Source organism: Oncorhynchus mykiss, chromosome 16 (assembly GCF_057628025.1).
Source record: "Oncorhynchus mykiss isolate SJ-2025 chromosome 16, ASM5762802v1, whole genome shotgun sequence".
NCBI lineage: Eukaryota > Metazoa > Chordata > Actinopteri > Salmoniformes > Salmonidae > Oncorhynchus > Oncorhynchus mykiss.
The window spans coordinates 23790694-23860029 of NC_143037.1; the positions used below are offsets into that span (position 1 = coordinate 23790694).

The 69336-nt window shown below is 43.5% G+C and overlaps 1 protein-coding gene across 1 annotated transcript; it reads right to left on the minus strand.

Annotated features, from left to right (window-relative positions):
• Positions 1-18428: 18428 nt before the first annotated feature.
• Positions 18429-60634, minus strand: LOC110492858 (SH3 and cysteine-rich domain-containing protein 2-like). The gene is made up of 11 exons (XM_036946571.2): positions 60135-60634; positions 35931-36294; positions 35436-35530; positions 32329-32413; positions 31936-32048; positions 31664-31733; positions 29368-29420; positions 28320-28408; positions 27771-27822; positions 23819-23956; positions 18429-23713 (listed from the first exon to the last, which is right to left on the minus strand). Exons 1-11 carry the CDS (start codon positions 60222-60224, stop codon positions 23615-23617), a joined length of 1248 nt encoding a protein of 415 aa, XP_036802466.2. The 5' UTR covers positions 60225-60634; the 3' UTR covers positions 18429-23614.
• Positions 60635-69336: the final 8702 nt, after the last annotated feature.

The window sequence follows — 69336 nt, forward strand, 5'->3', positions numbered from 1 at the left end:
TTGTCTGTGTCTGACAGTGTCTGGTGGAGGACGGCCCTGGTGATCTGCTTGGCCTTTGTGGTGTATATGATGTATCTGCAGAAATGGGAGAGAAGATTCGGAGGGAACTGAATGGAGAAATTCAGCAGATGATCCAGGAGCGTCTGGAGAAAGTCGGGTAGGTCAAACACACAGTGGAGCTCAGCGAGAGAGATGCAGCCAGACAGATAGCGAGGCATCAGTTTTAAAGTCAATCATTGAAGTGAAGCTAATGATTGAGAGAAGCCAGGCTGAGCTCATAGAGATATGGAGTTGAATCAGAGAGCAGCAGAGTGGCTCACTGAAGTGCCCATTAGAGAGCTGGAGTAGGAAATAGCTGAGCTGCAGAGGAGAAACTCTGAGCCGGAGCTGCTACACAATGAGGACCACCTCCACCTCCTACAGAGTGAGTCTCCCATCCAAGGACTGCTCTGAGATCAGTGTTCACAGTGATCGGTTTGTGGGAACTGTGAGAGGAGTTCTGTCCGGGCTGATGGAGAAACTCAGTTCATTGACTGATGTTGAACTGAGGGGGATGCAGCAGTATGCAGTGGATGTGACTCTAGACCCTGATACTGCACATCCCTCTCTCGCCCCGTCTGAAGATAGGAAAGAAGTGAGATTTGGAGACACAAGACAGAATCTCCCTGATAACTCAGTTAGGTTTGATCCTGTGGTCGGTCTGTGTACTAGGAAAGGAGGGCTTCTCCTCAGGGAGATTCTACTATGAGATGTAGGTGTTGGGAAGACCAGAGTGGGAGTGGCCAGAGAGTCAATCAACAGGAAGTGACAGATTGACTTGGGCTTTCAGAATGGATACTGGATTATGCAGCTGAGGAATGATAATGAGTATAAAGCTTATGATGATCTCCTTTCCTCCTCTCTCTGAGTCAGAAGCCTCAGAAGGTGGGGGTGTTTGTGGATTATGAGGGGGCCAGGTCTCCTCCTGTGTGTCACGTTCTGACCTCTATTTCCTTTGTTTTGTATTTATTTAGTATGGTCAGGGCGTGAGTTGGGTGGGCAGTCTATGTTTGTTTTTCTATGTTTTGGGGCAGTTCTATGTTTTCGGCCTAGTATGGTTCTCAATCAGAGGCAGGTGTCATTAGTTGTCTCTGATTGAGAATCATACTTAGGTAGCCTGGGTTTCACTGTGTGTTTGTGGGTGATTGTTCCTGTCACTGTGTTTGTCGTCACAGGATAGGACTGTTTTGCGTTCTCACATTTCTTGTTTTCGTTAGTTTGTTCATGTGTAGTGATTTATTAAAATATGAATAACCACCACGCTGCGCTTTGGTCTGCTTCTCCTCCTCCTACAGACGAACGCCCTTACACTGTGATGTGGAGGCCACGTCTCATATCTTCTCTTTCACTGACTGCAACTTCTCTGAGAACCTCTATCCATACTTTATGAGAATGGTAAAAACTCAGCCCCGTTGGTTATCACTCCTGTAAATCAAACAGACTGAGTTTTCACTTTTATTGGCAAATGAAAGGGGCCATTCTATTTCTATTTCCCATCCTCCTACTGTAAAGCAGACGACAAAAAGCCTACTACTTATTAAAACGACATACTATGTACTAAACATACTACTTAGAACAGGCTGTGTAGTAAAAATGTATGCCGTAAGCAACAAATATCAACATGCTGTACTAGCCTCACACAGACTGAGAATGCGTCATCGGTCGAATGCGCAATTACGTTGTTTCCATTTTGGTACAGTGTGTCCCCTGATCTGCTTATCAGCCGACCCGGCTCTTTAAGGGGGCTCAGCCCCCTCAATTGAAATTTGTGCCCCCTCAGTTGTAGTTTTATGTCTCTATATAAAAATAGCAAAAAAGTTTAAATGATTGAGTGACAGGTTGCCACAAATTCTGTATCTGCGCCGCGCTGTGTCAGTACAATGGACAGAGCGTGCCGTGATGTGTTTCGGGGGTGGTTAGGTATGACTCCTTTGGGTTTCCATAGAAAGCAGGGAAATGTTGTTTTTCTAATAACCAATTTCTGTGTTCTATGTTTGTGCTTTTCTAATAATCAATTTCTGTGTTCATGCAAGTGACTGATTCTGTAATGTGCGTTGTTTGAAGGAGACCAAGGGGCAGCGTAATTTGTGGTCATCATATTTATTAAATGAGAACCAATAACAAAGTGAAACCAAAACTAATGTACCGCTCCATAGGCTACAAGAGCTGTACAAAAACAAGATCCCACAACATAGGTGGGAAAAAGGCTACCTAAGTATGATTCCCAATCAGAGACAACGATAGACAGCTGCCTCTGATTGGTAACCACACTCGGCCAAACACAAAGAAATACAACAAATAGAATGCCCACCCAAACCACACCCCGACCAAACCAAATAGAGACATAAAAAGGCTCTCCAAGGTCAGGGCGTGACAGTAACCCCCCCCCCCCCCCCCCCCCCGCAAAATCTGCTAGGCTCACCCATACTGAGAATGCCTCCTCTAATGCACAATTCTTTCTTCATTTTGGTACAGCCCGTCCGCTTCCATTGTTCTCAATAACCTAACTGGTAAAAAAATAAGGGTTATGAAAATGAAACAAGCGTTGGTTCATTCCAGGTGGCACAGGTCACTTCCGAAGAGCAAGTTTGTATTTTGAATACCTTTGAGATTCGCTGCATCCCTTCCTTTTCCGCAGTGCAGAGACGACCCGTTGGTCATTCAAGGTGTCACAATGCAAAAAGGTCCCCCAGGGCTCAGCATGGAAAAGACTGGCTGTGTGTTGCGGTGAAATGTGTCATTTACGCCTTCCTGTGCCCCTTGATGTTAATATTTGTCTTTGATCAGGAACGGCACAAGAGTGGGGATAGAGGTGGGGGAGAGCAGCGTGGTATAACAAGATATTAGACCCAGAATTTGGGCGGAGATTAAATACAACATTTGGTGGATATTTTGACACTTTATTTAGACAAGAAGGAAATCAGAGGGGATACAGGCAGATGGGAGAAATAGATTGAAGCCCAGTCTCTGGTGGGAAAAGGAGCATACATGTGTCTGGCAGCGTTACTGCTAGCTAGACCACAGGCTTTTGTTTTTTTACTTCTAGTTATTTAAGCGGTAAATCCAACACAACACAGTGATGTGTTTGTGTTGTATTTGCCCCAAACATATCGCTTTATATTCAGGGCATAAAGTTCATTTCTTGGCCACATTTTTTGCCTTGTTGCAAACAGGATACATGTTTTGGAATATTTGTTTTCTGTACGGCTTCCTTCTTTTCACTCTGTCATTTTGGTTCGTTTTGTGGAGTAACTACAATGTCGTTGATCCATCCTCGGTTTCCGCCTATCACAGCCATTAAACTCTGCAACTGCTTTAAAGTTTCCATTGCCTTCATGGTGAATTCCCTGAGCTCTTTCTTTCCTCTCCAGCAACTGAGTTAGGAAGAACGCCTGTATCTTTGTAATGACTGGGTGTATTGATACACCATCCAAACTGAAATGAATAACTTCACCATGCTCAAAGTCAAAGGGATATTCAATGTCTGCTTCTTTTTTTTATACCCATCTACCAATAGGAGCCCTTCTTTGCGAGGCATTGGAAAACCTTCCTGGTCTTTGTGGTTGAATCTGTGTTTGAAATTCACTGCTCGACTGAGGGACCTTACAGATAATTGTGTGTGTGGGGTACAGAGACGAGGTAGTCATACAAAATCATATTAAAACACATTCAACTTACTATGTGACCATTTGTTTTGACTCCTGAACTTATTTACGCTTGCATAGCAAAGGAGCTGAATATGTACTGACTCAAGACATTTCAGTTGTATTTTTAATCCATTTATTAAAATGTCTATAAACATAATTACATTTTGACATTATTGGGTATTGCGTGTAGGTCAGTGACTCAAAACCTCAATCTAATTCTAATTCATTTGTGTGTCTGAATGTATTTGTCTTTCTCCGTAATCAAGAGCTATTTTATTTTCATCATGGATATTAATTTCTACTTGGCCAGTATTGTAATGAAGACGTTACTATTTAAAGTGTCTTATTGATTCAGCTTCCTCGTTTTGAAATGTAGATGATGTAAATTAAATCATTTCTTCAGTCGCAACATTGAGAGAGAGAGAGAGAGAGAGAGAGAGAGAGAGAGAGAGAGAGAGAGAGAGAGAGAGAGAGAGAGAGAGAGAGAGAGAGAGAGAATGAGCCAGAAAAATAGAGGGGAGATCTGATAATTCCTGTAGAGGAGACGTTAAAAGGGGGACTTTAAGGACACCCATTTCTCAATTTGGAGTCGCAATTGACACTTACATCCCAGTCTTGTGTGTTTGCAATATATATTGGAGAGCAATATAAAGCCGCAGAGAGATAAGTGCAGTACATCTAATAATATTGTAGCGACCCTGTAGGTCTATCGCATGGGGGGCTCATGGGGAAAGTTTGGGGGTAAGAGTTACCTTTCAGGTAGCTCTTATAGGCCACTAGTTTTGGGGGTTGAGGGGTAGCAGATGGAGAGCGAGTCAGACCGAGACTGAATGGACAACGATAACCTCTCCTCTGAGTTCCAGCAAGTTATTCGAGTGAGCCAGATGCTTTTATTGTTTTGGGTAGCCCTCCTAACCCTCAGTTAGCCTGTACTTCAAGGGCAATATAAACCCAGTTCGTATGTTTAACTAGGAGCTGCCGTCTCCTAGTTGTTTTAGGTAGCTAGCTAACCAAGAAGTGGACCCGCTATTGTCACAATATGTTAAGGCCGCAAGGTCTCTTGGTTTGTTTTGTTTGACATTTGAACAACTAACTTTATCCTGACCCTGACATTTAGTGAGGACACCATCCGCTGACCCTTTCAGAAAGATGCTAAGAGAGCGTGGACTTGCTCATTCAAGACGCACAGCAAAATGTATTTTTTATTTATCCCTTATTTTACCAGGTAAGTTGACTGAGAACACGTTCTCATTTACAACGACGACCTGGGGAATAGTTACAGGGGAGATGAATAAGCCAATTGGAAGCAGGGGATGATTAGGTGGCCATGATGGTATGAGGGCCAGATTGGGAATTTAGCCAGGACACCTGGGTTAACACCCCTACTCTTACAATAAGTGCCATGGGAGCTTTAGTGACCACAGAGAGTCAGGACCCCGACGTTCAACGTCCCATCCGAAAGGCAGCACCCTGTACAGGGCAATGTCCCCAATCAATGCCCTGGGGCATTTGGATATTTTTTAGACCAGAGCAAGGATTGCCTCCTCCTGACCCTCCAACACCACTTCCAGGGGAATCTGGTCTTCCATCCAGGACCAACCCTGCTTAGCTTCAGAGGCAAGCCAGCAGGGGGATGCGGGGTCGTAATGCTGCTGGCTCGATAAAAAGCTGTATTTGTCACCCATTTCATTTTCTCTGGTGGTGTTCCAGTTTAATTGCAGGTGTGTGTGTGTGCGTGTGTGTGTGTGTGTGTGTGTGTGTGTATGCGTGAGTGCCTGCATGCATGCGTGTGTGTGTGTGTATGCGTGTGTGTGCGTGTGTGTGTGTGTGTGTGTGTGTGTGTGTGTGTGTGTGTGTGTGTGTGTGCGTGCGTGCGTGCGTGCAAATGTGTGTATATAATTGTCAGCAGTTCATTACATCTAAGGTTTTCTGGTTGCACATTCTCTGGGACACATCCATAGCCAGTTAGTTCAAACACGTTCATAACATCAGAGCCTCCTCCTACCTTCGCTCTGCCTGTTAACAGTCAGTTTCTCCAGCACACTTTCATGTTGAGCGAATGAAAATGATCTGACACTGGAGAGTGATGCCACCTCAGAACAAAGAGACAATCTCTCGCTCATTTACACTACACTGGGAACGGAGAGAGAGAGAAATAGGAGATACTGACAGAGAGAGAGAGAGAGAGAGATGAATGAAGAGTGACAGGATATTTGACATAATATGATTAGTTCTCTATCAGTTGTTCACTTCGGAAAGAATTCAGACCCCTTGAATTTTTCCACAAAAGGCCTGATTGGTGGAGTGCTGCAGAGATGGTTGTCCTTCTGGAAGGTTTTCCCATCTCTACAGAGGAACTCTGGAGCTCTGAGTGGTCCACTCCCTCAGCAAGGCCCTTTCCCCCCGATATCTCAGTTTGGCCGGGCGGCCAGCTTTAGGAAGAGTCTTGGTGGTTCCAAACTTCTTCCATTTAAGAATGATAGAGGTCACTGTGTTCTTGGGGACCTTCAAAAGCTGTATAAATGTTTTGGTACCCTTCCCCAGATCTGTGTCTCGACACAATTCTGTCTCAGAGCTTTACAGACATTTCATTCAACCTCATGGTTTTTTGCTCTGACATGCAATGTCAACTGTGGGACCTTATATAGACAGGTATGTGCCTTTCCAAATCATGTCCAATCAATTGAACTTACCACAGGTGGACTCCAATCAAGTTATAGAAACATCTCAAGGATGATCAATAGAAACAGGATACACCTGAGCTCAATTTTGAGTCTCAGAGCAAAGGGTCTGAATTCTTATGTAAATAAGGTAATTCCGTTTTTTTCAAAATGTAACAACCTGTCATTATGGGGTATTGTGACTAAAATGTTTTATTTATTCCATTTTAGAATAAGGCTGTAACGTAACAAAATGGGGAAAAAGTCAAAGGGTCTTTATACTTTCCGAATGCAATGTACTGTAACGAGTCAACGGTCAATCGTATTCAACTGAAGAAAACTGAAAATCACGGCCAACGGGTAAATGGATGCCGAGCCCTTCCCTGGGAAGCCCAGCATTCCTAGCTATAATACCGGGGCTCGCATCCATTTCCTAAATTATTCGCTCTTCAGCTCGCCTGAAGGAAGAACCTGTCACTCAATTTACAAAATGTTCAAGCACACGAATAGCATGAGATTCGGCTCCGACTTACAGTGCCTTCAGAAAGTATTCACACCCCTCAACTTTATCCAGATTTTGTTGTGTTACAGCCTGATTTTAAATTAGATCTATATCTAAATTGTGTGCCACTCACAATACCACATAATGTCAAAGTGGAATTATGTTTTTAGAAATTTGTACCAATATTTTTGAGTCATTAGGTACTCAACCCCTTTGTTATGGAAAGCCTAAATACGATCAGGAGTAAAATGTTGCTTATCAAGTCACATAACAAGATGCTTGGGCTCACTCTGTGCAATAATAGTGATAAACATGATTATTTTCACATTACACCACCTGAGGTTGGTGGCACCTTAATTTGGGAGTATGGGCTCGTGGTAATGGTTGGAATGGAATAAGTGAAATGATATCAAATACATCAAACACATGATTTCTGTCATGCCTGCTCCGCGCCAGGCTGCCCTTCATTACGCACACCTGTCACCATCATTACACGCAGCTGAGCAATATTGGACTTACCTGGACTCCATTACTTTGTTGATTTCCCCCTTTATTTCTGTCTGCTCCTCAGTTTGTTCCCTGTGTCAGCACTGATGTCGTTATTTGTCCCCTGTCCAGATGCTGTTCCTGTTCTGTTTCATGTCCATGTTTCATTAAATGTTCCAAAACATGCATGCTATTTGCAAAAGGCAATACAGTAAAACTGTAAGAAAATGTGGCAAAGAAATTAACTTTATGTCCTGAATGCAAAGTGTTATGTTTGGGGCAAATCCAACACAACACAACACTGATTACCATTCATGTTTTCAAGCATTGTAGTGGCTGCATCATGTTATGGGTATACTTGTCATCGGCAAGGACAAGGGAGTTTTTGGGGGAGATAAGAAAGAATAGAGCTAAGCACAGGCAAAATCCTGGTGGAAAACATGGTTAAGTCTGCTTTCTAACAGACACTGGGAAACAAATTCACCTTTCAGAAGGACAGAAGCCAAATATACACTGGAGTTGCTTACCAAGACAACATTGAATGCTCCTGAGTGGCGTAGTTAGAGTTTTGACTTAAATCGGATTGAAGATCTATGGCAAGACTTGAAAATGGCAGTCTAGTAATGATCAACAACACACTTGACAGCTCTTGAAGGAGGTGAGGGCCCTCGGAGTGTGGTGTCAGGAAAATAACCTCACACTCAACGTCAACAAAACTAAGGAGATGATTGTGGACTTCAGGAAACAGCAGAGGGAGCACCCCCTATCCACATCGATGGGACAGTAGTGGAGAGGGTAGTAAGTTTTAAGTTCCTCGGCGTACACATCACAGACAAACTGAATTGGTCCACCCACACAGACAGCATCGTGAAGAAGGCACAGCAGCGCCTCTTCAACCTCAGGAGGCTGAAGAAATTCGGCTTGTCACCAAAAGCACTCACAAACTTCTACAGATGCACAATCGAGAGCATCCTGGCGGGCTGTATCACCGCGTGGTACGGCAACTGCTCCGCCCACAACCGTAAGGCTCTCCAGAGGGTAGTGAGGTCTGCACAACGCATCACCGGGGGCAAACTACCTGCCCTCCAGGACACCTACACCACCTGATGTCACAGGAAGGACATAAAGATCTTCAAGGACAACAACCACCCGAGCCACTGCCTGTTCACCCCGCTATCATCCAGAAGGCGAGGTCAGTACAGGTGCATCAAAGCTGGGACCGAGAGACTGAAAAACAGTTTCTATCTCAAGGCCATCAGACTGTTAAACAGCCACCACTAACATTGAGTGGCTGCTGCCAACACACTGACTCAACTCCAGCCACTTTAATAATGGGAATAGATGGAAATTGATGTAAAATATATCACTAGCCACTTTAAACAATGCTACTTAATATAATGTTTACATACCCTACATTATTCATCTCAAATGTATATGTATATACTGTACTCTATATCATCTACTGCATCTTTATGTAATACATGTATCATTAGCCACTTTAAACTATGCCACTTTGTTTACATACCCTACATTACTCATCTCATATTTATATACTGTACTCAATACCATCTACTGCATCTTGCCTATGCCGTTCTAGACCATCACTCATTCATATATCTTTATGTACATATTCTTTATCCCTTTACACTTGTGTGTATAAGGTAGTAGTTTTGGAATTGTTAGGTTAGATTACTCGTTGGTTATTACTGCATTGTCGGAACTAGAAGCACAAGCATTTCGCTACACTCACATTAACATCTGCTAACCATGTGTATGTGACAAATACATTTGATTTGATTGATTTGATGTGCAAAGCTCTTAAAGACTTGCCCAGAAAGACTCTCAGCTGTAATTGCTGCCAAAGGTGATTCTTACACATTTTTACTCAGGGGTTTGAATACTTATGTAAATTAGATATTCTGTATTTCATTTTCAATAAATTTGCTAAAATTTCTAAAAACACTTTGTCATAATGGGGCAGTGTGTGTAGAAGGGTGAGAAAAATATCAATTTAATCAATTTTGAATTCAGGCTGTAACACAACAAAATGTGGAATAAGTCAAGGGATATGAATACCTTCTGAATAAACTGTAGGTGTCTTTTAGTGGGGAAAAAGTACTCGTCCCACTAGATGCTGCAAGTTTGTGGTCTTGGTAACGTTTTTTGTGTTTGCTAAAAGCAAACTACTTTTTTTCTGCTTGTGTAGCTAATGCTTCCTTGCTTGGGTAGGATTTGTGTTTGCTAAAACCCACTACTTCCTGCTTTGTTTGTGTATTCAGTGCTTCCTTGCTTGAGTAAGATGACTAGTGGTAAAAGTCAGTTCAAAAGACTAACCAGCCAAGTTTGAACATCCAACTGTGCCCTAGGGCATGTGGTTTCACAATGAAAATTAATGATACTCACGAGTGCTGTCCTGTTTACCTGGGGTGGAAACACGCTCAGGAGGCTTTGTCTCGCACCAGTTCATGTGACTGTTGTCTCAGGCTGGACTCAACTTCCATTGGGCGTCGGGCTGACTTTTGTGAGAAAAATTGTGTCTGCTTGCGAAGGGTCTTCAGGTGAATTGACCCCAGGAATTTAGTTGTCTGAGGCCGGTAGAAAGCTGTAGCGGTGGTCGGAGATGATAGGGGTGTCACCCCAGCCGAGTGAGGTTCATTCCAGTTTCTCTGGCAGTGTTCAGAGTCCAGATTCCGGGGATGATATACTATCCCTGGTTAGCTTTGGAGGGTTTCATAGTTTGAATCGGATGACATCAAGCCGGAGCCTAAAGCCCCGGCTTTGGTTTCAACGGGGGAGAGTGAACCATTGGGGGTTAATGCACCTTTGATGGAGCTATGTCGTAGGGCAACAGGTCACGTGGGAGTGCATTGGTCATCTTCAGGTTTGGGAGGTATCCCTGCAGCGATGATGCGTCGCTTATCCCTGTTTAAAGATTTAACCAATGCGCTAAAGGCGGCTTGGTATTCCCCTCATTCAACCAGGCTGCTGCTACCAGGTTATGGCGAGTTCATGAATGTAGAGTGTATGGAGGAGGTGGGGCTTGTTTGCATACCTCCGATGGATGAAATGTTAATGTTAATGTTAAATGTTAATTCGCTCCAGAGGTTAACAAGGGGGCTAATCATAGCACAGTGCTTCCGAATAAACAGTGCCGGTTCTCATGGATCAGCTCAACAAAGTATATCAGGCTGAGGCGGATGTATTTGGATGAGTCAGTTTTGCCGACAAGGTTGTTTGGCTCGTCTGTGCAGCCCTTGCAGACCCGTTTTGAGGAGAATCAAAAACGAGAGGCAACTCTATGGGAAATCCTTTGCGGGGGCTGCTGGGCAGTTCCCGACGAGTGAAGGAAAGGATCCAGGTCAGAGGCGTGTTGCCCCGAACCAGAAGGTGGCTTCGAGATCCGTCTTTGACTGTGTTAGTGCTTCTGGGCAGTGGCGGACGTTCTGGCACAGATGCCCTGCTGAGTCGAAGGAGAGCGGGGTGAAAGCTTCTGCGGCGTGGGGGAATGAGCAGACCTCGCGACCCTAGCTGGAGGCTGGGGGAGGGGGATTGTACGGTAATCAGGGTCCTCCTCCCCAACCATTTACAGTGGCAACAGAGCTCCCAAGTGGCTCAGGCAATGGGGGCAAGTTCCTGGTTGCCGATGTCCCCGATCCCGGTGTGGGCCGGGTATCCAAGGTTCCTTGGTGTTCAGGGGTATTGAGAGTGCGGTATCGTCCGGTGTGGGCATAATAAACACAGTTTCTTCCCCACATTCAGACACACGGTTGTGTGAGATAATGTGTGAGATAATGTTTGGGAGACTGGCAGCGTACTTTGTCCAGTGGCAGTCATGCACAGTTTCACCATGGGTGATGAGGATGGTGATGAGGTGGTACGGTCTGCAGTTCACTGTGCTTCCTCCTCCTTTTCGGGGAGTCATTATGCCAATGGTCCCCGAGGTCCTAGCGCTGTCCTGAGAGGGGATATTTGCTCTCTCCTTCAAAAGCAGGCTATTCGGGTGGTCCCCGTATCAGAAGTACAGAGCGGTTGATACGACTAGTACTTCCTATTTCCCAAGAGCGATGAAACTTGCGTTTTAAATACCATAGAGCTGAAGGATGCATATTTTCACATGGCTATACGCCCTCCCCACAGAACGTTTCTGAGGTTTCATTTTGAGGGTGCTGCCTAAGAGTTTCTGGTCCTGCCTTTTGGGCTCTCCACATCTTTTCTATAGCTTGGGCACCGGTGCGGTGCCAGGGAATCAGAGTATTGTCCAATCTGGATGATTGGCTGGTCATAGCAGACACAAGGGGGGACAGCTGGTTTCACATATTCAGTCTCTAGGGTTCATAGTGAATCATAAGAAAAGTTGTTTGACTCTGGCTCAGCGCATTCAGTTTCTGGATCTTGTTCTGGACTCGGTTCTGAACCATGCGTTTTTGTCCCAACAGAGGGTCACATTCTGGCTCTGTCTGGAATGGTTCCTGTATGATAGCTCTGGTGTCTCTGGGACTTGTTAACACGTTTGTTTCAGCGCTGGGTGATTGCTAGGCGTCTGGAAGCTTCTTGCCACTGCCATAGGTTGCTCAATGTATCAAATCAAATCAAATTTGATTAGTCACATGCGCTGAATAGAACAGATGTAGACCTTACAGTGAAATGCTTAATCACAAGCCCCTAACCAACAATGCAGTTAAAAAATACTTATTAGAATAAGAAATAAAAGTAACAAGTAATTGAAGAGCAGCAGTTAAATAACAATAACGAGACAATATAAAGAGGAGTACAGGTACAGAGTCAGTGTGCGGGGGCACCGGTTAGTTGAGGTGATATGTATGTAGAGTTATTAAAGTGACTATGCATAGATGATAACAACAGAGAGTAGCAGCGGTGTAAAATAGGGGGGGGGGGCAATGCAAATAGTCTGAGTAGCTATTTGATTAGATGTTCAGGAGTCTTATGGCTTGGGGGTCCTAGTGCCTTGCGGCTGGAGGCAGAGCAGTTGCCATACCAGGCAGTGGTGCAGTTGTAGAACCTTTTGAGGATCTGAGGACCCATGCCAAATCTTTCAGTCTCCTGAGGGGGAATTGGTTTTGTCGTGCCCTCTTAACGACTGTCTTGGTGTGCTTGGACCACGTTAGTTTGTTGGTGATGTGGACACCAAGGAACTTGAATCTCTCAACCTGCTCCACTGCAGCCCTGCCAATGAGAATGGGGGCATGCTCGGCCCTCCTTTTCCTGTAGTCCACAATCATCTCATCTGTCTTGATCACGTTGAGGGAGTGTCACGCCCTGGTCTTATTTTGTGTTTTCTTTATTATTTTGGTCAGGCCAGGGTGTGACATGGGTTTTTGTATGTGGTGTGTTTTGTCCTGAGGTTTTGTTAGGGATTGGATTTGTGGCTTAGTAGGGTTATCTAGCATAGTCTATGGCTGTCTAGAGTGGTTCTCAATCAGAGGCAGGTGTTTATCGTTGTCTCTGATTGGGAACCATATTTAGGCAGCCATATTCTTTGAGTGTTTCGTGGGTGATTGTTCTTGTCTTTGTGTTTGTTGTCACCAGACATTTATTGTTTTTGTTAGTTTATTCATGTATAGTTTTCTTCATTAAAAAAACATGAATAACAACCATGCTGCATTTTGGTCCGCCTCTCCTTCACCGAAAGAAAACCGTAACAGGGAGAGGTTGCTGTCCTGGCACCACACGGCCAGGTCTCGTTAAATGTCGGTGATCAGGCCTATCACCACCGTTGTTTCATCGGCATACTTAAATTAAGTTAATTAATGATGGTGTTGGAGTCGTGCCTGGTCGTGCAGTCATGAGTGAACAGGGAGCACAGGAGGGGACTGAGCACGCACCCCTGAGAGGCCCATGTTGAGGATCAGCGTGGCGGATGTGTTGTTACCTACCCTTACCAGACACATCCTTACTTGGATGGGGACCGCTGTGTGTGGGCTACTCGGAAAGAGGGATTTGTTCAACAGCTCAAAGGGTGCTGCATATCAATTACCTAGAACTACTGACTTTTGCTGGCACTGAGATGTTTTCTTCCGATGTTGGAGGGCCATTATCTGTTGGTAAGCTCCAACAACAGGATGGCGGGGATATCCATCAACAGGTGGGGGAACACGCTCTCTCTCTCTCTCTCTCCTAAACCTGTCCTGTTATCTGCTCGTATGGAGCAGTGAGCATTTCCTGTCGATCAGGGTGAAGTATCTTTCGGATCTCTCAATGTGGGTGCGTATGTACTTTCCAGGGGGGTCTTATCTCTATGGAAGGGAGACTGAATGTGGTTGCCCAGATGTGAGACCAGTTCGGCAGGGCCGACGTAGATCTTTACGTATCGTGAGAAGAAGCAAATTGTCATCTGTTCTTAATGAGGGATCTGGCCGCTCTGTTGGGAACGGATGCTTTGGCGTATCAGTGGACTTGGACCCTGCTTTATGCATTTCCTCCAGTGGATCTGATTCAGGCCACCGTCGGGAGGGTCAGTTGTGGATTCTAATGGCTCCCAGTTGGGTGGAGACTCGTGGAGGGTTCCATGTCGTCGGGATCTATTGCCCCAGGTGTACGTGACAGTTTGTTAGACATGACCGCAGAAATGAGATCTGTGGGTTTGGCCACTGAAAGGCTGAATTTTGACAATTAGGGGTTTACCCTCGAATGTGATTACGACTACACAGTTGGCGCGTGCACCCTCTACGAGAGGGTTGTATACATATAAGTGGCATGCGTTTGAGGGTTGGTGTCAGATTAAAGGTGTTTTTCCATTTCAGAGCTCTTTGGTGGACATTTTGATGTCCCTGTCTTTTTTTCACATTGAAGGTTTATGTGACAGCCATCTCGGCGTGTCATGTAGAGATTGACAGCTCTACTCCGGGGTTTCATCGTCATTGTAGAATAATAGTGAAGACATCAAAACTATGAAATAACACATATGGAATCATGTCGTAACCAAAAAAGTGTTAAACAAATCATCATAGATTTTTATATTTTAGATTCTTTAAAGTAGCCACCCTTTGCCTTGATGAAAGCTTTGCATTCTCTTCTTCTTATTGGTGTCCTTTAGTAGTGTTATTTTTGCAGTAATTCGACCATGAAGGCCTGATTCACGCAGTCTCCTCTGAACAGGTGATGGATGTTGAGATGTTTATTTGGGCTGCAATCTGAGGTGCAGTTAACTCTGATGAACTTATCCTCTGCAGCAGAGTTAAATCTGGGTCTTCCTTTCCTGTAGCGGTCCTCAAGAGAGCCAGTTACATCATATCGCTTGGTTGTTTTTGCGACTGCACTTGAAGAAACGTTCAAAGTTGTTGACATTTTCCGCATTGACTGACCTTCATTGACTGGACTGTCATTTCCCTTTGCTTATTATAATATGGATTTGGTCTTTGACCAAATAGAGCTATCTTCTGTATATCAGCCTTACCTTGTCACAACACAACTGATTGTCTCAAACGCATTAAGAAGGAAAGAAATTCCACAAATTAACTTTTAACAAGGCACACCTGTTAATTGAAATGCATTCCAGGTGACTACATCAGGAAGCTGGTTGAGAGAATGCCAAGAGTTTGCAAAGCTGTCATCAAGGCACAGGGTGGCTACTTTGAAGAATCTCAAATCTCAAATATATTCCATGTGTGTTATTTCATAGTTTTGATGTCTTCACTATTATTCTACAATGTAGAAAATATTTAAAAAATAAAGAAAAACCCTGGAATAGGTGTGTCCAAACCTTTGACTGGTACTGGACATGTAGGTAGGGGTAAAGTGACTATGCATACATAACAAACATCGAGTAGGAGCAGCGTAAAAAAAAAAATGGGGAGGGGAAGGGGTCAATGCAAATAGTCCGGGTAGCCATTTGATTTGCTGGTCAGCTGTTTAGCAGTCTTATTGTTTGGGGGTAGAAGCTGTTAAGAAGCATTTTGGACCTAGAAGAAGAATAAGCCTTTTCGGGTAAGTTTTAGGGCAAAATATGGCTTCTGTAACCCCTTTTTGGAGCTGGTGGAACCTGTGTGCGCTTGGGCTGCTGTGTACCTCCTAGTTTGTTACTCTCTGAGCCAGCTTGGTACGTGACTGTATGTCCCCATAGTATGCTATACTGAGTGACTGACTGAAAGGGAGCGTACAGTTATGAATATAAATACTGTTCCCAGAAAGAGGGAGCAAGGTATAACATATTTTGGCACCGCACCATCAGGGGATTTGAGCTCGCTGAAGAGCGATACTGAATTGAGGTAATGGATGCGAGCCAGGTATTATAGCCAGGGAGGCGGGGCTTCCGAGAGCGGGCTCGGCATCCATTGGCCCGTTGGGCATGAGTTCAGTTTTCTTCGGGTGAGTATGATTGGTAGTTGACTAACCATAGTATGTTATACCTCGTTCCCTCCTTCAGGGAACAGTAGTTATAGTCAGAATTGTACATTTATGAGTGTCCATCAAAATGTCATTTTAATACTGCGTTATTTAGAATTGTTGCTATTCTAGTCTACAACAACAATTTTGAAGAATGACACTAACACGAAACAATGTTTATTTATTAAATAAAAATTCAAAGAAGAGTCACCTGTTTATAATTATATATTTTACAGTACTATGATCTCCCCTGGGTCACATGCTCCCTGTGACGATAATGAAGTGTCTGTCTAATGTATTGACCAACAAAACATTCTCAAAAGACCTGACATTCTCACACACACACACACACACACACACACAGAGAGATCACTCCACTCTGCCAGCTCACTGTCTCGCCTGCCAGCAGCTCCCCTTCAAAGCCAATTAGTTTAATTAGAACTAATTGTGTTATTTGGGCTCATTAAGGCGGAGCAAACTTCCTGAGCTCTGCCATGTCACCGTAGCCCTTTCCTGACCTAATTGTCCTCTACTAGCCTCATGGGTGGAATATTATCCATATTTATTCAACATTTCATAATTAATAAACATTATATTATTTTTTACGCTGAAAATACGGTGTTTCTGTGTCAAACGGTTTTGGTATATTGGGATGTAAACTCAAAATGGAATACATTTCAACTGCTTTATATACAGTATCTGACATAGCACAGGTGCCTTCTTTTTTTTAAATCCGATAACTGTGTGTGAGGTTTATACTTTTGTTTCTAGTTAGATTTCACACTGTGTGACCCCGATTTAGCCCACTGCAGTAAAAGGTTAATCCTTTTAAATGTAACTACTTGTAATAGAAAATGTAATCTATGTAATCACCAAAAGTAATTATTTATCATGAGATAAAACATGAACTAGTAATGCTGCATGCTCCAAGAAAGGTTAATATCTCACCTTTCTGGTAAAAAAAAGTTATACATTGCTGAGGTGTTGTCACTTTTGAGGACACAAGTTCAAGTACACAGTACAAATGTAAAAAAAATGAAATATTTTATATGATGTATTTCCTATTCAACAAAACTATGAATAAGGCTTGAAATGACATACTTTCTTCTAAATATAAAATAATCAAGTTCTGAAAGGACTACCTATAAGATTTCACCTTCCTTATAACTCTAAGTGCTCTTTCCATGACATGGACTGACCAAGTGAATACAAGTGAAAGCTAGGATCCTTTATTGATGTCACTTGATAAATCCACTTCAATCAGTGTAGATGAAGGGGAGGAGTCAGGAGTCAGAAGGATTTTTAATCGTTGACACATGGATTGTGTACGTGTGCCATTCAGAGGGTGGATGAGCAAGACAAAATATTTAAGTGCCTTTGAATAGGGTGTGGTAGTAGGTGCCAGGCGCACCGGTTTGTGTCAAGAACTGCAACGCTGCTGGGTTTTTCATGCTCAACAGATTTCCGTGTGTATCAAGAATGGTCCACCACCTGAAGGACACCCAGCCAACTTGACGTCACTGTGGGAAGCATTGGAGTAAACATGGGCCAGCATCCCTGTGGAACTCTTTCGACACCTTGTAGAGTCCATGTCCCGACAAATTGAGGCTGTTCTGAGGGCAAAAGGGGCAGTGCAACTCAATATTAGGAAGGTGTTCCTAATGTTTGGTATACTCAGTGTACATATGTGTATATTCAGTGTGCATATTTTCTGAAGGCCTCTCGCTCGACCATCGCTGTGAATGTCTCAAAAAGCTCTAGCTTGGCTTCCTGAACTTGTTCGGAACTCGCCTTTCATCTCATTAATCTTGTCCATCTTTTAGATTACTGGCTATAAATTGATCTCTAAATGTGCTACAGCCACGAAACTACTCTCTCCTGCTGCGTTAAAATGTAAAGATTCCTAGGCATAAAATTATATTAGTGGCTATAACTTAATAAAATGAATAAAATGGTAGGAGGGACATCCCAGCTTCAAGTGGTGTCAGATTTCACATCCTGCTTCACACAAGAAAATTAGGCATATTAGAATCAGGGCTATCGCTCGACGCAAGCCATTTCAATCTACGGTGTCCACAGAACAATTTATGAGCTAAAATGTTGGTACCAGAATCACGCAGGTCCCCTAAACAGGCGGCTTTACATCAAAATGGTTTGAAACTAAAGAGTCCCAGAGGAGTGTCACTGTCACCACACCATTCTGTGGACAATGACTTACACAGCCAGCCATAGGGTTGTCATGCAACCACACAGCTCCAAGACCAAATTTCAAAATGACACCCTATTCCCCCATACAGTAAGTGATTGAAGTGAGCCAGTCCTGACCTGTATGGAGAACCCGGCACCATCATTTTCTTCTTTGCGTGCATCTCTTATCGAATACTGGCTCTAATACAAACCTTTGTACAGACATATTAGTAACAGCCCTTTTTTCATTCCATTTCAAGCACTGCAATATGACCAGCGTTATGTGCTGTATCAAAACATCCAGCTCCCGCCATAAGGAGTGCACTATAGCACAGTATGTACAGTATGTCATTTGAGGTGCAGCCTAAGTGAGCCTCTGTAAACCAGAGGCCTTCATCATCACAAGGTCATAATTTCAGTTTATCTAATCAAATATTGCTGTACTTCCTGACTGCCAACCAATTGGGTCTAAGCTGCAGCTAGAGCCAACAAAGGCAGCTGGGCAGGAGAGTGTGATGGTTTTCCATCTATGGGAGTAAAAATACAAAATAAAACAGGTGTTGATTGATTTGACGGAACTTTATTGACATGTGTACAGGTCACAGTCCAGGTGGCCATGCAGGAAGGGAGACTGTGTGTGCCAATGCCAGGTGGATGGGGAGGGAAATGACCTTGGAGTACTGGTCCAGAGCCAGGCTTGGTTAGTCAGTCTCAAATAAACTGATCCAAGACCAGCCCTTAAAGGCTACTATACCCGTTATGCCTCTAAAACCTTTATTACGCAGCTATTCTTTTAAAGCTACACGCTGTACGATTTCAAGTCACTCCAGTGGACATTTTGACTAATAAAATACACCCCTTGATGAGGAGAATATATATACCATACATATTACTCCATTGTCTTTGCTTTTGTAGTTATATAGGACTTTGTAAACAAATTACTGTATGTATAGCTTTAAATCATGTATGAAAAAGTACTGTTGCTCTCATGAAATGTCGTCCCTTGATCACTATAGAAATACCATATAATTCAAGTGCTATATGCATGTGTAACTGTACTGGAATACATCGTGATGATCCAATGCTTGGCGGACCCACTCCTTGATGGCCAAGAAATCCAAGAGTGTGGCTTAATTGCAATATACACCTTATAGCTGTTAGTAAAGATTGAGACTATACTGAGGGGTAATCAGATGTACAGTGTGACTAGAACGGGCAGAGTGCAAAGTCCTGTGGTTGTGTTGTGCTTTTAAGTCTTGATGCTGATATATTAGGTAGGGAATGAATAACCATTACTGAAAACAGTGAACTCTTTGATAGCCGTATACCACATGGTTAAGGCCATGATAGCTGAATACATACAACAGTTTCCCCATAGTTCTATTTAAATGCAGTACCAGTCAGAAGTTTGGACACACCCACTGATTCAAGGGTTTCTCTTTACTTTTGCTATTTTCTACATTGTAGAATAATAGTGAAGACATCAAAACTATGATATAACACATGTAGTAACCAAAAAAAGTGTTAAACAAATCCAAATATATTTTAGATTCTTCAAAGTAGGCACCCTTTGCCTCGATGACAGCTTTGCACACTATTGGCAATCTCTCAACCAGCTTCATGAGGTAGTCACCTGGAATGCATTTCAATTAACAGGTCTGCCTTCTGAATTGGTCCACCCACACAGACAGCATCGTGAAGAAGGCGCAGCAGCGCCTCTTCAACCTCAGGAGGCTGAAGAAGTTCAGCTTGTCACCAAAGCACTCACAAACTTCTACTGATGCACAATCGAGAGCATCCTGTCGGGCTGTATCACCGCCTGGTACGGCAACTGCTCCGCCCACAACCGTAAGGCTCTCCAGAGGGTAGTGAGGTCTGCACAATGCATCACCGGGGGCAAACTACCTGCCCTCCAGGACACCTACACCACCCGATGTCACAGGAAGGCCATAAAGATCATCAAGGACAACAACCACCCGAGCCACTGCCTGTTCACCCCGCTTTCATCCAGAAGGCAAGGTCAGTACAGGTGCATCAAAGCTGGGACCGAGAGACTGAAAAACAGCTTCTATCTCAAGGCCATCAGACTGTTAAACAGCCACCACTAACATTGAGTGGCTGCTGCCAACACACTGACTCAACTCCAGCCACTTTAATAATGGGAATTGATGTAAAATATATCACTAGCCACTTTAAACAATGCTACTTAATATAATGTTTACATACCCTACATTATTCATCTCATATGTCTACGTATATACTGTACTCTATATCATCTACTGCATCTTTATGTAATACATGTATCACTAGCCACTTTAAACTATGCCACTTTGTTTACATACTCATCTCATATGTATATACTGTACTCGATACCATCTACTGCATCTTGCCTATGCCGTTCTGTACCATCACTCATTCATATATCTTTATGTACATATTCTTTATCCCTTTACACTTGTGTGTTTAAGGTAGTAGTTTTGGAAGTGTTAGGTTAGATTACTCGTTGGTTATTACTGCATTGTCGGAACTAGAAGCACAAGCATTTCGCTACACTCGCATTAACATCTGCTAACCATGTGTATAAGACAAATAAAATTAGATTTGATTTAAAAGTTAATTTGTGGAATTTCTTTCCTTCTTACTACATTTGAGCCAATCAGTTATGTTGTGACAAGGTAGGGGTGGTATACAGAATATAGCCCTATTTGGTAAAATACCAAGTCCATATTATGGCAAGAACAGCTCAAATAAACAAAGAGAAATGACAGTCCATCATTACTTTAAGACATGAAGGTCAGTCAATCCAGAACAGTTTCTTCAAGTGCAGTCGCAAAAAACATCAAGCGCTATGATGAAACTGGCTCTCATGAGGACCTCCTGCTGCAGAGGATACGTTTATTAGATTTACCAGCATCAGAAATTGCAGCCCAAATAAATGCATCACAGAGTTCAAGTAACAGACATCTCAACATCATCACTTCAGGGAAGACTGTGTGACTCAGGCCTTCATGGTCGAATTGCTGCAAAGAAACCACTACTAAAAGACACTAATAACAAGAAGAGACACCAGCAATGGACATTAGACCGGTGGAAAACTGTCCTTTGGTCTGATGAGTCCAAATTTGAGATTTTTGGTTCCAACCACAGTGTCTTTGTGAGACGCACATGTGTGGTTCCCACCGTGAAGTATGGAGGACGAGGTGTGATGGTGTGGGGTGCTTTGCTGGTGACACTGTCAGTGATTTGTTTAGAATTTAAGGCACACTTAACCAGCATGGCTACCACAGTATTCTGCAGCAATACGCCATCACATCTGGTTTGTGCTTAGTGAGACTATCACTTGTTATTCAACTGGACAATGACCAAAAACACCCCTCCAGGCTGTAAAAATGTTGTTTAAATGTTTTTATTTGAATTAATTATTTAACTAGGCAAGTCAGTTAAGAACAAATCCTTATTTACAATGACTGCCTACACCATCGTTGTAAAAGTTATTTGACTATGGGCTATTTGACCAAGAAGGAGAGTGATGCATCAGATGCCATGGCTTCCATAATCACCCGACCTCAACCCAATTGAGATGGTTTGGGATAGATTGGACCGCAAAGAGAAGGAAAAGCAGCCAACAAGTGCTCAGCATATGTGGGAACTCCTTCAAGAATGTTGGAAAACCGTTCCTCATGAAGCTGGTTGAGAGAATGCCAAGAGTGTGCAAAGCTGTTGTCAAGGCAAAGGGTGGCAACTTTGAAGAATCAAAAACCTACAATATATTTAGATTTGTTTAACACTTTTTTGGTTACTACATGATTCCATATGTGTTATTTCATAGTTTTGATGTTTTCACTGTTATTCTACAATGTAGAAAATAGTAAAAATAAAGAAAAACCCTTGAATGAGTAGGTGTGTCCAAACTTTTGACTGGTACTAAGTGGTTATTGCCAAGAAAGCTTCTGACTGCTACAGAGTTAATCCTAGAGTGAATAAATCAGTAAAGGAAGTAATGACATCCACAGGACGTTGTATCCCGTGTTTCGTAGAAATTTCACTCTCAATTCAGTGGGATACACAAAAACAGGCATTTGAGAGTGTTAGAATGGTATGTTTCAACACAAGATACAGACTATTTCTCTGCAGAAGAAAAAAACCCACAACATGGCATTACCAAAAGGGCAGAGGACAGCGCATGTGAAAATAATATGTCGGGTGGTTGCATCCCAACACATTCCATGAGAATAATGAATTACTAACTTACAATAAAATGCTATGAAAATGGCTGACATCCAGAGGCCTGCGGAGGAGCCCATATAGAGGGAGGAATCTGACTTTTAGGTTAAGCTTTGTGTCTGAGTGTCTTATCATGCTACACTGTCTCAGTGCTGTGACCGCTGTGACCTCTGCTGCAGTCACAGAGCTCTAAGCCTTCAGTGATCACAGAGAGGGAGAGAGTGCTAGACAGAGAGCATGTGTGACAGACAGAGAGGTGGGGAAAATAAATAGGGGAAGAGGGACAGAGGTCCCAAATAATCACGCATCGTTGGGAAGGACATCACAGCAGGATTAACATGTGTGTCTGTCTCCCCTCGCTCTCCTGGCTAAACCCTTCTTAATAGTAAAGATCATTGACGATCATGGATTTGATATTATTTAGCGCTTTTCCTGATGCTCGGAGCACTTTAAACCTCATCCAACACCTATAGGCACCCACCTGGATGATACCACGGAAGCCATTTTGCACCAAAAAAAACTGTTAGCCATTTAGCTAAACAAATTGTCAAATGGGATTGAGCAATGTAAAGCAAAGAAGGTGGTTAACAAAGATTAAATGCTAGGACCTGAACCTCCCAATGGTCAGGGAGTGAGTGAAGCATACATCAATAAATTTGACTCAACAGTACACTTTCAATTGCATTGTCCAAGCTACAATCCTCAAATCAAGCATAGGGCCCTTGAGGCTCCCTTCTACCCCCACCACCTACCCACTTTGGTTTGCCCCAATGTGCTAAATAATCTGTGCCACAGGGAATGCGGCTATACCATATCTGGCTGGGAGGACAACCTCAAAGGAAAAGAGCTTTGTCGCAACAAGCTGCTACAATAAAATGCTACAGAACTTGGACTCACAAAAACGTCCAAATTTCACTTTCACATGAAATCCAAAAGGTCACACGACCACACGGCGAATAACTGCCAGTCTTCTCCACCTTGGCTCAAGCAGAAGCTGTGCTTGTGTAGATTGTGAGGTATCCATACATCTTTCAGACAACCACTGCCTGCTACAGTCACGCCGCCCAAGCTCCAGGGCCATTGTTAGCATCAGTATCTTTGTGCAGTGTGTGTGTGTGTGTGTGTGTGTGTGTGTGTGTGTGTGTGTGTGTGTGTGTGTGTGTGTGTGTGTGTGTGTGTGTGTGTGTGTGTGTGTGTGTGTGTGTTTGTGTCTGTGTGCGTGAACAGGTAAAAGAGTGTGAGGGTACACCACAGGTAAAGCAGCTAGCTCAACAGAAGCCCTCCCCCCTCCTTTCTCTCAAAATTATTCCACGACTCCAAGCAAAGCAGTGAAACCAATTCAATCCTGGCCAGTGTCCACCATATTCTCCCTCCCTCTCTATGTTTTCTGGTGTTGGTGGGAGGGTCCATTTCCACATCCAGGGAGTTGGCAGTCAGTGAGGTGTTAGGGAAGCGCTCCTGATAGAGGGTGGTCTTCAGGGCAGAACGAGGGTCGGGACACAGAGAATTCTCTTCTTTGACGGAAGTCATATCTCCAGAAGGTACTTGGAAGGGACTAGACCTCTCTTCTTCCCACTGCTCAGCTTTAGGAAACCGTCCAACTCTTCGTTCTTCCCCACACAGATCTAGTTTGAGAAAAGAAAGGTGTGTGTTTAGTACAGGTGCTTGTGTGTGTGTGTGTGTGTGTGTGTGTGTGTGCGCACGTGTTGTGTGCTTGTGCGTCAGCGTACCTGAGACTCTTTCACAGTCATCTGCCCTCTGTCACGGTCACCATGGAAACCACCCGTGACCTTCCACACACGCTCACCTGGGCGCACTCTCTGTACAAAGTTGGCGGGGAAGAAGCCCAGCTTGTCTTTGCTTTTCCCCTGTGAACACACGGCAGAACATAGTTAAGATAATTAATTACACTATGCTAGTATATTCTCAGGGATGTAGTGATAAAAAGGTGTGTAAACGCCGAATGCCAATAGACAAATGGCAATTCATGTAGATACAGCACTTTTTTATTGTTTGAACAAATGGTGCACGCTTGTGTGCCAACGTGTTTGCGTGTGACTGTGTGAGCTGGGCGATTGCCTTTCCATCTGGGCTCACCTTACATCCATTAGGCCAAACCAAAAGGCAAAGCACATAAAACTTTCATTACATCCTGCTCCGCTTACTGACTTACTAGCTCGGCTAAACCAAAGTTGCCCAAAGACACTGATTTAAGGTCAGTTTTGCTTTTCCCCACCTAATTGTTAAAGGTAGAATTGGGGGAAGTTAAGATGATCCTAGATCTGTGCTTATCTGCAACTTGTACCGAGATAAAGCCACTACTCTCTCTATTGTCTAAGAACACTTCATGGAGATGTACTGTATATTTGTGATGCACCGGTTGACCTCGCATGTTTAGGGTCAGGAAATATTGTGTGGATGAAGGGAGTGTGGGTGGTGGGAGGGTTGAATATAGATTAAACAATCCATTAAAAATCCATAAATGTATAATTCCCGTGCAATTCATATCTATGGGCTACATTGAGGTTTTTCTTATATTATTTTTATCTGCCGTTAGTGCGTAGCCTTTAGGGCCTAAGTGTACAACCTGGACTCAGGTGTACGTTTTGTATGTATTAATTTGTGGATGTCTATCATTTATTTCGTATGATATGTTACGAATTGCAATTCGTACAATAAGTTACGAATTCCAATTTGTTGTGGCTAATGTTAGCTAGGTGGCTAACACTAATGTTAGCTAGGTGGCTAATGTTAGCTAGGCAAGGGGTTAGGGTTAGGGGTTAAGGTTAGGGTTAAATTTAGAAGTTAGGTTAAAGGGTTAAGATTCGGTTTAGGGTAAGGGTAAGGGTTAGCTAATATGCTAAGTAGTTGCAAAGTAGCTAAAAAGTAGTATGTATTTGCAAAGTTGCTAATTAGCTATAATGCTAAAGTTGTCCAAGATAGACGTTTGTGATATGTAACCGACAAACAGCCCTACTTTCATTTTAGCCTTAAGTAACCTTCTGTCTTACCAAATGTAACATATCATACTAATTTGAGTGTCCCGGATACACATTTACTATGTTACGTCTAGTCTATGAGACCAGGCTGAACTGTAGCACACCAAATACATGCCAATTGCCAAACGCTTTTGGGAACTTGAGCAGAAAAAGTTAATGACGATCCACAGAGGCAAAAAGGACAATGCCGGAGTTTAATTCAAGAAGAGAAAAGCTGCAAAATGGGAAGTTACAATTAAATAGAAGGGAGGGCCAGAACAGTAGTCAAATGTTTGGGAAAGATTTTGTAAAGTGGTAAAAGAGGATGTTAGCAGTGTCGGCTATGTTATGTGTGATGATTGCGAGGCGCTATACAAATTCGACAGTCACAAGACGGGGCCTTAAAAATGGCACGTCAAGGGAACTGTACAGTTTAGATGGGTTAAATGGAAAAGTAGCCTAACTGAAATCTGGACACTGACTGTTGGTCTATAACCTCTCACATAACCTAATATAATTTGAACTCCTGCAGAATAAAGCATTTCCTGGAGTAAAAATTATACACCAAATGTACATTTTTACTCAGGAACAGGAGTGGAGAAATATGGATTTCTTTCTTTCAGCATCTTGAGAGAATGAATGCATGGTTAAGGAGTGTCTGTAAAGGTGGGGGTGCTATCTTGGTCACCATCATAAAAAATGATCGTATTCCAACCACATAGAATATATGCATCCAAGCCGAACTGAAATCTTATGAAAAACATGTTGGGTTATTATTTTTTTTAAAACATGGACATTTCTTACAACCGGTCAAACTGATGTGATTTGAAAATGTTGCATGAAAAATCTTCATACACTTAGGTTGTAGTAATTAAAACTCGTTTTTCAACCACTCCACAAATTTCTTGTTAACAAACTATAATTTTGGCAAGTCGGTTAGGACATCTACTTTGTGCATGACACAAGTAATTCTTCCAACAATTGTTTTCACTTATCAAAATTCCAGTGGGTCAGAAGGTGACTGTGCCTTTAAACAGCTTGGAAAATTCCAGAAAATGATGTCATAGCTTTAGAAGCTTCTGATAGGATAATTGACATCATTTGAGTCAATTGGAGGTATACCTGTGGATGTATTTCAAGGCCTACCTTCAAACTCAGTGCCTCTTTGCTTGACATGGGAAAATCAAAAGAAATTAGCCAAGACCTCAGAAAATAAATTGTAGACCTCCACATGTCTGGTTCATCCTTGGGAGCAATTTCCAAATGCCTGAAGATACCACGTTCATCTGTACAAACAATAGTACGCAAGTATAAACACCATGGGACCACGTAGCCATCATACCGCTCAGGAAGGAGACGCGGTCTGTCTCCTAGAGATAAACGTACTTTTGTGCGAAAAGTGCAAATCAATCCCAGAACAACAGCAAAAGACCTTGTGAAGATGCTGGAGGAAACAGGTTCAAAAGTATCTATATCCACAGTAAAATGAGTCCTATATCGACATAACCTGAAAGCCGCTCAGCAAGGAAGAAGCCACTGCTCCAAAACCGCCATAAAAAGCCAGACTACGGTTTGCAACTGCACATGGGGACAAAGATCATACTTTTTGGAGAAATGTTTTCTGGTCTGATGAAAACAAAATAGAACTGTTTGGCCATAATGACGATCGTTATGTTTGGAGGAAAAAGGGGGAGGCTTGCAAGCTGAAGAACACCATCCCAAACGTGAGGAGCACGGGGATGGCAGCATCATGTTGTGAGGGTTCTTTGCTGCAGGAGGGACTGGTGCACTCCACTAAATAGATGGCATCATGAGGGAAAAAAAATATGTGGATATATTGAAGCAACATCTCAAGACATCAGTCAGGATGTTAAAGCTTGGTGGCAAATGGGTCTTCCAAATGGACAATGACCCCCAGCATACTTCCAAAGTTGGGGCAAAATGGCTTAAGGGCAACAAAGTCAAGGAATTGGAGTGGCCATCACAAAGCCCTGACCTCAATCCTATAGAAAATTTGTGGGCAGAACTGAAAAAGCGTGTGCAAGCAAGGAGGCCTACAAACCAGACTCAGTTACACCAGCTCTATCAGAAGGAATGGGCCAAAATTCACCTAACTTATTGTGGGAAGTTTGTGGAAGGCTACCCGAAACATTTGACCCAAGTTAAACAATTTAAAGGCAATGCTACCAAATACTAATTGAGTGTATGTAAACTTCTGACCCACTGGGAATGTGAAAAAAGAAATAAAAGCTGATATAAATCATTCTCTCTACTATTATCCTCTCTACGATACATTTCATATTTTTAAAATAAAGTGGTGATCCTAACTGACCTAAGACAGGGAATTTTTTACTAGGATTAAATGTCAGGAATTGTGGAAAAACTGAGTTTAAATGTGTTGGTGTATGTAAACTTCCGACTTCAACTGTACCTATCCAAATGTGTTGCATTTTTCTAAAGGAAGCAAGGAAGAACGGAAGGAAGGAAGGAAGGAAGGAAGGAATGAATGAAGACCGGAAGGAAGGAAGGAAGGAAGGAAGGAAGGAAGGAAGGAAGAACGGAAGGAAGGAAGGAAGGAAGGAAGGAAGGAAGGAAGGAAGGAAGGAAGGAAGGAAGGAAGGAAGGAAGGAAGGAAGGAAGGAAGGAAGAACGGAAGGATAGAAAAAGTATTCTAACAAAACAAAAACATTTATTTTTCACCCACCTTCCACCAGTCCTCATTGGAGTCATCAGTTACTTGCACTCGATCGCCAGGTCTGAGAGGGAAACAACAGGTACTGATTAAACACACAAACGCACACACACACACACATATACACACACATTCCCGGCTGCCTGTCCTTCTCAGTCTGTGGCTCCAACAGCGTTGCCAGTTACGTCTCAGACCCCCAGTGAGAAGGCAGATGGTCTGAGAGATGTGTTGGCACTGCACACCTGTCCCTCCTCTTTCTCTCACCTGCCCACTGCGACAATACCCCCTCCCCATACACACATACATTTCTCCCTCCATCCATTCTTCATCACTGCCCATTTCTTTACCTCTAACTTGTAACCTTTCATGTGGTAATGCGAAGTCTGACTTTCTGTCTGAAGATGACCGAACACGTGTGCAGGCACACATGCACACGCACGAGCACACGCACACACACACACACACACACACACACACACACACACACACACACACACACACACACACACACACACACACGCACACACACACGCACACAAAAGTACTATGTATTTAACTCACTGTAATTCCAGATCATTCTTCTCCTGAGGGATGAACTTGTACAGAGCCACATAGGTGTGTACAGAGTGGACGTCGATGCGCTTTGGAGTCTGGACACACACGTACACACCAAATGAGTCTAATACACACCGCTTGTATTTCATTTGATCACTTTGGTACTGTTTTCATAAGTATGTGTGTGGTGAATTTTCAAAACTCCTACTACAGATTTCCAAACTGGTAACACTTGTAATGCAGCCGGTCTTGCATTCAAAAACCTTTCATTGTGCATTCATTTTGCTTGTGGACATCTTTCACCATTGATCCAAAATATACATTTACTGTGAAATATAATGAGTAGATTGGTTCACCAAAACATAAAATAATGATATCTTCTCAATTTAGTTATTTTAACAACCAGTTAATCCAATAGCAAAAAATGCAATATGCATGTTTAAAAATTGCCCATTGAACGTAGTATGCTTCAGTACTGTAAATGACAGTACATTACACTGTTTTCACATTAGGCAATACACTTGCACTACACATTCAAATTTACTGAACATAACATTTCTGTCATTTCTGTGTGACCAAAGGTGGGATCATTGTCGACATCGTTCACAACGTGATCAAATGAAAGTAATTAAAGAGACAATGTTTAGCAGGCACTAGTTTGAGTCCAGCCTGTCTTGAGCATTTGGCCATAGGTTCTCATCAAAATCGCAGTAAATATCCTCATTGTTCATGCGCCTGGGGAAATCCAAGCCTGACATACTTCAGGTCTGGTTTGATGTCATTGCATGCCTCATCCATGGCCTGAAGGAGGGGGGGGGGGGTACACTCATTGGGATGGCAATCAATCGTAAATAGCACATATTACACTATTATGGTACTGTATTGGCCTATGCAATTTTAGTAAAACAGGGGTGAACAAAAAGTCACATAGAGGTTGATAGCAGAGTTTGAAAGAGGGATAGACAGAGGGAGGGTTTAAATGTAGAGGTGAAGTGGGATTCAAGGTTGAAAGGAAAGAGGAGACACTTGAGAAAGAGATATGCTGACTACGCACCTTCAGACTGACCCTGTCCTCTGAATCAGCCTCACTTTCAGGAGGATTGAGAGCTAGAGGGAGAGAGAGCAAGAGAGAGGGGGAGATAGAACGAGAGAGAGAGAGAAAGAGAGAAAGAAGATAGATCGAGAGCAGGGAAAAGAGAGAGAGGAGAGAGAGAAAGAGAGTGGGAGCAGAAAGAGAGAGGGAGGGAGAGTGAAAGAGAGAGAGGGAGCATACAGATTGAAAGAGAGTAGAGATACAGAAAGAGAGAAAGAGAGAGAAAGAGGGAGGGGGTCTTGTCACTTTGCAGTATAGCACAAAGACAAGGTCAGTTAGTTAAAGCATACACGGTACTTTATATCATCGGATTTATTGAAGATGGAAAAACACTGGTGAATTCACTACACACACGCACGCATACACAAACACGCACACACATACACACAGGCATATTCTCACACACACGCACACACGCATGAACAGACAGACAGACAGACAGACAGACAGACAGACAGACAGACAGACAGACAGACAGACAGACAGACAGACAGACAGACCACCTAGTTTTGTCAATGGAAGGCCTTCTCTGTGTAATGGATGGGTATAATGATATTCTATAATGAAAGAGATTATTTCAGGAGAGGAGGACAATGGTTGACAGTCCAGGCTTGACTTTTTGCAAGTTCAACCAACTAGTCACGTTGATGCAACGTTACATATATAACATTACATTAATTACATTTAAATGACATGACATTGATAAAGGAGTTTGAAATAATGAGGAAATAGGTTGACTCAACCATTTAAAGCCCAGAGTGTTGGGGGTTTGGAGTGAGGGTGCTTTAGAGTGAAAGGATAGGGAGGGGCAATGTTTCCTCTAAGCAACGCGAGTGCACAGGCGCTGCTTCCCAGGGACTGCCGCGCACGGAAGAAATATCAAGTCGCGCAGAGAAGCACGAAGTGCTAGTTTCCCCCGTGAGTTAACATTAGCAATGTTTGCCTTTACTATGGGAATTGTAATAGAATCAACGCAATATTAACTACTTTCCATTTTAACATACCAAAACAAAACAAATGATGCATGTATTAGTATGCAAAACTAACTATGCAAAATATTTTGCTGTAGGCAGAACACATCGGAATAGGATTCTATTGCCCGTACTCTAAACAGACTGGTGCGCCATAACCAATCAGAGCTGCAGTAGGCCTATATGCAAATGAACCCTTGCCATATATGGATTTGTGCAATTCCCTCTGAACTGGACTGTTTTACACAATGGGTGGTTGTAATTATTATGCGCTTCTTTAGAGATTAATGCGAGAGCAGCATTTAGCCACGTGTGCACATTTGTTCATATTCTTTGCTAGTTTGTGCGTTATTAGCCCAGTAATAGCTAACTTGTAGTTAGCAATGTGGGAGTGATTGCTTCCTACAAGAGTACAAAACGTGTATTTCTAGACCTTTTTGAAAAGCGAGTCATACTAAGTAGCCAATAGGCAGAGGGTAGCATAATTTGTCTGATTCTCTGTAATAATGGTATGGGAATAATAATACATTTTATTTTGTAAAGTGGTTTCTTGCATCAAACAACAAAATAAGTGTTCAGTCACCTCCTCGTCTGAAAGGACAAGTGGATAAACAGGTTAATGTCAAGCCCAGCATGTCTTTTTCAAAAGACTCATGGCCTGCATCAAACACCACACATTGGCTGTTACTGTAGGCTGAATGATAGAAACCCTATTTCCATATTAAAATGTTATGGGATGCCTTTTCTCCATTGTTTTTCATGTTAGGCCACTCTGGTAGGCCTACATTATGATCAAATAGCCACAGTCGTCTACTTAGCCACTGTTAAAACTGTAAATGAAAGCAGGTACAGCCTCAGTGTTCACAGAAAACGGGCGCCGGAAGTTGCACGGATATTTCACAAGGTTCGAGTTTGCACTCAGCAGACCTGAAATTTGCTCAGTGCTGAAAAATATTAGAGGAAACATTGGGGAGGGGTTGGGAATAATAGCAAAGATGGTGGATAAATAAAGATAGTTCACTCTGGCCGTTAACCATTGAAAAAAATTGTAATTTCTAATCTACTTAACGGGGTGGCTCTCCCATAGATACCAATGATGGGTCTGGTCCGCTTAGTTCATTGAATGTATATGAACCAGAAAAAAAAACAGAGAGTGGGATGTCTCACTTCCTCTTCCATCTCTGATAATAGGTTAGAAGTGAGAGGTTTAGAGGTGAGAGGTTGGGGTGAGATGTCAGGTAATAGGTTAGGGGTGAGTAAATTGTGGGGAATTTGATCCAACTCACTCTCAGTCTCTGGGACAATCTCCTCTTCAACGATTGGTTGCGTTTCCAGTCCCTCCCCTACTCTCTCCACCTGAAGAAGACAAGAACAAGGTGCCAAGTCAGAGAGGGAAGAAGACAGCGTGCAAAAGGAAAGAAGCTGGGAAAATACTGATCAGTTTTAACTGTTATTGTTAGCATTTGTATATCAAAACACATAGCTTTTTTAAGTATAGTGAGAAATATTAAAATGGACGATTTGTATCTATGAACTCAAGTGCATGTAAGCAGTGTACCTTATGAATCGGGGACTCAGTGATGCTTCCGAAGCTAGAGCGACTCATCTGTGCCAGCGACGTTCCATAACGCAGAGCCTCATACACAGGGTCAACTCCCCCTTTATCAGACTCTAGAAACACACACACACACACACACACACACACACACACACACACACACACACACACACACACACACACACACACACACACACACACACACACACACACACACACACACACACACACACACACACACACACACACACACACACACACACAGAGAGAGAACAAAACAATGTGTCAGACTAAAGACCAGATCTTGGAATGAACTAAAGGTCTATATGTAGCATCAACACTGATCCCTCAATCAACATGCAGGCGCACACACACACATACACACTCACTCACCTTGCGATGGTGGAGCTTCCTTGACCACCCCTAACATATCGTTAGTCAAGAGAGGGGAGCTGAAGTTCCGTTTAAAGGCCCCCGTCTAGCAGGCGAGAAGGAGAGAAGGAGAGTGGGATGAGAAGAGACAGAGAGGCGATGAATAAGTGTCCCTATTTATTCATTTTGTTGAACCTTTATTTAACAAGGCAATTCAGTTAAGAACAATTTCTTTCCCTATCAGCTGAATGTTATTTAAGCAGCGAAAGGCAGACAAACACAAGTGTCAGAATCTTTCCCACCGTAAACGGATAGTCTTGTGGTTTACAAAGGAAGCTGAAAATGTATGTGTGCGTGTGTGCGTGTGTGAATGTTCGTGCGTGCGTGCATACGTGTATGCAGAGCGGATGCTGACTGTGTATGATATTCCCTCTGCAGTCTGTGGCCCGGGGGTCACTGTAAATTGAACAAGGAGACAGGTGAAACTCGATTCTTAGCCTTCTGCATTTCCAGTGAACTGTACCTGCACTCTCTTATCATGTCTATCCGTACAGCATCGTTCACATCTCACACCCAATGTCAGCTAGACAAGCACAACAAAGCCTCGGCATTGTCGTTTGACAGAAAACCAACATTCGCCACAGTAATTCCCAAGCTGTTGGGCTTAAAATAGTCCACGGACGCGCAAGGCAATGAATCACGGATTCTGATTTAGAAATAGAACCGGAATAGAACTCAAAGGTCGATCTGAGTCATTGAACGCTTTGTGTTTGACAGAGGGAGCAGTGTTGTGTCGTTGTTTTCCCCTGTACGATCCCGCCCCAGGTGCAGCATAGCTCTACTTTCATCTTTGCGGGGCATCATGGCGTAAAATATATCCATATATCAACAGCTGTCATCAGTGGCTGGATGAGAGCTTATACAGAAAGGGGAAGATAAGGTGTCAGGACCACGCTAATGTGATAAGTCACTTTACCCAAGACCCGAAAGACTTGTGTTAGCTTCCGAGGTAATGCCTTGGCTTCAGTTCAGTGGGCTAACACAGTCTTGTGATGAGAACCGATAACCGAAAGCATAACATAGGACCGGGCAGTGTCATCGACAAAATATTGTCAACCATACTCATAAAAGGTGAACCATGAACCGTCACGAGCAACCTCCCCCAAGGCAGGGAGACTCGCATTGGCTCCAAGAGCTAATGCCTTGGTTAAGTTTGGCGCACCGACGCGGTCTTGTGGCGATAACTGGTCGATCATTCTCGCTTCTTCCAAATATAACTTTTTGGAAACATAAATCACAAGTTATTATATGAGCAGAGTATCCTCTCTGCATTTGATTAGATTAGTCTCATTATAACGGATATGTTATAACGGATGCGCCACCTTGAGATTTTGATAAATGAGACGAGAGGTTCCTATTGGCTGTCAAGATGGCCCCAAGGTGCTCAGCAGGGCATGTGGGGAATTGGAGGGGTGACTTTCTACTTTCTCTGGAGTGATCTAAAGTCAATTTAACGCTTATTGCTTCTCTTATTGCTTATCTTGGGGCCCTCCTCGTCCCCGTCCAAATTACAGCTTCACCTCTGATAGGGTAAAACGATGATGAGAAAGAGAGCGAGAGAGAGAGAAAGAAAGAGAGCGAGAAAACAAGCGAACGAGTCGAGAGAGAGAATGAGAAAGAACTAGAGAGAATAGATAACTAAACTAGTTGTGTTTACAAAACTCTTGCTCGTTAATCTTGGCCGACAACCTTTATTTTTGTATTATTTGGGGGTGAAGCTGAGAGGGGTGGAATTACGAACCAAACTTACCTAATCATCCCTTCTCCCCACCCCAATCGTGCCTTTATTATAATTATTGGTGTGGGCTGGGGATTGGGCTAGATTACTAATGCACCTTTGATGATATTCCCACTGGCTGGATTCAATGTGGCTCCAAGATGTCAAACTGATTAAGATTTTTTGGACACTTTTGGACAAACACACAATTGCCCCTCTTTTGACCTCAAACGAGACTGGTGCCCAATCCTGTATTGACACCATCACTCCTAACTCCTAGCCCCCACCTCCTATCTCCTGGGCATTGTGTCGATCAGAGAGGATAGGTGTAAGCAATATGGTGGACATTTTAATCTAGCCTATCTGAAGGCTAGGTGAATTACCAGTCTCACCATATATTTTAAATCCTCACCTTGCTTTTCATAATGCTTGGTCCTTGTATTTTTTAAAATGCATTGTAATTGACTCTACAACAGAAGAACGCTGACATCGTCACTAAATTAAATGAATTAAAAGTTGAAAAATGAATTCAAATTCAAATCCCACTCCACAGGGCCCATATTTAATTTGCATACAAAGTGACACCAAAATTCATTACATACTGATCAGGGGTGGTTGGGGGGCAACACAAGTCTAAACTTATGTATAAGCTACTGTAGCATGTTGCTGCCGTCTCTCCTCCATTATGACTATGCAGCGGACACAACAAGTTTTGCTGCTGGCGGCCATGTCGCGTCCCGCGGGAACTGCGAGCGCCTCAAACACACCGCATTTCACACTGAATTAGTACCAGCGCCTGGTGCAGGGAGATGTTGATTTTTCCGACTGACTTGAGAAAATCGGATCCATGCGAGAAGAGGGTGAGTGGGGGGGTGGGGGGTGGGTGACTGGGGGATGGATGGGGGAGGGGTGACTGGGGGATGGATGGGAGGGGGGGAACAGCGCTATCTGCCTCAGCCCTCGCCTCGGCTTTTGTTCCACATATAGAAATTGAGAGTCATTGCGGATCATTTTATTATGGCTCTCACTCATCCTCTTCTTCTCTTTTTTCTTCAGCTGTTTCTCTTTGTCAGGTTGTCAATTATCTTTCTATTTCTATCCCCTCTGTTCCTTTTTTTTAGCTCCTTTAGTGGAAAAACTTTCATCCTCTTCTAACACGATTGGGACTTTGAGACTACATTCAGCCCCCCGCAAGCCCCCCCCCCCCCAAGAAAATAATAATATTTAGACCGTAATTGTTGAGGATCGGAAAGCAGTAGATATCCAACTCTAGAACAGTCCACTACTTAGGTTGTGATGGTTGAGTGCAAGACAGCTGTGGGGAAATCTGAATCTAGGGCAGTTGACTCACCTTTCCTGTGCAGGGCTGTTGGGACAGCTCAGAGGAGCACCAGAGGTGGGCGCCCAGCTTACAGGCTTTACAGCGCAGACCCTGCTTGGAGTTCCCTGCACAGATGGGAAGCCAGGTTACTACAGTACTGTACTTTCCTTTACTATACTATACTGTACATACCACACACGACAGTAGCCTCAGCTCACACACAATCCATTCATCAATCAATCAACTAGGACTAGGTTATAAAATGTCAAAGTGAGACCCTTTTGATGAGAGATGTTATAGGCAACGTTTGTATGGACAGTGTGATTATCAGCCACATCTACTTCGAACTCATCCTCAATCAAAATCCTAACTTGCCATTTGGCCACAAGAGCTAAAATTTTCGTGGAAACATTGCACTGATCACATGGGATTGCTAGATTGTGTTGGATGTGCATACGGTCTCTCAGTAGTCAGAATAGAATAGCTTTTATGCATTAAGGGAGTACTGGACCTGAATCGACCTACCCTGGATCACGTGTTTGCATTGCTGGCAGCAGGTGGGCCGACGGAAGACGTGCTCCTGAAAACAGTGGGTCTTCACTAGCCGGCCCTGGAGCTGGGCTTTGGAGGTCAGGGAGAGGGAGGGACTGAGGGAGGGCGAGCGGGACGAAAGCGAGGGGTTGGGGCTGAGCGAAGGGGAGAGGGAGGGCGAGCGCTCGCAGGTCAGGGGCGTCTCCCCAAAGGGTGGTGGCGAGGAGGTCAGCGGAGGCTCGTGGATGATCCCAGAGGGCAGGCGGACTTCCCCGTTGCTGGGGCGCTGGAAGAAGTTGTCCACGCTCTTGCTGCGCATCACTGACTTGAAGGACAAGGAGCGCTTTAGTCGCTGCAGCTGTGGAAAGAGAGGGGTGGAGACATTAGGTCAGCATGGATAGACAAGGGCTGGGGAATGACAAAATCACCGACACTGATCGTTCAGAATAGCAGGGTGCACTCATTAAGGGCTGAATCGTAACTTGAGATCCATGTATGCACCTAGCAACTCCAGAATTCAAACACAATTTGACAAAGCACTATAACTTCGTTGTCTCCATGTGATGATAACGAAGGTGGTTCGGTGAACCCCTCTCGGGTAATGAGTAACCTTGCCACAGACCTGAAGAATTGTGTTAACTTCCCAAGCTAATGCATATGAGTTTATAGCGCAGCAGGCTAACGTAGTCTTGTGGCACGAGACCTGGGTTTGACCGCAGCCACTCACATCTACACAAGATCCCTGGTCATGACCTGTGTTCAACCCACTGGATCAAAGATATTCATTCCATCCATCCATTCATTTATTTATTCCTTCATTCAGTGACAATGAAAACAAAACGACCAAAGAATTTGCTAACTGACTCTTAAAAAGAATAAAAATAAATCTAAACGTTATCATTTTAGCAGCAGCTAGCAACAGCTCTTCTGACTTGAATAAGGTGACAGGAGTGAGACAGAGGGAAGCGAGACAGAGACCCTGCAGTACCCTCTGACTGCCCTTGTCCTACAACACCACACTTGCCTTGTTTGGATCAGAATTATAGCAGATCCAGGGAACTCAAGTCAATACCCCTTAAAATTCAGATTTGATTAGTTTATTGACCAGTCTGCTCCTCCGTACTGTGATGTATTGATGCACAACAAGGAACAAACACTGGGTTGATATTTCACTCCTCCGGCCGCCTCACTTTCAGTGGACTTGCCCAGGCATCTTGGCCGCAATATTACGATTCTGCTAATGGCATAAGATTATGGGGTGTGGAAGGCAATGAGGTCCTATGGTATAATAATAAGCCACAGATTCCTACATCAATAGAATGGCCTACGGAATGAGAGAGCACACATGCAGGCACACACACACACACACACGTTTGTTTTACTACCATTGTGCGAACCAAACTATTGACTCCCATTCAAACTCCTGTATTCCCTAACCCCTAATCCTAAATTTAACCCTGAGCCCTTAATTTAACCCTAACCTTAATCCTAACTTTAACCACAAACCCCTGACCCTAACTTCTAACCCATGGTACTCCCACCCTGTTCCTGGAGAGCTACCTTCCTGTAGGTTTTCCCTCCAAACTCAATTGTAACTAGCCTGATTCAGTTTATCAACCAGCTAATTATTAGAAGCGGGTGTGCTCGATTAGAGTTGGAGCGAAAACCTACAGGACGGTAGAGCTCCAAGAGCAGGGTTGGAGAACCCTGTCCTAACCATAACCCTGACCTTAAACCTAATTGTAACGCTAACCCTAAACCTAACCCCTAAGCCTAAAATAACCTTTTCCTTGTGGGTGCCGATGAAATGTCTCCAATTTTCCTTGTTTTTATATTTTTTATATACACTGCTCAAAAAAATAAAGGGAACACTTAAACAACACAATGTAACTCCAAGTCAATCACACTTCTGTGAAATCAAACTGTCCACTTAGGAAGCAACACTGATTGACAATAAATTCCACATGCTGTTGTGCAAATGGAATAGACAACAGGTGGAAATTATAGGCAATTAGCAAGACACCCCAATAAAGGAGTGGTTCTGCAGGTGGTAACCACAGACCACTTCTCAGTTCCTATGCTTCCTGGCTGATGTTTTGGTCACTTTTGAATGCGGTGCTTTCACTCTAGTGGTAGCATGAGAAGGAGTCTACAACCCACACAAGTGACTCAGATAGTGCAGCTCATCCAGGATGGCGTTGTAGGGAGGTCATACAGGCACGTGGAGGCCACACACACTACTGAGCCTCATTTTGACTTGTTTTAAGGACATTACATCAAAGTTGGATCAGCCTGTAGTGTGGTTTTCCACTTTAATTTTGAGTGTGACTCCAAATCCAGACCTCCATGGGTTGATAGGTTTGATTTCCATTGATAATTTTTGTGATTTTTGTTGTCAGCACATTCAAGTATGTAAAGAAAAAAGTATTTAATTCATTCAGATCTAGGATGTGTTATTTTAGTGTTCCCTTTATTTTTTTGAGCAGTGTATATAGTAAAACCAAAAACACATTGAGGTGAAACTGTCGGGCATACCGCTATTCGCTGCCTATCTGACTGGTATGGCCGTTTTTTATGATTTCTTTTCCCGTGGCGCAGTATAGTTGTGTGTTATGTCTACGCCTTACAGCTCGTGTCTGTGGTGTATAGCTTGTTTGTTATATGCTCTTCGGTTTCTTTTGTCTGCAGGTTACAGCTTGTTTTGTTTCTGTTTGCACCTGCACTGCAGTAGCCTAAAGATAAAAAAATGACACAACTGTGTGTATATATCATTATCAAGGCCTTGTATAAGTTGGTGTGCATGCATGTATTCGCGTCACCCTATGTGTGCATCACTGAGTGTTTGTAGCCTTCACATCGTTTCCCTCTGCACCTGCGGAAGCTTCTTGGAGCCTGCGCTCTCTCGGAGAAACGGTCATCAATAACGTTGAGTGGGTTCCTCTTTTCCTCCCTTAAGCCATGGCTCCACTGGCACCAATTATCTTGAGTGATGAAAAGAGCGCTCTCTCTGTTGACCCATTAGCGAGCACCTCTTGCACGTGCTTTTCTACCCCGAGCTGCATCCCAGGCTCATTTTTAATGGGCTTTTATAGGGTTGACTGGTGGTTTATTCAAAATAGTCTAGTTGATTTTTGTCTCGTTCCACCACACTGTTTACGCATTTGACCATGTTTTTGTATTTAATGTATTTCATAATATAAACATTTGAGTAAATGTATAAAAAAAAGTATATTGGAAGCAGGTGCTTCCACACAGGTGAGGTTCCTGAGTTAATTAAGAAAATATTTAAGGCCATTAGTTTGGCTACGATGGCTATGTCCACATAGGATGACCATGCCCGCATCCACAGGGCACGATTAGTCCCCGAAATGGTTTGATGAGCTTGAAAACGATGTATTTCAAAGCTGGAGAGTAAACCCTGTAAGTTTCATCAAATTCTGTAGCGCATCAAATTCATTTCCTGACTTGCGACATAGAATTCTGTTCTGTCATCTACTTTACACAAAGAACCAGCAATTTCAGCCTATTTACAGTGCATTCGCAAAGTATTCAGACCCCTTGACTTTATCCACATTTTGTGACGATACAGCCTTATTCTAAAATGTATTAAATAACATTTTCCTCAATCTAAACACAATACCCGATAATGCCAATGCAAAAATAGGTTTTTAGATTTTTTTGCAAATCTATAAAAATAAAAATAAATCCCTTATTTACATAAGTATACCTACTCTTTGCTATGGGACTCGAAATGGAGATCAGTGTTGGACTAGTTCAAACCCCCGAGCTGACAAGGTACAAATCTGTCGTTCTGCCCCTGAACAAGGCAGTTAACCCACTGTTCCTAGGTCGTCATTGAAAATAAGAATTTGTTCTTAACTGACTTGCCTAGGTAAAAAAAAAAAAAAAAATCTGGAGTTGTTTCTACAACTTGATTGGAGTCCACGTGGTAAATTCAATTGATTGGACATGATTTGGAAAGGCACACACCTGTCTATATAAGCTCCCACAGTTGACAGTGCATGGCAGAACAGGACAACCATCTCTGCAGCACTCCACCAATCCGGCCTTTATGGTAGAGTGGCCAGACGGAAGCCATTCCTCAGCCCGTTTGTGGAGTGCTCGGAGACCATGAGAAACAAGATTCTCTAGACTGATGAAACCAAGATTGAACTCTCGTCTGGAGGAAACCTGGCACCATCCCCACGGTGAAGCATGGTGGGGATGTTTTTCAGCGGCAGGGACTGGAAGACTAGTCAGGATTGAGGGAAAGATGAACGGAGCAAAGTACAGAACGATCCTTGATGAAAACCTGCTCCAGAGCCCTCAGGACCTCAGACTGAGTTGAAGGTTCACCTTCCAACAGGACAACAACCCTAAGCACATAGCCAAGACAACACAGGAGTGGCTTCGAGACAAGTCTCTGAATGTCCTTGAGTGGCCCAGCCAGAGCCCGGACTTGAACCAGATCTCTGGAGAGACCTGAAAATAGCTGTGCAGCGACGCTCCCCACCTGACAGAGCTTCAGAGGATCTGCAGAGAAGAGAGAAACACCCCAAATACAGGTGTGCCAAGCTTGTAGTGTCATACCCAAGAAGACTCGAGGCTGTAATCGCTGCCAAAGGTGCTTTAACAAAGTACTGAGTAAAGGGTCTGAATACTTATGTAAAAGTTATATTTCAGTTCCAATTTTATTTTCCTTCTAAAAACCTGTTTTTGCTTTGTCATTATGGGGTATTGTGTGTAGATTGATGAGTGGGAAAAAACTATTTAATCCAATTTAGAATAAGGCTGTAACATAACAAAATGTGGAAAATGTGAAGGGGTCTGAATACTTTCCGACGTTTAATGGCATGAGTCTTGTCCTGGAGGCAGAACTGAGTAGTTTCCCCTTAGGCCAGCTGCAAAGTCAAAATTGTCTATTATGGAAAAATGTATGGAAACAAAGATTAATTTAAGCTTAGAGTTAGGCATTAGGGTTATCAGTGTCGTTAGGGTTAGGTTTTGGTTTAAAATCTGTTTTTATTACTTTGTGGCTGACCACTCTGCAGAGCTGCCTCCAGAACAAGATTTGTGCGCTAATGTGACTAGAATTATGTTAACAGTTAGCTATTACAGTGAAAAAGTTTAAAAAATACCATGATATTGTTTGAGGAGAGTGCACAACAACAAAACCCTTTTATCACGGCAACTGGTTGGATACATTCACATCGGAAGGTAAATAATGTTCTTATTCAGTAATCTTGCTCTGATTCGTCACATCTTCTCCTGCTCGCCAGAATACTAACCACCGGTCCTGATTCACACCTGGACTTCAATACATTCATCATTTTCTCCCATCTATATGTCACTCTCTTACGTTTTCTCACCAGTTGGTATTATTCTTGTGTACCGGCGTATAGCCACATGGAATTGTCTCGTTTCTGGTTTTGTTGTTTTATTAAAACGTTGCACCTTCACCTGCTTCCCGACTCACAGCTCTGTTATTACCGAATACCAACTCAAACTATGGAAGCAGCAGGAAAGTCGGAAATCTCAGATGGTCGATGAACAAGGGTGTCTTCTACGTCAATACCATGACCAGCTGGCTCAACTGGGGACTTCCATGAAAGAGATTCTCCGCAGTCTGCAGCGTCTCAAACACCCCCGAGAGACGTTGCAGCCAAGCATTTGAGGATACTCTAGAGCCAGTCTACCCAGCGAGCCAGCGAAACAGCCTCACTTCCGGGTATCGGCCTCAGTCCAATGGGCAGGTGAAGAGGATGAACCAGGAGCTGGGGAGGTTCCTGAGGAGTCCCTGTCAAGACCAGCAGCGTGACTGGGCACGATTCCTTTCCTGGGCAGAGTACGCTCAGAACTCCCTACGTCACTCCTCCACTGGGTTGACCTCGTTCCAGTGTGTTTTGGGTTTTCAGCTGGCCCTGGCCCCGTGGACCCCAGTCCAGACCACGGCTCCTGCGGTAGATGAGTGGTTCCGGTATGCGAAGGGGGTGTGAAGTGACGTGCATGTGAGACTCCAGCGCACTGTCCATCGTCAGAAGGAACAGGCAGGCCGCAACCACAGTGAGACTCCTGTGTTCCATCCTGGGGACCGCGTCTGGCTCTTTACCCGGAAACTCCCACTCCGCCTGCCCTTTAACAAACTGAGCCCCCGATTTGTGGGGCCGTTCAAGGTTCTCCCTAGAATCAACGAGGTGACGTACGGGTTACAACTACCCAGTCACTATCGCATATCACCCTCTTTTCATGTCTCCCTTCTCAGGCCGGTGGTTCCTGGTCCCCTAGCTGATACTGTCACCCACGACAAACCTCCACGCCCTGGACATTGAGGGGGGTCCAGCGTATGCTGTCAGATCTCTACTGGACTCTCAACGTTATGGGGGTCAGCTTCAGTATCTGGTGGACTTGTTCCGGTGGACATTCTGGACCCCAACATCATCTGTGACTTCCACCTTCGCCGCCCGGACCGACCCTTTCCGTGTCCTCGGGGTCGTCCCTCTGGTCGGCTTCATCCTGCGGCTGGAGCCGTGCGTCAGAGAGGGGGTACTGTCACATCTTCTCCTGCTCCTCCCCTCCGGCGTACAACGTCGCCAGAATACTAACCACCGGTCCTGGGATTCATCATTACGCACACCTGGCACTCATCATTACGCGCACCTGTTAATCATTATGATTCACACCTGGAATTCATTACCTTCACTATCCTATGTTTTCTCAAGAATTGGTATTATTCTTGTGTACCGGTGTATAGCCACATGGAATTGTCTCGCTGGTTGTTGTTTTATTAAACGTTGAACCTGATTCCTGACTCACAGCTCCAATATTACACTGAGGGTCCCAGACATAAAATTTTGCATAGTTTTGTTCGGTAAAATACATTTATGTTAAAATGTAGGAACTGGGGTCTACAGTTTGACCCCACTACTGTCTCTGACTCCACACCCACCCTGCCTAGACCATCTAGATGTGAGAAAGTTAGTGTATTAGCTAATGATCCATCATGTATGACATTCCTGGGAGTGTGTAAACTTAAATGTTGTATTACCATAGAATTTTCGAATGTTCTCTATAGTTATGGACTTGAAAATGTATCAATTGACCAAGGCGGCAAACTCCTGGCAGATTTGATACAAAATATTGTGCAGTAAGGTAATTCTTCACTGGATCAGTCTGAAACTTTCACACACTGCTGCCATCTGGTGGCCAAAATCTAAATTACACAGACTACTACCTGAAACTATGGCCTCTTGCATTTCAAATATGAGAAAAAAATACCCATGTGTTTCGGTTTGTATTATCTTTTACCAGATCTAATGTGTTATTCTCCTACATTATTTTCACATTTCCACAAACTTCAAAGGTTTTCCTTTCAAATGGTATCAAGAATATGCATATCCTTGCTTCAGGTCCTGAGCTACAGGCAGTTAGACTTGGGTACATCATTTTAGGCAAACATTTTTTTTAAATGGTACGATCTTTAAGAGTGTAGCAAGATCAAGGGTGTGGGGTTTCCACGTTACCAAATTCAATAACAAAACAGGCACCAGTAGCACAAATGGAATGCAAAGGGGAAGTTTTAGGGATTTACGTACAGGGGGAAAGAAGGGGGAATTCACCAATCACCTCACAGTCCACAAGCCTCTCTCTCTTTGTACGTTCCATTTTCCAGGAGTAATCCACACTCGGGTCCTCAGCCAATCCGGTCCGGTACACAAGGGGGGTAATCCAACAATCCGGGCCACAACGGGCAATCACACAGATTTTGCTCTCGTTTCTCTCACTCTTCATACCTTTCTTGTCTCTCACCTTTGTGCAGGCTGCTTCCTCCTTTATCCCCAAGCACTGGCTTAAAGACCAATAGCCTTTCCTCGTTGGGGCAGGAAGTCCATATAAGGCTTGGGGGTGGAGCCAGCTACCTGCAAGATCTCTCTCCTCAATTACCACTCCCCTCACCTCTCCCTGCCGGCTGCCACAAGAGGCTATGTAAAAATTTACGGAAACAAAGATTAATTTAAGGTTAGGGTTAGGCAATAGGGTTATCAGTGTTGTTAAGGTTAGGGTTAGGGTTAGGTTTAAAATCTGTTTTTATTGCTTTTTGGCTGTGCCAGCTAGTGACCACTCTGCAGAGCTGCTTCCAAAACAAGATTCATGACAAAAAAATGCCGACCAGAATTTATATATTTGTACCTGTTTTTTTTAAGTATTGTATGACATCACATGTTTTATGTATGTGTTTGCATATGTACAATCATGTTAATTAAACCTTCCCTTCATCCTCTCGTTATAGTAGCAAATCTGCATATTTCCGCAGGCCTATGTGAATAACTCCCATTATGCACCACTGACAGCACACCTAAGTACCTCAGTCGACACACTTGTGAGTGCATCCCACTGGGCTAATCACTATACAGTAGGTTTGCATTATTCAGCAATCTCAATTTAATTCCAGGCCTCTTAGGTTCGGGCTACATGGATCTCATATCAATATGCAAAGGCCAGGTTAAGTGCCTTGGCTTCTCTCATTGTCCCGAACTGCCGCAGTGGGTGCCAGCTGTGAACAGAAGGGCCCTGTGACAGGTTTGGGTCTCATGGGTGTTTTTCACACCTTACACCATTAGTCCTACCAAAGTGACTGCATGAAGTATCTGACTCATAACTGTTGTATTCGCCACTCACACTTCAGGGGCTGAAAGGTGTGCGTGTGGTGGTAGGGGTGTGTATGTGTCTGTGTGTGTGTGTGTGTGTGTGTGTGTGTGTGTACACGGGGGAGTGACTGTGTGTGTATAGTGTGAGACTGTGCGTGTATATGTGTGAACTTTTTTGTGTGTGATTAGGCCTGTGTAAGTGTGAGACTGCTTGTGTGTGTGTGTGTGTGTGTGTGTGTGTGTGTGTGGGTGTTTGTGAGTAGCCTATTTACATGCGAGGAGGGTAAATGGCGACTTCCCAAATGTGCTCCTCTGCTCCTTGTCTCTTACCACATGTCTCCCTGAGTTTGAAAGGAACAAATGCAGACCCTTGGGGGATGCCAACCCTCTTCAATTGCTGCAGTCTCTCCCTCATGTGCAGTTGCATCAATTCATAATTCCAAAAAACACAGACCACTCTCTCTCTGAACAACTGGCTGCTCAATTAGCAGAAAAGAGAGAAAGAGGGAGCAATAGAGGAAGGACCGTGTGAGAGTGGGACAGGGAGGGGAAAAGAGAGAGAGAGAGAGACCCTTTTTATTGAAATCCCAAACAATGCACAGAGCCTTTTTTCCTCCCTCTGACAGACGGATAGACAGATAGACAGATGGTAAAGACAGAGGCAGAGAAGACATTGTGGCCTTGTTCTTCTTCGGCTGTTTGAAGATGAGCAGTCTACAGAGCGGCGAGCTAAAAATAGAGTGTTGTGAGATGCATAGATAAATTAATGATTAGGGTTACGGAGGCGTTCACACGGCATGCCTCGGAAAAACGGTAAGGTATCGAGCACAAAAAACGCTGCTGTTAGTCTTACAGTACATATTAGATTTCTTGTCGACTTCCTGTTTCTCACACTACTTAGTTCAACTGTTGTACCCCAAAATATGTTTTTTTGCTCCTTTTTGCCCCCAAAATGATTTTCTTTGCTCCTTTGTTTGTAAAGAAAACAATTGTAAACAAACATTGTATGGCCTCAAAACATGGTTAAACTATAATTTTGATAATATGGATGGTCAGTCCAGGGCTGCGTTCAGTACGAAAAAACGTACTGGATCGTTCAATTCAACAGAAACGGTGCTGTACTGAACGACCAGCTGAAAAATGGGGAGGGGTTGGGTTGTGGAACGCTGTCAGCATGGCCGCTGCCCTTAAAATGCTTCACTCATTGCTTCAAGCCACACCCCGCCACACCACCAAACGGAACAAACATATACTCAAAAGTATGTTCCAGAGCGCACAAGAACATTTTGGGGAAACGTAGTTGAGTACAAACCGTTCTGCAGCGTAGCAAACATTCAATCGAACTGAATGCACCCCTTGTATCCATAGCTCTTTCCATGAATTTGAGAGTGGGTACATTTCTCTAGCCTCATCTCTCAGCTTTTTACCAAAACAGCTTGGTTTCTTGCAACTGAGTTGCTTCTTGATTGATTCCTGAAACAGCCCCAGCAACTAATAAGCAACTTATTTGCAACTTGGTTGCATGCAGTTGCAAAAATGTCAACTTTGTGCAATTAGTTGCAAGCTGGCCCTTGGATGTACACAGAGAGATAATATTAATCATATGCATGTCAATCTCTCCTGGCTCAAAGTGGAGGAGAGATTGACTTAATCACTACTTGTATTTATGAGCGATATTGACACGTTGAGTGGACCAAGCTGTCTATTTGAGCTGCTGGAGCACAGCTCGGACACCCATGCATACCCCACAAGACATGCCACAAGAGGTCTCTTCACAGTCCCCAAGTCCAGAACAGACTATGGGAGGCGCACAGTACTACATAGAGCCATGACTACATGGAACTCTATTCCACATCAAGTAACTGATGCAAGCAGTAAAATTTGCTTTAAAAAACAGAAAAATACACCTTATGGAACAGCAAGGACTGTGAAGCAACACAAACATAGGCACAGACACATGCATACACAGACGATAACATACGCACTATACACACACGTACACATGGATTTTATACTGTAGATATGTGGTAGCGGTGGAGTAGGGGCCTGAGGTCACAAAGCATGTTGTGAAATCAGTGAATGTATTGTAATGTTTTTAAAACTGTATAAACTGCCTTAAGTTGCTTGACCCCAGGAAGAGTAGCTGCTGGGGATCCTTAATAATTACAAATACAAAGCAACTGCCAATCAAAACAAATGCTGTTGTCACATGATCCATTCCAAGGTTCAGAACTCTGACCAAGTTGTCATGTCATGTCAACACAGTGCTGCGGGAACCACAATGATTGATATAATTGTTAATAGAATGGCTAGTAAAGGTTTATGTACATGGTTCGGCAGTCAATAAATGTAATGTTCAAAGTGAACCTAAACCTCTCACTGACCAGTTTCAACTTAAATTATTCACAATGAACTAGCTTAATTAGCTGCTATCTTGGATAGCTCATTGCTAGCTAGCTGTGTTGGTGTTTGCAATGTCATTTTGGCTAGCTAGCTAAATTGTACAGGCTGCATTGTGTTTATATCCATGCTGTTACAATAACCAAACGGTTGGAAAATTTGTGACACCATTATGTAATGCAGCAGATGACACGGGGTATAGAATTCTCAAACAATATGACAGAAGCTGCTTCAATTTAATTGTCTGTTGCATGCTATTCTAATCGCGTTTGAGTTGCTTTATGTAAAAGCAAAGTTGCTCGAGATGATGTCACTTGGGGCTGCAGGGTAGCCTAGTGGTTAGAGTGTTGGACTAGTAACCGGAAGGTTGCAAGTTCAAATCCCCGATCTGTCGTTCTGCCCCTAAGCAGGCAGTTAACCCACTGTTCCTAGGCCGTCATTGAAAATAAGAATCTGTTGCTTTGTGTAACTCCAGCCTTATAGTGCAAGCTGCAGATTGCCCCTTTAACTCAACTTATTACACTGAGTTGACTAAACATTTCATCCTAGAAGTACAGAGAACTAAGCCATATATTTAAGTTAGGACGCTTGTCAGTATTTACAGTGCACCAAGAAACAAAAAACATGGCAAAGAACGTGTTGTTTAGTAACACTGGAGCCATATCCGTATTTTAGGGGAGATAATTGTCAAATTATGTATTATGCAAATGTATGTTTTATACAAGAGCTAAGGGTGAGGATATCATTGCGATAGAAGTGAAAGAAATCAATGGCCACCCACTGTCAGTTTAATCGGGTTCTCTCAGGCCTCACTTTTAGCTTTGTGCGTAAACTATCTGGCTTTTCTGGGGGCGGTAGGTATTTTTAGCCTTATTTAGCCTATTTTAGCCTAACTGGCCAACACTCCACGTGCTTGCGTGCTTTGGTCTGAGTGTATGTATGTGTGAAGAGGAGCTAGCTATATGTCTAACAGAGCTAACATCTCCAAATCCTGCCTAAGCAGCTTTAGCAATTAGCATGAGGTGGTAGATGTCTGTACATGTCGTCATTGGGCTAGCATGGCTATTCATTGGGGCTGGGATTTGCCAGGGACCTCACGATACGATATTAGGTGCCGATACGATATGTGCTGTGATTCTCGTGACTCTCACTATTGCTATTTGATACTGTGATTTTATTGCGATTCGATGTTCCAAACATATCGCTCACCATGTGTCTGCTGCAGCGGGACAAGAGAGAACCACGAGAAAACTAGCTTTGATCAGTCAGGGAAATAAAAGTGCTGAAAACAACATTCGCTCCCTGTTTAAAAATAAGTTTAGGGAAAAATCTATGAAGGAAAAATACTGGCGTTTTGGTGCAGGTACAACCAACTAGTGCAAAAATAATATTGCTATAGTCAAACTCATACGATGCGAGATATCATCAAAAAGATAGGTTTAGATATGTAGCTGTGTCGATTCCTTCCCCCCCATCACTACTATTCATGTCCCCTTTCATTGGTAATTTGTACCTTGCAGGGGAGTTGGCGTATAAGGGCAGCACAGCATCTGTTTATGGACGTATTTCCTGTCGTTATCAGGAAGTAAGGTGTTTTTGTTTTTTTAAGATATTTTGACAATATTTTACTGACTGTCAGCTGTCGCTAATGCACTGTCATTGAGAAGGTTGGCTAGCCCCACAGGCTATACTGTACATTTCTATTTCAAACTGTACATTGCATTGACCGTATATTGTACCGTTATGTGAAATGAGATTATTGTTATAAATCAAATCACATTTTTATTTGTCACCTGCGCTGAAATACAGCAGTGAAATGCTTACTTACAAGCCCTTAACCAACAATGCAGTTTTAAGAAAAATACCTTAAAAAAATAAAAAATAAAAGTAACAAATAACTAAAGAACAGCAGTAAAATAACAATAGCGAGGCTATATACAGAGGGTACCAGTACAGAGTCAATGTGCGGGGGCACCGGTTAGTCGAGGTAATATGTACATGTAGGTAGAGTTATTAAAGTGACTATGTATAAATAATAACATAGAGGTTCAGCAGCGTAAAGGGGGGGCAGTGCATATTGTCTGGGTAGCCATTTGATTAGATGTTCAGGAGTCTTATGGCTGGGGGTATTTATTTTTTTTACCTTTATTTAACTAGGCAAGTAACTTAAGAACAAATTGTTATTTACAATGACGGCATACCGGTCACATCTTGCACTGAGATGCAGTGCCTTAGACCGCTGCGCCACTCGGGAGCCCTGGGGGTAGAGGCTGTTTATAGAAGCCTCTTGGACCCAGACTTGGCGCTCCGCTACCGCTTGCCATGCGGTAGCAGAGAGAACAGTCTATGACTAGGGTGGCTGGAGGCCTTCCTCTGATACCGCCTGGTATAGAGATCCTGGATGGCAGGAAGCTTGGCCACAGTGATGTACTGGGCTGTACACACTACCCTCTGTAGTGCCTTACGGTCGGAGGCCAAGCAGTTGCCATACCAGGCAGTGATGCAACCCATCAGGATGCTCTTGATGGTGTAGCTGTAGAACCTTTTGAGGATCTGAGGATGTCAAATCTTTTCAGTCTCCTGAAGGGGAATAGGTTTTGTCGTGCCCTCTTCACGACTGCCTTCGTTTGGATGAGAGGAGTGGAAGAGAGGAGTTGACGTATAAGGGCTTTACAGCATTTGTTTATAGAAGTTTGTCCTGTCATCATCAGAGAAAAAAAGATCAACACCAACCCTGATCTTATATGTAAGCCAATCAAAACACAACACAGAGGCAATTTACGGCGGTCACACTGAGGCTTTGTGAGACTGATGGTTGGGTTAAGAAATATTTTGTATGGACAACCTGCCACTTTTACCTTGATCCAGGGCAAACTCTTTGCAATTACTATCCCATATCTCGGGAAGGCCTTGATTTCTTAAATATTCCAAATATCATCAGGGGTGTAAGAGTGTGAGTGTGTGCGTGTGAGTGTGTGCGTGTGTGTGTGTGAGTGTGCATGTGGTAATCCTAAATTACATCTAGATTAATATATCAAGAATATAATTGCAACAGTAAAAGGTCATCACTGTCAGCACACTCTTGTTCTCTTGTTCTCCAACTGTGACTTTTCTGGGTCAGTACTTTGTGGAGCTCAATCAAGGGTATTAGAAGGATCATCATTCAGAGTGTTATAAATGATCAGTTCGTGGCCCTGGGTTGGTCTAGCTAATGGTTAGCGTTGCCTCCTCCTTCATCCTTCTGTATTCTCTTGTTGCTTTTCCATCTCTCTCTCTCTCTCCCTCTCTCCCTCTCTCTCTCTCTCTCCTTCTCTCTGCTTCTTTCTCTCTCTCTCTACCCTTGCTCTCTCTCTACATCTCTCCCTCTCCACCTATGCTTTCTCTCTCTCTCTCCGTCTCGCTTTCTCTTTTCCTTTCTCTCTCTAACCTTGCTTTCTCTCTCTCTCCATCTGTTCTCTGTACAGACATTTTTATTTAAAGGTCAGCAGGTCACTCAGTTTGGCAAGCTGTGTGTGTGTGTGTGTAAACAAACACGGACGCACGCACTCTCACAAACACTTGCCCAAACCAAAGTTAGCACACAAATATATACAGTCATGCTTACACACACACACACACACACACACACACACACACACACACACACACACATTTTCTATTATTGCTTCTTCCGTAGTGCCTCCATAGTAGTATAATGTGCTGTGAATGATGTAACCTTTACACTGTGGAATGGCTGTTTGTGGAGGCACAGTCAAGAAGCCAAAACACAGATGACACGTCTCTTTCCCTTCCTTGCTCTCTTCTTTCACTCTTGCTTGTGTCCCATCACTTCCATCTCTCTCTAGTCTTCACTCTCCTCTCTCTGTTCTACCTTTCTATTTTTGTCCCTCTTGCTTCCTTGCTATTTTCTCCATCACTCTATCCCCCCGTCTTGGCACGGGCACTGTCCCTGGCACGCTACCCTGCCCGTAATCACACCTCTAACCTGCCAAGTGCTCAGCCAGCCATCACCACCCAATCAATGTCCATAGAGACAGAGGGGGGCGGAAACAGAGAGGAGGGGGGGGGGCATTCAAAGGAGAGGGAACATCAAATGTGGAGAAGTGTATAGTGAAGGAGACAAGAATGAATCGAAGAGAAAACAGAGTGGGTGAGGAGAGAGTTCAGAGAAAATGTTCATACGAAAGCGAACAGAGGGAGAGAGGGAAACAAGATAATGACGCAAAGAGAGGGGTCCAACATTAAAGAGGCAGAGAAGGGAGAGACGGATGAAGAGTGCGTGCAGGATAGATATAGAAAGAACAGGAGGTTGCTGGCACCTTAATTGGGGAGGATGAGCTCGCGGTAATGGCTGGAGCGGAATAGGTAGAATGGTATCAAACACATGGTTTCTATGTGTTTGATGCCATTCCATTTGCGCCGTTCCAGCCATTATTATGATCAGTACTCCCCTCAGCAGCCTCCACTGATAGAGAGAGCGCAGTATCATAATTTCCCCCTCATAAATATGCATTCCCACTAGGCAGACACGGGTTGAATCAACACAGTTTCAATGTCAGTTCAATGAAATTACGTTGAACCAACGTGGAATAGACATCTGTGCCCGGTACGTTGTGTGTTAATTGAAGAACTGATGGGCCATGTGACGAGGCTCTGTACTCTTCTGCACTATCAGAGTTTTAATTCAACACTACCTCTTTATATCCAGTGTTCCCCCTATTGATTCATTTCCAAGAAGGGGCACAAAGACCCCCATAATCAACATCTAGGGGCTCTTTAACAATTCTTTGGGCAAATGAAACCAATCAATGCAAAAGTGATTTAGGCAGAGAGGGAAACGTAGTTCTATTTCAGAGCTGTAGGCAAAGGTGGCCCACCCCAGCTTCACAATGATAGGGGAATCACTGCTTCATATCCCTTTGATTAGAACTACCTTGAGTGGAATTGTTATTTTTATTTGATTTATTTAACCAGGCAAGTCAGTTAAGAACAAATTCTTATTTTACAATGACAGCCTACCCCGGCCAAACCCGGATAATATTGGGGCCAATTGAGCACCGCCCTATGGGACTCCCGATCACGGCCGGTTGTGATACAGCCCGGGATCAAACCAGGGTCTGTAGTGGAGCCTCTGGCACTGAGATGCAGTGCCTAAGACTTCTGCGCCACTCGGGAGACTATCAACATCACCCATTAGTCTTACCTCCCCCTTAGAAACCTCCCCCAGCAGGGAGGTAGAGGGGGTAAAAAGGGCCAAAATCATTTGTTTCAGAGAACATAGCTGTCACTGCACCCCAAAGGAGGAGAAGGTCACTTAGCAGAGCGCTGAGGCCAGCGGTCCCATTTAAGACTATGACAAATTCTCCCAGAGCCATTTGAAATTGGAGTGGAGAGGGACAGCGAGAGTGGAGAGAGGAGAGAGAGGGGGATAGAGAGAGAGAGAGAGAGAGACACAATACGAGAAAGAGGGATGATATGCCACATGTCCTCCTGGCCGTTATACACTGAGACTCCTCTAACCGGTTGGAAATGGGCCTGTGGCTGCCAGCCGGGGCTTTGGCTTGGCGGGAAGTGAAACATGGGACAACCTTTGTTTCCCCCATGTCTTGTTGAGCCAGCGACCCACTGAGTTATGACCCAGCTGGTGGCCAGACAAAGAAAACATCTGTTACCTGATTGAGTCATAAATTCTCAGGTGACGGTCGAGGACTGAGTCCGCCCTCCCTGGTCGAAATGTACCGTAGCTCATCCCTTTTAACACTCGTCTGTGTGTGTATGCTAGGTGACTGGTGTGTGAGCGTTTCCATGATCAATCAAAAAAGGTACATTGAGCACAGAGATACTTTTGGTTGAAATAATTGGGGCCCATGGGAAAGGGGATGTCCAAAAAACATCTTTAACACTAACATTTTGTAAAACAAATACTTTTTGAGGGCAGTCTCAGTTTGCATATAGATCATTGACAACCTAATGTGACCAGTTGGGTTCAAACCCGGGTTTCCTGCATGCCTGTGTTAGACGCTTAAGCTAAAGCCTAGGTAAGTATTCAAGTATAAAACAATGTTACTCATCACACAAGTGTGATTCAGCGAACCACCTCCATTCATACAACCTCTAGTACGTGGTGTGCCTGTCTAGAGTTCTGGAGAGTAATGGGAGCTGGAGCTCACGTGTGCCCAGGCACAAAGTTACACCACTGGGATAAAAACAAACTCTCAGGGAACTACACCCAGACTGTCTCTGGAGCACTGTCCCTGTCAGTGCACATTCCATCACACACACACACGCGCGCACGCACACACACACACACACGCACGCACACACAAACACACACACATGCATGCACACACACACTCTCACAAGCATGCACGCATACACACTTGATTAATTGGGGGTAGAAGCTGTTAATGAGCTTTTTGGACCTAGACTTGGTGCTCTGGTAATGCTTGCAGTGCGGTGGCAGAGAGAACAGTCTATGACTTGAGTGACTGGAGTCTTTGACAATTTTTTGGGCCTTCCTCTGACATCGCCTAGTATATATACGTCCTGGATGGCAGGAAGCATGGCCCCAGTTATGTACTGGGCCATACGCACTACCCTCTGTTGCGCCCATTACGGTCGGATGCCGAGCAGTTGCCATACCAGGCGGTGATGCAACCGGCCAGGATGCTCTTGATGGTGCAGCTGGAGATCTTTTTGAGGATCTGGGGACCCATGCCAAATCTTTTCAGTTTTCTGGGGGGAAAAGGTGTTGTCATGCCCTTTTCACAACTGTCTTGGTGTGTTTGGACAATGATAGTCGACAGCCCTGTCGATGTGAATGGCCCTCCTTTTCCTGTAGTCCACGATCATCTCCTTTGTCTTGCTCACATTGAGGGTTAGGTTGTTGTCCTGGCAGTCTCTGACCTCCTCCCTATAAGCTGTCTCATCGTTGTCGGTGATCAGGCCTACCACCGTTGTGTTGTCAGCAAATTTAATGATGGTGTTGGAGTCGTGCTTGGCCACGCAGTTGTGGGTGAACAGGGAGTACAGAAGGGGACTAAGCACACACCCCTGAGGGGTCCTCGTGTTAAAGATCAGTGTGGCAGATGTGTTGTTGCCTACCCTTACCACCTAGGGGCGGCCCATCAGGAAGTCCAGGATCCAGTTGCAGAGGGAGGTGTTTAGTCCTTAGCTTAGTGATGAGCTTTGTGGGCACTATGGTGTTGAATGCTGAGCTGTGGTCAATGAACAGCATTCTCACATAGGTGTTCCTTTTGTCCAGGTGGGAAAGGGCAGTGTGGAGTGAAATGGAGATTGCATCATCTGTGGATCTGTTGGGGCAGTATGCGAATTGGAGTGGGTTTAGGATATCCGGGATGATGGTGTTGATGTGAGCCATGACCAGCCTTTCAAAGCACTTCATGGCTACCGATGTGAGCGCTACGGGGCAGTAGTCCTTTAGGCAGGTTACCTTCGCTTTCTTGGGCACAGGGACTATGGTGGTCTGCTTGAAATATTTAGGTATTACAGACTTGGTCAGGGAGAGGTTGAAAATGTCAGTGAAGACACTTGCCAGTGTGTCTGCGCATGCTCCGAGTACACGTCCTGGCACCTTGTGAGGCGCCTTGTGATTGTTGAACTGTTTAAAGGTCTTGCTCACATTGGCTACGGAGAGCGTTATCACACAGTCATCCAGAACAGCTCGTGCTCTCATGCTTGCTTCAGTGTTGCTTGCCTCGAGGCGAGTGTAAAAGGCATTTATTCCATCTGGTAGGCTCAGGTCACTTGGAAGCTCGCAGCTGTGCTTCCTTTGTAGTCCGTAATAGTTTGCAAGTCCTGCCACATCTGATGATTTGCCTGTTTGACGCTTTGCCTGTTTGATGGTTCGTCTGAGGGCATAGCGGGATTTCTTACAAGCGTCCGGATTAGTGTCCCGCTTCTTGAAAGAGGAAGCTCTAGCCTATAGCTCGGATGTTTCCTGTAATCCATGGCTTCTGGTTGGGATACAGTGCCTTGCAAAGGTATTCATCCCCCATTGCGTTTTTCCTATTTTGTTGCATTACAACCTGTAATTTAAATTTATTTTTGGGGGGATTTCATGTAATGGACATACACGAAATAGTCAAAATTTGTCAAATTAAAATTAAAAAATTACAAAAACTGAAAAGTGGTGCGTGCATACAGTGGGGAGAACAAGTATTTGATACACTGCCGATTTTGCAGGTTTTCCTACTTACAAAGCATGTAAAGGTCTGTAATTTTGTATCATCACTTAAAAAAAAAAAAAATCCAGAAAATCACATTGTATGATTTTTAAGTAATTAATTTGCATTTTATTGCATGGTTTAAGTATTTGATCACCTACCAACCAGTAAGAATTCTGTCTCTCACAGACCTTAATTTTTCTTTAAGAAGCCCTCCTGTTCTCCACTCATTAACTGTATTAACTGCACCTGTTTGAACTCGTTACCTGTATAAATCTTTGGAGGGAGCTGAAAGTCTGTATTGCCCAGCGACAGCCCCGAAACCTGAAGGATCTAGAGAAGGTCTTTCTGGAGGAGTGGGCCAAAATCCCTGCTGCAGTGTGTGCAAACCTGGTCAAGAACTACAGGAAACGTATGATCTCTGTAATTGCAAACAAAGGTTTCTGTACCAAATTTTAAGTTCTGCTTTTTTGATGTATCAAATACTTATGTCATGCAATAAAATGCAAATTAATTACTTAAAAATCATACAATATGATTTTCTGTATTTTTGTTTTAGATTCTGTCTCTCACAGTTGAAGTGTACCTATGTTAAGAATTACAGACCTCTACGTGCTTTGTAAGTAGGAAAACCTGCAAAATCGGAAGTGTATCAAATACTTGTTCTCCCCACTGTATGTATTCACCCCCTTTGCTATGAAGCCCCTAAAGAAGATCTGGTGCAACCAATTACCTTCAGAAGTCACATAATTAGTTAAATAAAGTCCATCTGTGTGCAATCTATGTGTCACATGATCTCAGTATATATACACCTGTTCTGAAAGGCCCCAGAGTCTGCAACACCACTAAGCAAGAGGCAACACCAAGCAAGCAGCACCATGAAGACCAAGGAGCTCTCCAAACAGGTCAGGGACAAAGTTGTGGAGAAGTACAGATCAGGGTTGTGTTATAAAAAAATATTTCCGAAACTTTGAACAACCCACGGAGCACCATTACATCCATTATTACTTCTACACCTGCATTGCTTGCTGTTTGGGGTTTTAGGCTGGGTTTCTGTACAGCACTTTGAGATATCAACTGATGCACGAAGGGCTATACATTTTATTTGATTATTAAAAAAGGCAAGGAATATGGCACCACAACAAACCTGCCAAGAGAGGGCTGCCCTCCAAAACTCATTGACCAGGCAAGGAGGGCATTAATCAGAGAGGCAACAAAGAGAACAAAGAGAACCCTGAAGGAGCTGTAAAGCTCCACAATGGAGATGATAGTATCTGTCCATAGGACCACTTTAAGCCGTACACTCTACATAGCTAGGCTTTACGGAAGAGCGGCCAGAAAAAAATCCATTGCTTAAAGAAAAAAATAAGCAAACATGTTTGGTGTTCGCCAAAAGGCATGTGGGAGACTTCCCAAACATATGGAAGAATGTACTCTGGTCAGATGAGACTAAAATTTCTCTTTTACGCCATCAAGGAAAATGTTATGTCTGGTGCAAACCCAACACATCTCATCACCCCGAGAACACCATCATTTTTCATTGGCAGGGACTGGGAAACTGGTCAGAATTGAGGGAATGATGGATGGCGCTAAATACTGGGAAATTCTTGAGGGAAACCTGTTTCAGTCTTCCAGAGATTTGAGACTGGGACGGAGGTTCACCTTCTAGCAGGACAATGACCCTAAGCATACTGCTATAGCAACACTCAAGTGATTTAAGGGGAAACATTTAAATGTCTTGGAATGTCCTAGTCAAAGCCCAGACCTCAATCCAATTGAAAATGTGTGGTATGACTTAAAGATTGCTGTACACCAGCGGAACTCATCCAAAACTTGAAGAATGGGCAAAAATCCCAGTGGCTCGATGTGCCAAGCTTATAGAGACCTACCCCAAGAGACTTGCAGCTGTAATTGCTGCAAAAGGTGGCTCTACAAAATATTGACTTTGAATAGTTGAATAGTTATGCACGCTCAAGTTGTACATTTTTGGGGGTCTTATTTCTTGTTTGTTTCACAAGAAAAAATGTTTTGTTTCTTCAAAGTGGTAGGCATGTGTGTAAATCAAATTATAAACCCCCCCCAAGATATATTTTAATTCCAGGTTGTAAGACAACAAAATAGGAAACATATCAAGGGGGGTGAATACTTTCGCAAGCCACTGTATGTACATGCATTCACTGTTGGGGAAGATGTCGTTGATGTACTTATTGATGAAGCCAGTGACTGGGGTGATATACTCCTCAAAGCCATTGGATTAATCATGAAACATATTCCAGTCCTGTAGTGTAGCATCCGCGTCATTTGACCACTTCGGTATTGAGCGAGTCACTGGTACTTCCTGCTTTAGTTTTTGCTTGCAAGTAGGAATCAGGAGGATAGAATCATGGTCTGATTTGCCAAATGGAGGGCGAGGGAGAGCTTTGTATGTGTCTCTGTGTGTGGAGTAAAGGTGGTCTAGAGTTTTTTTTCTCTGGTTGCATTTGACATGCTGGTAGAAATGAGGTAAAACAGATTTCAGTTTGCCTGCATTAAAGTCCCCAGCCACTAGGAGCGCCGCTTCTGGATGAGCATTTCCATGTTTGCCATTGGCCTTATATAGCTCATTGAGTGCGGTCTTAGTGACAGTGTCGGTTTGTGGTGGTAAATAGATGGCTAAGAAAAATATAGATGAAAACTCTCTCGGTAGATAGTATGGTTCTACAGCTCATCATGAGGTACTCTGCCTTAGGCGAGCAACACCTCGAGACTACCTTAATATTAGACATCGCGCACCAGCTGTTATTGACAAATAGATTTCCTTTGGGTGGTGGACCATTCTTCATACACACGTGAAACTGTTGAGCATGAAAAACCCAGCAGCAGTACAGTTCTTGACACACTCAAACCAGTATGCCTGGCACCAATTACCATACCCCGTTCAAAGGCACTTAAATATTTTGTCTTGCCCATACAACCTCTAAATGCCACACATACACAATCCATGTCTCAATTGTCCCAATGTTTAAAATCCATCTTTAATCTGTCTTCTCCCCTTCGTCTACACTGCCTGAAGTGGATTTAACAAGTGACATCAATAAGGGATCATAGCTTTCACCTGGATTCAACTCATCAGTCTATGTCATGTTTTGTACACTCAGTGTACATACAGAAACAGACACAACACTCACACACACACATATACACACACCACACAAATCCAGGTGCAGAGTAGAAGGTTGTCAGGGCTCTGCAATCAATGGAAGTTTTGGATAGTGTTTTTTTTCTGTTGTGTGTGTGTGATACGTTATTTTTTGGGTTGATAGCCTTGGCTTGTTTCAATAGAAGTACCAACGATCTTCAATTTAAGAGACAGTAGAAAATGTAGGCCTATTTTAATTGCTTTTGTATCTTTCTTACCGGTTATCCACTTTTACATGTAGGCCTACCAATTGTATTATTCCCTATGTAGGCTACTTTTGTTGTTTTATATTAGACTGTTTCATATACAGTACACTCACCAGTCAGTTTATTAGGTACGCCATCTCGTTCATGAAAATGAATCGCTCCTACAGACAGTGAGTCACGTGGCCATGGCTTGCTATATAAAGCAGGCAGACAGGCATTGAGGCATTCAGTTACTGTTCGATTTAATGTTAAAATGGGTAAAACAAGTGACCTAAGCGACTTTGAGCATGGTATGATCGTCGGCGCCAGGCGCGCCAGATCCAGTGTCTCAGAAACGGTCGCCATCCTGGGCTTTTCACGCACCACAGTGTCTAGGGTTTACTGCGAAAGGTGCGACAAACAAAAAACATCCAGTCAGCTGGAGTCCTGTGGGAGAAGACAGTTTGTTGATGAGATAGGTTGGAAGAAAATGCCAAGAATCATGCACGCTAACAGGCGGGCCACAAACATGCAAATCACGGCGCGGTACAACAGTGGTGTGCAGAATGACACAGCAGACGACCACATCGGGTTCCAGTCCTATCAACTAAAAACAAGAAGAAGCGGCTCTAGTGAGGGCGCGATCATCAACACTGGACAATTGAGGAGTGGAAAAACAATTGCTTGGTCCAACTATTGCGGTTGCGTCATGCTGATGGCAGAGTCAACATTTGGCGTAAGCAGCATCCATGGACCCATCCTGCCTGGTGTGGGGAATGTATTCCGGCAAACGTTATGTCCCTTGATACCAATTGAGCAACGAACGTTTCCAACGTTTTATAATTCATGCCCCAAAGAATTCAGGCGGTTCTGGAGGCAAAGGGGAGTCCAAGCCGGTACTAGATGGGCGTACCTAATAACATTCTGTAATACGTTTTCAATATGTCTATGCATTTTTGTATAAAAAAACCAATGCTGCTTTATAAATAAAATTTATTATTATTACTTTTATGAATATTTGGATCTTGTAGATTTCATCTGGTGACATGCAGGTTCATCCCTCCTTAAGCTATAGTCTTCTCTCAAACAACTCACAGAGTTCCGACTTCATTGTGTTCAACACAACTGGGAACTTGGAAAATAACAAGCTCCAACTGGTAAAAATGGTTTCGAACAGTCATCCAACTCGGAATTACAAGTCGGGAACTCGGACCTCTTTCTAGAGCCCCGCCTTTCCGACCTGAAGATCACTGATGTCATGATTTGACCTCGTTTTTCTCCGAGTTCCCAGTTGTCTTGAAAGCACCATGACACTGTCATTTAAGGCTAGCTGCTAGCTGTCACTTTCGATACATGCTGTCACTTTTGCCGCCTGTGGTGTCACATCCCAGTTTTTCTCAATCATGTTGGGTCTCAAAAATAAATATAAATGCTTTGCATATAAACGAAAAATGTAGTCTAAAAATGGTTAGGTATGGCTATAAGTCCTCATCATTTGATTCAGGCCATTAAACTGCATTGCATTTAAACTAATATCTGGCAACTAGAATCAACGTCTTTGCGTGCTCACCTGCAAGGCTTCAAAGTAAAGCCGAATGTCTTACCTTTGATTCGGGCTGAATAGGCACAGTGCTCGGGCAACGATGGAGGTCCCGGTGTTGCGGTTCATTCTCCTTCTCATTGTTTTCCGTCATCTTTTGGCAGACAAGCAGAAGCTATTACAGTATACTGCCAAAATTGGATACCGTGGTTAAATTTGCTCTAGTGAAATACAACAAACGTCTAACGCGACCGGTATTCGTGGGCTATGAACTTGAAAGCATACGTAGGCTATAAAGGCTCATGCTTTTCACTTTTTCACGAGTCACATCGAAGTAATTTACTCGATAACATTCCAGTGAATAAGGTATCTTGACGCGCATAGCCACTCCGTCGCAAAAACAATATCCTCTCTCTTCCAAATAAAAAAATCCTCGTATCACGTTAGGCTACTTTAAAACAATTGTAAATATCCACTAGCCAAAGCGTATTATATAGCCTTATCTTTATCCGTGTATCTATTAATGAGCGCTGTCCACTGCTTCGCTCAGCTTCTGCCACACGCGCCTTTACAAAACTTTGATTTAGTGACAAGGTTGGCTCAACCTGATTGGCCTAACCCCCTTACACTATGCAAATGTTAGTGTAGTACCACGTCAGGACTGGATCAAAGTTGATGACGTTGGTAGACCTGGGCGGTGCTAGGACGCAGGTGTACGTCTCTGAAGATGTTGATGGCAATGCAACAGCTTGCTAACATGTCTATTAATAATGTTCTTTCGGTTTATGGTTATGACTGCTTTTATGTTGGATGATGTTATTTCAAAGTGGAGTTGTAGGAAGGCTAGGTGGAACGTTGTGTTTCAGCACCATATGCCCGGACAGGGTTTGACTCTTTCCTCGCGGTTCAGAACCACATTATAGCTGGACAGCGCCCCTTCCAAAGTAAATCCTAAAGGCACCTAGTCTCATGTTTCAGCACCATAGGTTTGGACAGCGCCTGGTCCTTTCCCCATGTTTCAAAACCATACGTTTGACAGTACTCACACCCTATGTTTCAGCAGAAAAGGCCTGAACAGTGCCCAGTCCCTGTTTCAGCACCATATGCCATGGACAGAACCTGAACCTTAGAATAGCCAAATCACATTAAAAAAGGGGGTGAAACACAATGTAAATCTTCAAAAACATCAAAAATACTTTCTCATAGTCAACTTTACCAAGTCAATCTACTGTAATAATCACTGGTTTTGCAAAAAAACTGTTCTTCTCACTTGCAAACGCAAGCATCCCCCCTCTTCGAGTTTTTAAATATGCACCCACCCCATGACGCCGAGCTAAATATAGAAGCTATTGAATAGAACAAGGAGGATAGAGAGGCATATAATATTATTCACTTACAACACCGCAATGCTGAAAACTCAGATGGGACAGCCAATGGCTACATAACCACAACAATTACTCATTTATCTAAAACACAGACAGTAGCTGATCACTTTTATGATAACGTCCTTGAAGTTGTAATTGGCACTGCGGTTCATGCACATGTATTCATTACTCATTCCCATGGGTTCTTAGTCACGTCTTGCCCATTCTGTTACAGGAATAAAGACAGTATCACAGGGAAAAATATTAGGCCATAACACGTGATCAGAGGTTGGTTGATTGTTTCGCCGGCTAGCTTGCATTTCCACATTACATTCCGGAGGCACATTGAGGCCTAGCTTTTGAGTGACATAGTATAACTTAATTGTGCGCGTGTGTGTCTGTGTGTGTTTGTGTGTGATACATAATACACATCAAGTGTATTAGCTACACTGTAACCTGAGTTTCATACAGGGCATTTATGTTTGTCGGGATCATGTAGGTCTGCATCTCAAATGGCACCCTATTCCCATAGGGCTCTAGTGAAAAGAAAGTCCACTAGGTAGGGAATAGTGTGCCATTTGGACCATCGACTGAAGTCAAATATACTAAGAGCTTTAAGCACTACTTAGGGTGTAAGTGGATTAGTGAGGGTGAGGAGTGACAGAGAGAGAGAACATGGCTGTTACATAAAAAGGACATATTTTATAAATTGTGTGTAAGAGCATTTTTAGTCCCATTTAGAGTATGTACTCATCTCTCATTGCGCATTTCTGTCTCATTCTCTCTCTCCCTCTCTCTCTCTCTCTCTCTCTCTCTCTCTCTCTCTCTCTCTCTCTCTCTCTCATTGACACCTCATCACACCATCCAGAGGAATCAGGTAGAATGGAGATGTGTGGCTCGTGCTGTTATCAGGCAGGGTGGGGGCGACAGCTAAAATTCGGACAAATGTCCACGTATATTTCTCTCTCTTCTCCTTCCACTCCTGACAGTGCACGTGCGGCCCTCTCCTCTGTGTTCTTGTTTCCCGACTCTGCCTCCACAAACAGTCATCCCACAGTGTAAAGGTTACAACATTCGTAGCACACAGCAGGGAACAGAAGTAGAATTAGAGGCAAGCGTGTGTGTGTGTGTGTGTGTGAGCTAGTGTGCATGCAAGCTAGAGTGTGCCCGAGTATGTGTGTGTGTGTGTGTTGCTTTCTAAGATCCAGAAGCTCTTCCACAGTAGGTAGAGAGCAAGGGGATAAGTCTCCTGGCTCAGGAACATAAGCAGGCTGAATGTCTGCCCCCCCCCCCCCCCAATTAGCATAACACCCAGTGTCACTCTCTCTCTCGCCTCTTCTCTTCTCTTCACCGTTCTTTCTTGCCACCTCTCCATTTCACTCTCTCCCTTGGTCTTCAACTTTTTCTTTACAGCTTTTTCTCTCTCCCTCTCGTTTCCTCTCTCTCTCTCTCTCTCTCTCTCTTTTCATCTCTCTCTCTTTTCCTCTCTCTCTTATTCCCTTCTGCTGCTCTGTCGTTTCTACTGAGTGCCAACTTTTTGTTTCTTAAATCTATTTTGGTACAAAAGAGCCGTCTTGCAACTGGAGGCCTGTGAGCAAATAGTGCTTTCAGCCTTCTCGCTCTGCTGGGGGGGGGGGGGGGGGGGGGGGGGGGATGATGTCTGCTCTGGTGTCTTTTTAGACTCAGCTCCACGGCGTGTTATTTACAAGTGCTTCTGACGAGTGACCTCGTTTCACCGCTGTGTTCATTATTATCGCAAAACGGAAATAGAATCAACTTTTCGGCGTGATTTTGAGGAGGACGCCGTGGGGTGTGTTATGATGCGCCACAATGCCAAGAAAGGCTGGGCGGTAGCAATCACCATGTGAGCGGTTTCTCGCATCATTAGATAGGATGTGCATGAGCCACATAAGTTACTTTAAATAGAATCCTCTGACTATATTTCGATGTGATAAAGCTCATTGATTCTTGAAGAATATACCTCCATGACAAGAAAAACTCACACGGTTTATGGGATCTCGTCCTCTCTTCTGAGGAGGAGTAGCGAGAAGGATCGGAGGACCAATGCGGAGCGTGGTAAGTGTCCATAATGTTTTTTATCAAGACAATAGAACACTCGAACAAAACAACAAACGATGACGTGAATATACAAAACCGAAAACAGTACCGTGTGGACCAATCACTCACACGGAAAACAAACACCCACAACTCAAAAGTGAAACCAGGCTACCTAAGTATGATTCTTAATCAGGGACAACGATTGACAGCTGCCTCTGATTGAGAACCATACTAGGCCGAACTCAGAAATCCCAAATGATAGAAAAACGAACATAGACAACCCACCCAACTCACGCCCTGACCATAATAAAACAAAAATATAATAACAGAACTAAGGTCAGAACGTGACACACGGCTAGTCAGTATCTCTTTAGTTTATCAAGCTTACGTATCAGAGCTCTGCGGCCAGAGAATGATATGAGGCCGATATAAGGCCTTTAAAACCTCTTAAATGTAACTAAATGTAATTGAAAATGTAATCTACATAATCCCCAAAAGTAATTATTTATCATGAGAGAGCCATAAACAATAACTAGTAATGTTGCATACTCCAAGAAAGGTTAAAATCTCAACTTTCTGGTCTTTAAAACAAACAAAAAAATCTGAGGTGTAGTCATTTTTGAGGACACAAGCTCAGGTGCACAGTACAAATATGATGAAAATATGAAATATGTTGTATGATCCCTTTCCTATTCAACAAAACTGTATGAATAAGGCTTGAAAGTACATATTTTCTTCTCAATATAGTATCATCTATTTATAAAAATGAATAAGCTATTAGAGTTCACCTTCCTTATTATAACTGTAAAATACATATCTGTGTATTTAGTGCGTATTTTCTAAAGGTCTCTCTTGATCAAAACGTCTGCCCCACAGCTGTGAACGTCTCACAGAGCTCTAGCCTTGCTTCCTGAACCCGTTAGAAACTCACCTTTCATCGGACATTAATCTTATCCGTCTATGACAAACAGAAAGTGTCAAATCTATGAATTATTTTGGATTGCTGGCTATAAAGCGTGTGTGTGCATGCGTGAGTATATTTGTGTGCAAAAGTGCTGTGTGTGTGTGTGTGTGTGTGTGTCTGGTAAAGGCAGTGTGCGTGTTTGGACCTCTGTTCACTTAAAGTGTGTGTGCGTATGCACGCACGTACGTGTATGCGCTTCGAAAACAAAATCTTTACAACAGATGTTGAAAAATTCAAAACACCTAAAGGTCAATGGTACTATGCTTAGCTACTGCAGATTGACATGAGCAGTCACATATGTGGCACACAAAATGAACACGGAAAATGGCCTTTCTCATTTTAATCCCTGCCATGCCCATGAATATTGATTGGATTACCGTGAATTTAGAATAATAAACGGGTCTTGATTAGAGAGTTTATACATTGTCATTTATACCCCTACACGCAGTACAATAAGTCTGGTATGACATATTTATGACTTCATATATTTATAAAAGTGTATGTACAAAGATATTTAGCCTGGACAATGAGTACATTGGCATTCCAGTGTTCATCTGTGCTGAGTGTGAATAAAAAAATGAAGGAGTGGTATGATATCCTGGTAATAACCTCCCCTGGGAAAGAGGGAAAGAGAGAGAAAGAGAGATAGAGATCCCAATCCTCCATAAAAAATAAACTATGACCAAAAAACAAGAATAATTTTTGTTCAAAATTGAAAATTGGGGATTCGATTTAATTTATTGGATCATCGAATTAAAGAGCGTGTGAGTGTAATAGAGAGAGGACGGCCTTCAATGACAAAGCCAGTCAGAGTGCCAGGGAAACAGAGGAAGCCAGATAGCAGAGCCGGCACAGAAATATGTTTGCTCAACAAATCTGACAGCCAGAGGTCTATTCTTAGTTGCACGCGTCGATGTGGCTGCTCTCTGCTGGTTACGGATGTTAGTGGGAGAATAATATTGCTGTCTTGGGATTGGGACTCAGCGTTCTCCTCTAAAAATTGCTCTAGCTGTGCTGTAGTGTATCATTGTGGATACAAATAAAGTGCTTAAGTGTGTGTGTGTGTGTGTGTGTGTGTGTGTGTGTGTGTGTGTGTGTGTGTGTGTGTGTGTTTCTTACATATTCTGCTCACTCTATGAAATGTCTGTCTGGCTTAGCTATTTGTCTTATCTTGGCAACAGCAACTCCTTCTCACCTCGTGTGAAATATTCAGAAACCCCATTTACACCTTAAGTGCTTTTGAAGCGAGGAAGAAACAAGGTGTGAAAATCTATTTTCTAAAACAAAATCGGGTTTGAAGTCCAGATATGCCCGCAGGGCTTAGGGTCCTGTGTCAGTGGGTGCGTTTTAGAACACTGTGTTTTGTGTGTGTGTGTGTCTGTGAGAGAGAGAGAGAGAGAGAGAGAGAGAGAGAGAGAGAGAGAGAGTGTGAGATAGAAAACCGTACCAGACGGAGTGACATTGACGAGGAGGAAGTGTTGGACATACCAAGAGGTTTTTACGCCGTCAGTCGCTGACTCACCCTCCATCGGGATTATAAGGACAATAAAGCTCCATTTATCTTTAATGAGAGGTATAACTGGGGTCCGAGGCCGGGTTATCACTGTTGAAATAGCTTGAGTGCTGCAGCCCAGATGAGGCTGCTGATTGGAGAACGGCTCATAATAATGGCTGGAACGGAGCGAATGGAATGGCATTTAACCATGTGTTTGATAGCATTCCACTCATTCCCCTCCAGCCATTACCACAAGCCCGTCCTCCCCAATTAAGGTGCCACCAACCTCCTGTGGTGCTGCTACAATACATCCACTTCGGGCCGAATGTACTAATATACCAGGATTCTGGATGTGTTCAGACAATACAAAACTTTTGGTAAAATGTTTACAGACATATGTACTTTATTCATGTTTTAAAATGAGTTTATAGACTGTTAATCTTGAGATTATACAGTATATAGTGAATGAACAAGTGATGCACAGTTGTAAATAATTGGTTGATATGGTGTGATAATCTCGCTATTAGTCTATCATTAGAATAACAATACCTGATGTATTGGGTGGCGCAGTGGTTAAGGGCGCTGTACTGCAGCGCCAGCTGTGCCATCAGAGACTCTGGGTTCGCGTCCAGGCTCTGTTGTAACCGGCCGCGACCAGGAGGTCCGTGGGGCGACGCACAATTGGCCTAGTGTCGTCCGGGTTAGGGAGGGCTTGGCCGGTAGGGATGTCCTTGTCTCATCGCGCACCAGCGACTCCTGTGGCGGGCCGGGCGCAGTGCGCACTAACCAAGGTTGCCAGGTGCACGGTGTTTCCTCCGACACATTGGTGCGGCTGGCTTCCGGGTTGGATGCGCGCTGTGTTAAGAAGCAGCGCGGCTTGGTTGGGTTGTGTATCGTACGTCTCTCCCGAGCCCGTACGGGAGTTGTAGTGATGATACAAGATAGTAGTTTCTAGTTTCCCCTTGTCGTTACTATAAAGAGATCTTGGTTTCTGATTGCTTAGGAAGAGTGCCTGAATGCTTGGGAACTGTCCATGGTCCTAAGGTATAGGTGGCCCGTTTTTCACAACATTTCACATTCAGGTCAAAATGATGATCCTGTCTTTTCTCTCAATTTCATTATTTTACAAGTGAACAGAATCTAACGAGTCAATTGCCCTTAGAGGTCAACGTAAATTCCATTACAAATTAAATACACAGAAACAATGAAAATTAATTCAAAAATGTATGTATTACGCTTTCATAAGCCATAAACCATAATAAAGTAAGTAGGTAAGTAGGTTGGTAGGTTGGTTGGTAGGCCGGTAGGTTGGTAAGTATGTCGGTAGGCAGGGAGAAAGATAGATAAGAAGGTAGGTTGTTTAGGTACATAGCCTTGCAAAAGTATTCATCCCCCTTGGCGTTTTTCCTATTTTGTTGCATTACAACCTGCAATTTAAATAGATTTTTATTTGGATTGCATGTAATGGAATTTGGAGCTCTCCAAATAGGTCAGGGATAAAGTTGTGGAGAAGTACAGATCGGGGTTGGGTTATAAAAATAATTCATAAACTTTGAACATCCCAAGGAGCACCATTAAATCCATTATTAAAAAATTGAAGAAATATGTCACCACAACAAATCTGCCAAGAGAGGGCCGCCCACCAAAACTCATGGACCAGGCAAGGAGGGAATTAATAAGAGAGGCAACAAAGAGAACAAAGATAACCCTGAAGGAGCTGCAAAGCTCCACAGCGGAGAGTATCTGTCCATAGGACCACTTTATGCCGTACACTCCACAGAGCTGGGCTTTACGGAAGAGTGGCAAGAAAAAAATAAGCAAACATGTTTGGTGTTGGCCAAAAGGCATGTGGGAGGCTCCCCAACACATGGAAGAGGGTACTCTGGTCAGATGAGACTAAAATTGAGCTTTTTGGCCATCAAGGAAAATGCTATGTCTGGCGCAAACCCAACACCCCTTATCACCCTGAGAACACCATCCCCACAGTAAAGCATGCTGGTGGCAGTATCATGCTGTGGGGATGTTTTTCATCGGCAGGGACTGGGAAACCTGTTTCAGTCTTCCAGAGATTTGAGACTGGGACGGAGGTTCACCTTCCAGCAGGACAATGACTCTAAGCATACTGCTAAAGCAACACTCAAGTGGTTTAAGGGGAAACATTCAAATGTATTGGAATGGCCTAGTCAAAGCCCAGACCTCAATCCAATTGAGAATCTGTGGTATGACTTAAAGATTGCTGTACACCAGCGGAACCCATCCAACTTGAAGGAGCTGGAGCAGTTTTGCCTTGAAGAATGGGCAAAAATCCCAGTGGCTAGCTATGCCAAGCTTATAGACTTACCCCAAGAGAATTGCAGCTGTATTTGCTGCAAAAGGTGGCTCTACCAAGTTTTGACTTTGTGGGGGTGAATAGTTATGCACGCTAAGTTTTCTGATTTTTTTGTCTTATTTCTTGCTTGTTTCACAATAGAAAATATTTTGCATCTTCAAAGTGGAAGATGTTAATTACAGGTGGTAAGGCAACAAAATAGGAAAAATGCCAAGGGGATGAATACTTTCGCAAGCCACTGTAGGTATGTCAGTAGGTAGGTAGATGGGTAGGTTGGTCAGTCAGTCAGGTCAGTCGGTAGGCAGACAAGTGCTTGTGTGTGTGTCTTTGTGTGTATTTGTTTGTGTACTTAGTATCTTGGGTAGCTTTTCTTAGATGGATGATGGGTCAACAGGAGAAAGAAGTGTCATCTCAACCCGAATCCATCAATGAATGAGACAGATATACAGATAGATATATTTATACTCTAGAACAGGGTTTCCCAAACTCGGTCCTGGGGCCCCCACTGAGTACACGTTTTGTTTTTTTCCCTAGCACTACACAGCTGATTCAAATCATCAAAGCTTGATGACGAGTGGATTATTTGAATCAACTGTGTAATGCTAGGGCAAAAACAAAAACGTGCACCCAGGAAAGATTTCGGAGACCCAGGTCTATAAATATTATCTAAATGATAGAAACCTAACTTACTTAAAATGGTATGTCACACTCAAGACCTGCCTGTGTCATTCCTGTTCTTACTACTCTTCTTCTATGGGTTGAATCTGTTAACTCCGATATCCCCAAACTATGGAAATCCAAAAAATATTTATTTGAGTTTTTTTTGCTTGGGATTTTCTATCTGCTCACCTTTTCTTGAAACTCTTGAAGCTTCCTGTCTCTCTTGTCCTCTCTTGTTGCCTGAATTTCAGTATGAATGTCACTGCGTTTCATCTCATCTCCCTGAATATCCCTCTTCTCCTCCTCCTGTTCACCCTTTCCACCTTCTCCTCTGGTGCTTTTGCTTCCATTTATTTTGATTTTTTTCTCTCCTATCAATGCTCCCCTCTGCCTGCT

Coding starts and splice junctions, on each gene's coding strand:
- LOC110492858 (XM_036946571.2), bottom strand. CDS start 60,224: ATGACGGAAAACAATGAGAAGGAGAATGAACCGCAACACCGGGACCTC. Junction 36,295..60,134: donor CTATTCAGCCCGAATCAAAG/GTAAGACATTCG, acceptor CTCTTTCCACAG/CTGCAGCGACTAAAGCGCTC. Junction 28,409..29,367: donor AGGACAGGGTCAGTCTGAAG/GTGCGTAGTCAG, acceptor GTGTGTGTCCAG/ACTCCAAAGCGCATCGACGT.